The sequence below is a fragment of the Somniosus microcephalus genome, unplaced genomic scaffold (assembly GCF_052327205.1).
Source record: "Somniosus microcephalus isolate GS21.2 unplaced genomic scaffold, FLI_Smic_1.0 unresolved_chr1, whole genome shotgun sequence".
NCBI classification, from domain to species: Eukaryota; Metazoa; Chordata; class Chondrichthyes; order Squaliformes; family Somniosidae; genus Somniosus; species Somniosus microcephalus.
In genome coordinates, this window is record NW_028225179.1 from 15964261 (window position 1) to 16026763 (window position 62503).

A 62503-nucleotide genomic window follows, 5' to 3' on the forward strand; every position below is an offset into this window, starting at 1 on the left:
ACAGTGCAGCACGACCTCAGTACTGCCCTGGAGTGTGAGCCAGGATTATACACTCAAGTCTCTGGAGTGTGGCTTGAGTATGCTACCGCTGAGCCACGGCTGACACCTAAACTCAGTTCATTTGGCTGGAGTAAAATGACGGAGATAAAGGGAAAAATGATAATGGAGTAAACTTTCAACTTGGCGTCCAAGATTAAACCGGGCATATTTTTAGAAACAGCCCGATTTATGTTGCCATAGATATCATAAGCTTTGAAAATCAGGCCTGTCTATAATGGGCCGGGTCGTGGTCACTTGCGAATCATTCTGGGTCTGTTTAAACCGGGAGTGCTCACAGTCCCGCATCATTCTGTGTCTGCTTGAAATGGCAGAGCTCACAATCTCGGATCATGCCGTTTATTTAGAAGCAGAGCGATTTCAGCTTTGATGACCGAGTTGTTGAGTTTAACAAAATGTGTCAGGGCTCGTCCGGGATTTGAACCTGGGACCTCTCGCATTTTAATCGGGAAACGCCCAAAGCGAGAATCATACCCCTAGACCAACGAGCCGCACATGTTATTCTTTCATTTGCTTTGAGTTTCACTGCGCTGGTGCGAATCCAGCTCACAGAGGACCTGTTTATTCAGTTTAAATATTATTATCTTTTCCTCAATCCACTTCTTTTTTCGAGCAGTTTCCTTGAACCTGCTCAAAAATCGCCCCATAAAAAGAGATGCAGCGGCATTACGGCCGCATAGACTAATGGATAAGGCGTCTGACTTCGGTTGCAAATTCTAAAGTTATCAGAAGATTGAAGGTTCAAATCCTACAAAGGTCGTTTAATTATCTGGGCGACACTTTTTATATTCTGAATCTGGCGTGAAACCGGCCATTTTTGACAGCCCCTCATCTGAAGTAACGGAAGGCCTGTTGCTTACATTTAGCTGATTGTACATTTTCAACATTGTAGATCTGTGTGCACGGGCAGGATAAGCGGTGAAGTTGAATTTCTTTCAGGGTAGTTCTAATTCGATGCAAAAAGCAAGAAATGGAATGTCTGAGAGCATTGCCTCGGTGAGACGAGGTGGCCGAGAGGTTAAGGCGATGGACTGCTAATCTATTGTGCTCTGCACGCGTGGGTTGGAATCCCATTCTCGCCGTTACTGTATTACACGTTTGATGCTGATGCACTTTCCAAGCATTTCACTGAATCTTACTTGAAATGCAATTTCGTGAAAATTGTGCTGGTGTTGATGGTCTGTGCCCTTGCATTACTCATATCTTGTTAAAAGTAAAATATTCCAAGAAATTCCTCAACCCACCTTGAATGAAAGTGGAGTGTGAGATCGCGAATCGGAGACTGAGAACCCTCTCTTCCTTCCTCTGAGATTGGCACCGAATGAAAGACTAGCGGCAACAGAGGCAAATGATTAGGGAGCAGAAACATAAATTTCTCCTTTGGGGGCAATTTAATTTCAAAAATATTTATCAAACTTAATGACGAGATTTTCTGTTTTTGGGACTTTTGTTGAGAGATAAATAATGCGCGAGAAATCCTCGTTCTTTTCAGCATTCTCTCATGGGATCTGAAGCCCCAGTTTAACATCTTACTAGAAAGACGGCACTGCCGACAGTGCAGCACGACCTCAGTACTGCCCTGGAGTGGCAGCCTGGATTATGCACTCAAGTCTCTGGAGTGAGGCTTGAGTATGCTACCGCTGAGCCACGGCTGGCACCTAAACTCAGTTCATTTGGCTGGAGTAAAATGACGGAGATAAAGGGAAACATTATAATGGAGTAAACTTTCAACTTGACGTCCAAGATTAAACCGGGCATCGTTTTAGAAACAGCCCGATTTATGTTGCCATAGATTTCATAAGCTTTGAAAATCAGGCCTGTCTATAATGGGCGGGGTCGTGGTCACTTGCGAATCATTCTGGGTCTGTTTAAACCGGGAGTGCTCACAGTCCCGCATCATTCTGTGTCTGTTTGAAATGGCAGAGCTCACAATCTCGGATCATGCCGTTTATTTAGAATCAGAGCGATTTCAGCTTTGATGACCGAGTTGTTGAGTTTAACAAAATGTGTCAGGGCTCGTCCGGGATTTGAACCCGGGACCTCTCGCATTTTAATCGTGATACGCCCAAAGCGAGAATCATACCCCTAGACCAACGAGCCGCCCATGTTATTTTTCCATTTGCATTGAGTTTCACTGCGCTGGTGCGAATCCAGCTCACAGAGGACCTGTTTATTCAGTTTAAATATTATTATCTTTTCCTCAATCCACTTCTTTTTTCGAGCAGTTTCCTTGAACCTGCTCACAATTCGCCCCATAAAAAGAGATGCAGCGGCATTAGCGGCCGCATAGACTAATGGATAATGCGTCTGACTTCGGTTGCAAATTCTTCAGTTATCAGAAGATTGAAGGTTCAAATCCTACAAAGGTCGTTTAATTATCTGGGCGACACTTTTTATATTCTGAATCTGGCGTGAAACCGGCCATTTTTGACAGCCCCTCATCTGAAGTAACGGAAGGCCTGTTGCTTACATTTAGCTGATTGTACATTTTCAACATTGTAGATCTGTGTGCACGGGCAGGATAAGCGGTGAAGTTGAATTTCTTTCAGGGTAGTTCTAATTAGATGCAAAAAGCAAGAAATGGAATGTCTGAGAGCATTGCCTCGGTGAGACGAGGTGGCCGAGAGGTTAAGGCGATGGACTGCTAATCTATGGTGCTCTGCACGCGTGGGTTCGAATCCCATTCTCGTCGTTACTGTATTACACGTTTGATGCTGATGCACTTTCCAAGCATTTCACTGAATCTTACTTGAAATACAATTTCGTGAAAATTGTGCTGGTGTTGATGGTCTGTGCCCTTGCATTACTCATATCTTGTTAAAAGTAAAATATTCCAAGAAATTCCTCAACCCACCTTGAATGAAAGTGGAGTATGAGATTGCGAATCGGGGACTGAGAACCCTCCCTTCCTTCCTCTGAGATTGGCACCGAATGAAAGACTAGCGGCAACAGAGGCAAATGATTAGGGAGCAGAAACATAAATTTCTCCTTCGGGGGCAATTTAATTTCAAAAATATTTATCAAACTTAATGACGAGATTTTCTGTTTTTGGGACTTTGGTTGAGAGATAAATAATGCGCGAGAAATCCTCGTTCTTTTCAGCATTCTCTCATGGGATCTGAAGCCCCAGTTTAACATCTTACTAGAAAGACGGCACTGCCAACAGTGCAGCACGACCTCAGTACTGCCCTGGAGTGTGAGCCAGGATTATACACTCAAGTCTCTGGAGTGTGGCTTGAGTATGCTACCGCTGAGCCACGGCTGACACCTAAACTCAGTTCATTTGGCTGGAGTAAAATGACGGAGATAAAGGGAAAAATGATAATGGAGTAAACTTTCAACTTGGCGTCCAAGATTAAACCGGGCATATTTTTAGAAACAGCCCGATTTATGTTGCCATAGATATCATAAGCTTTGAAAATCAGGCCTGTCTATAATGGGCCGGGTCGTGGTCACTTGCGAATCATTCTGGGTCTGTTTGAACCGGGAGTGCTCACAGTCCCGCATCATTCTGTGTCTGTTTGAAATGGCAGAGCTCACAATCTCGGATCATGCCGTTTATTTAGAAGCAGAGCGATTTCAGCTTTGATGACCGAGTTGTTGAGTTTAACAAAATGTGTCAGGGCTCGTCCGGGATTTGAACCCGGGACCTCTCGCATTTTAATCTTGAAACGCCCAAAGCGAGAATCATACCCCTAGACCAACGATCCGCCCATGTTATTCTTCCATTTGCATTGAGTTTCACTGCGCTGGTGCGAATCCAGCTCACAGAGCACCTGTTTATTCAGTTTAAATATTATTATCTTTTCCTCAATCCACTTCTTTTTTCGAGCAGTTTCCTTGAACCTGCTCAAAAATCGCCCCATAAAAAGAGATGCAGCGGCATTACGGCCGCATAGACTAATGGATAAGGCGTCTGACTTCGGTTGCAAATTCTAAAGTTATCAGAAGATTGAAGGTTCAAATCCTACAAAGGTCGTTTAATTATCTGGGCGACACTTTTTATATTCTGAATCTGGCGTGAAACCGGCCATTTTTGACAGCCCCTCATCTGAAGTAACGGAAGGCCTGTTGCTTACATTAAGCTGATTGTACATTTTCAACATTGTAGATCTGTGTGCACGGGCAGGATAAGCGGTGAAGTTGAATTTCTTTCAGGGTAGTTCTAATTAGATGCAAAAAGCAAGAAATGGAATGTCTAAGAGCATTGCCTCGGTGAGACGAGGTGGCCGAGAGGTTAAGGCGATGGACTGCTAATCTATTGTGCACTGCACGCGTGGGTTGGAATCCCATTCTCGTCGTTACTGTATTACACGTTTGACGCTGATGCACATTCCAAGCATTTCACTGAATCTTACTTGAAATACAATTTCGTGAAAATTGTGCTGGTGTTGATGGTCTGTGCCCTTGCATTACTCACATCTTGTTAAAAGTAAAATATTCCAAGAAATTCCTCAACCCACCTTGAATGAAAGTGGAGTGTGAGATCGCGAATCGGAGACTGAGAACCCTCTCTTCCTTCCTCTGAGATTGGCACCGAATGAAAGACTAGCGGCAACAGAGGCAAATTATTAGGGAGCAGAAACATAAATTTCTCCTTTGGGGGCAATTTACTTTCAAAAATATTTATCAAACTTAATGACGAGATTTTCTGTTTTTGGGACTTTGGTTGAGAGATAAATAATGCGCGAGAAATCCTCGTTCTTTTCAGCATTCTCTCATGGGATCTGAAGCCCCAGTTTAACATCTTACTAGAAAGACGGCACTGCCGACAGTGCAGCACGACCTCAGTACTGCCCTGGAGTGTCAGCCTGGATTATGCACTCAAGTCTCTGGAGTGAGGCTTGAGTATGCTACCGCTGAGCCACGGCTGACACCTAAACTCAGTTCATTTGGCTGGAGTAAAATGACGGAGAAAAAGGGAAACATTATAATGGAGTAAACTTTCAACTTGACGTCCAAGATTAAACCGCGCATCGTTTTAGAAACAGCCCGATTTATGTTGCCATAGATTTCATAAGCTTTGAAAATCAGGCCTGTCTATAATGGGCGGGGTCGTGGTCACTTGCGAATCATTCTGGGTCTGTTTAAACCGGGAGTGCTCACAGTCCCGCATCATTCTGTGTCTGTTTGAAATGGCAGAGCTCACAATCTCGGATCATGCCGTTTATTTAGAATCAGAGCGATTTCAGCTTTGATGACCGAGTTGTTGAGTTTAACAAAATGTGTCAGGGCTCGTCCGGGATTTGAACCCGGGACCTCTCGCATTTTAATCGTGAAACGCCCAAAGCGAGAATCATACCCCTAGACAAACGAGCCGCCCATGTTATTCTTCCATTTGCATTGAGTTTCACTGCGCTGGTGCGAATCCAGCTCACAGAGGACCTGTTTATTCAGTTTAAATATTATTATCTTTTCCTCAATCCACTTCTTTTTTCGAGCAGTTTCCTTGAACCTGCTCACAATTCGCCCCATAAAAAGAGATGCAGCGGCATTAGCGGCCGCATAGACTAATGGATAATGCGTCTGACTTCGGTTGCAAATTCTTCAGTTATCAGAAGATTGAAGGTTCAAATCCTACAAAGGTCGTTTAATTATCTGGGCGACACTTTTTATATTCAGAATCTGGCGTGAAACCGGCCATTTTTGACAGCCCCTCATCTGAAGTAACGGAAGGCCTGTTGCTTACATTTAGCTGATTGTACATTTTCAACATTGTAGATCTGTGTGCACGGGCAGGATAAGCGGTGAAGTTGAATTTCTTTCAGGGTAGTTCTAATTAGATGCAAAAAGCAAGGGGGCAAGCAACCTTAGATTTGGTCCTGTGTAATGAGACAGGATTAATTAAAAATGTCCTAGTAAAGGATCCCCTTGGAATGAGTGACCATAACATGGTTGAGTTCCATATTCAATTAGAGGGTGAGAAGGTTGGATCTCAAACAAGCGTGCTGAGCTTGAATAAAGGAGACTATGAAGGTATGAGAGCGGAATTAATTAGAGTGGACTGGGAAAATAGATTAAAGGGTAAGACGGTACATGACCAGTGGTGTACATTTAAGGAGTTATTTTACAACTTCCAAAAAAAATATATTCCACTGAGGAAAAAAGGGTGTAAAAGAAAAGATAGCCATCCGTGGCTAAGTAAAGTAATTAAGGATAGTATCCGACTAAAAACAAGGGCATATAAGGTAGCCAAATCTAGTGGGAGGATGGAAGATTGGGAAGTCTTTAAAAGACAGCAAAAAATAACAAAAAGATTGATTAAGAAAGGGAAGATAGATTATGAAAGTAAATTAGCAAAAAATATAAAAACAGATAGTAAAAGTTTCTATAGTTATATAAAAAGAAAAAGGGTGGCTAAAGTAAATGTTGGTCCCTTAGAGGATGAGACCGGGAAATTAATGGTGGGAAACATGGAGATGGCAAAAACACTGAACAATTATTTTGTATCAGTCTTTACAGTAGAGGACACTAAGAATATCCCAACACTGGACAAACAGGGGGCTCTAGGGGGGGAGGAACTAAATACAATTAAAATCACTAAGGAAGTGGTACTTGGTAAAATAATGGGACTCAAGGCGGATAAATCCCCTGGACCTGATGGCTTGCATCCCAGGGTCTTGAGGGAAGTAGCGGTAGGGATTGTGGATGCATTGGTAATAATTTTCCAAAACTCACTGGACTCAGCAAAGGTCCCAGCAGATTGGAAAACTGCTAATGTAACACCCTTATTTAAAAAGGGTAGTAGGCAGAAGGCTGGAAACTATAGACCTGTTAGCCTAACATCTGTGGTTGGTAAAATGTTAGAGTCCATTATTAAGGAGACAGTAACGGGACATTTGGATAAACATAATTTAATAGGGCAAACTCAGCATGGTTTCATGAAGGGGAAGTCATGTTTAACAAATTTGCTTGAGTTTTTTGAGGAAGTAACATACAGGGTGGATAAAGGGGAACCAGTGGACGTAGTGTATTTAGACTTCCAAAAGGCATTTGACAAGGTGCCACACAAAAGATTATTGCTCAAGATAAAAAATCACGGGATTGGGGGTAATATTCTGGCGTGGGTGGAGGATTGGCTCTCTAACAGAAAGCAGAGAGTTGGGATAAATGGTTCGTTCTCAGATTGGCAACCAGTAACTAGTGGTGTTCCGCAGGGGTCAGTGCTGGGTCCCCAACTCTTTACAATCTATATTAACGATTTGGAGGAGGGGACCGAGTGTAACATATCAAAGTTTGCAGATGATACAAAGATGGGAGGGAAAGTAGTGAGTGAGGAGGACATAAAAAACCTGCAAAGGGACATAGACAGGCTAAGTAAGTGGGCAGAGATTTGGCAGATGGAATACAATACTGGAAAGTGTGAGGTTATGCACTTTGGCAGGAAAAATCATAGAGCAAGTTATTATCTTAATGGCAAGAAACTGGAAAGTACTGTAGTACAAAGGGATCTGGGGGTCCTGGTGCACGAAACTCAAAAAGTTAGTATGCAGGTGCAGCAAGTGATTAAGAAGGCCAATGGAATGTTGGCTTTTATTGCTAGGGGGTTGGAATATAAAAACAGGGAGGTATTGCTGCAGTTGTACAAGGTATTGGTGAGGCCGCACCTGGAATACTGCATACAGTTTTGGTGTCCATACTTAAGAAAAGACATACTTGCTCTCGAGTCAGTACAAAGAAGGTTCACTCGGTTAATCCCGGGGATGAGGGGGTGGTCATATGAGGAGAGGTTGAGTAGATTGGGACTCTACTCATTGGAGTTCAGAAGAATGAGAGGCGATCTTATTGAAACATATAAGATTGTGAAGGGGCTTGATCGGGTGGATGCGGTGAGGATGTTCCCAATGATGGGTGAAACTAGAACTAGGGGGCATAATCTTAAAATAAGGGGCTGCTCATTCAAAACTGAGATGAGGAGAAACTTCTTCACTCAGAGGGTGGTAGGTTTGTGGAATTTGCTGCCCCAGAAAGCTGTGGAAGCTACATCATTAAATAAATTTAAAACAGAAATAGATAGTTTCCTAGAAGTAAAGGGAATAAAGGGTTACGGGGAGCGGGCAGGAAATTGGACATGAGTCTGGGTTCGGAATGGTCATGGCCCTGTGGGTTGTGGAGCGGGCCCAGGGGCCGTGTAGCCTTGTTCTGCTCCTACTGTGTTCTAATTCTGTTAGATTTCAGGAGATGGTTTTATTCCTGTTCCTGGCTGGGGTGGAGATCGCCTTTACAGAAGGTAAGTACTGTAGAAAATATAGGGACAGAGTGATCTCCTGGAAGAATTTCGATCGCCTAGATGGGTCGGAGAGGAATTTCCCAGATTTTTTTCTCCCAAATTGGCCATTGGGTCTTTATCTGGTTTTTCGCCTCTCCCGGGAGATCACATGGGTTCGGGTGGATGCAGAGTGATAGAAGATTTGAGGTTAGGATCAGATCAGCCATGATCTTATTGAATGGTGGAGCAGGCTCGAGGGGCCGATTGGCCTACTCCTGCTCCTATTTCTTATGTTCTTATGTTCTTATGTTCTTAAATGGAATGTCTGAGAGCATTGCCTCGGTGAGACGAGGTGGCCGAGAGGTTAAGGCGATGGACTGCTAATCTATTGTGCACTGCACGCGTGGGTTGGAATCCCATTCTCGTCGTTACTGTATTACACGTTTGATGCTGATGCACTTTCCAAGCATTTCACTGAATCTTACTTGAAATACAATTTCGTGAAAATTGTGCTGGTGTTGATGGTCTGTGCCCTTGCATTACTCATATCTTGTTAAAAGTAAAATATTCCAAGAAATTCCTCAACCCACCTTGAATGAAAGTGGAGTGTGAGATCGCGAATCGGAGACTGAGAACCCTCTCTTCCTTCCTCTGAGATTGGCACCGAATGAAAGACTAGCGGCAACAGAGGCAAATTATTAGGGAGCAGAAACATAAATTTCTCCTTTGGGGGCAATTTACTTTCAAAAATATTTATCAAACTTAATGACGAGATTTTCTGTTTTTGGGACTTTGGTTGAGAGATAAATAATGCGCGAGAAATCCTCGTTCTTTTCAGCATTCTCTCATGGGATCTGAAGCCCCAGTTTAACATCTTACTAGAAAGACGGCACTGCCAACAGTGCAGCACGACTTCAGTACTGCCCTGGAGTGTGAGCCAGGATTATACACTCAAGTCTCTGGAGTGTGGCTTGAGTATGCTACCGCTGAGCCACGGCTGACACCTAAACTCAGTTCATTTGGCTGGAGTAAAATGACGGAGATAAAGGGAAAAATGATAATGGAGTAAACTTTAAACCGGGCATCGTTTTAGAAACAGCCCGATTTATGTTGCCATAGATTTCATAAGCTTTGAAAATCAGGCCTGTCTATAATGGGCGGGGTCGTGGTCACTTGCGAATCATTCTGGGTCTGTTTGAACCGGGAGTGCTCACAGTCCCGCATCATTCTGTGTCTGTTTGAAATGGCAGAGCTCACAATCTCGGATCATGCCGTTTATTTAGAATCAGAGCGATTTCAGCTTTGATGACCGAGTTGTTGAGTTTAACAAAATGCGCCAGGGCTCGTCCGGGATTTGAACCCGGGACCTCTCGCATTTTAATCGTGAAACGCCCAAAGCAAGAATCATACCCCTAGACCAATGTTATTCTTTCATTTGCTTTGAGTTTCACTGCGCTGGTGCGAATCCAGCTCACAGAGGACCTGTTTATTCAGTTTAAATATTATTATCTTTTCCTCAATCCACTTCTTTTTTCGAGCAGTTTCCTTGAACCTGCTCACAATTCGCCCCATAAAAAGAGATGCAGCGGCATTACGGCCGCATAGACTAATGGATAAGGCGTCTGACTTCGGTTGAAAATTCTAAAGTTATCAGAAGATTGAAGGTTCAAATCCTACAAAGGTCGTTTAATTATCTGGGCGACACTTTTTATATTCTGAATCTGGCGTGAAACCGGCCATTTTTGAAAGCCCCTTATCTGAAGTAACGGAAGGCCTGTTGCTTACATTTAGCTGATTGTACATTTTCAACATTGTAGATCTGTGTGCACGGGCAGGATAAGCGGTGAAGTTGAATTTCTTTCAGGGTAGTTCTAATTCGATGCAAAAAGCAAGAAATGGAATGTCTGAGAGCATTGCCTCGGTGAGACGAGGTGGCCGAGAGGTTAAGGCGATGGACTGCCAATCTATTGTGCTCTGCACGCGTGGGTTGGAATCCCATTCTCGCCGTTACTGTATTACACGTTTGATGCTGATGCACTTTCCAAGCATTTCACTGAATCTTACTTGAAATGCAATTTCGTGAAAATTGTGCTGGTGTTGATGGTCTGTGCCCTTGCATTACTCATATCTTGTTAAAAGTAAAATATTCCAAGAAATTCCTCAACCCACCTTGAATGAAAGTGGAGTGTGAGATCGCGAATCGGAGACTGAGAACCCTCTCTTCCTTCCTCTGAGATTGGCACCGAATGAAAGACTAGCGGCAACAGAGGCAAATGATTAGGGAGCAGAAACATAAATTTCTCCTTTGGGGGCAATGTAATTTCAAAAATATTTATCAAACTTAATGACGAGATTTTCTGTTTTGGGGACTTTGGTTGAGAGATAAATAATGCGCGAGAAATCCTCGTTCTTTTCAGCATTCTCTCATGGGATCTGAAGCCCCAATTTAACATTTTACTAGAAAGACGGCACTGCCGACAGTGCAGCACGACCTCAGTACTGCCCTGGAGTGTCAGCCTGGATTATACACTCAAGTCTCTGGAGTGTGGCTTGAGTATGCTACCGCTGAGCCACGGCTGACACCTAAACTCAGTTCATTTGGCTGGAGTAAAATGACGGAGATAAAGGGAAAAATGATAATGGAGTAAACTTTCAACTTGGCGTCCAAGATTAAACCGGGCATATTTTTAGAAACAGCCCGATTTATGTTGCCATAGATATCATAAGCTTTGAAAATCAGGCCTGTCTATAATGGGCCGGGTCGTGGTCACTTGCGAATCATTCTGGGTCTGTTTGAACCGGGAGTGCTCACAGTCCCGCATCATTCTGTGTCTGTTTGAAATGGCAGAGCTCACAATCTCGGATCATGCCGTTTATTTAGAAGCAGAGCGATTTCAGCTTTGATGACCGAGTTGTTGAGTTTAACAAAATGTGTCAGGGCTCGTCCGGGATTTGAACCCGGGACCTCTCGCATTTTAATCGTGAAACGCCCAAAGCGAGAATCATACCCCTAGACCAACGATCCGCCCATGTTATTCTTCCATTTGCATTGAGTTTCACTGCGCTGGTGCGAATCCAGCTCACAGAGCACCTGTTTATTCAGTTTAAATATTATTATCTTTTCCTCAATCCACTTCTTTTTTCGAGCAGTTTCCTTGAACCTGCTCAAAAATCGCCCCATAAAAAGAGATGCAGCGGCATTACGGCCGCATAGACTAATGGATAAGGCGTCTGACTTCGGTTGCAAATTCTAAAGTTATCAGAAGATTGAAGGTTCAAATCCTACAAAGGTCGTTTAATTATCTGGGCGACACTTTTTATATTCTGAATCTGGCGTGAAACCGGCCATTTTTGACAGCCCCTCATCTGAAGTAACGGAAGGCCTGTTGCTTACATTAAGCTGATTGTACATTTTCAACATTGTAGATCTGTGTGCACGGGCAGGATAAGCGGTGAAGTTGAATTTCTTTCAGGGTAGTTCTAATTAGATGCAAAAAGCAAGAAATGGAATGTCTAAGAGCATTGCCTCGGTGAGACGAGGTGGCCGAGAGGTTAAGGCGATGGACTGCTAATCTATTGTGCACTGCACGCGTGGGTTGGAATCCCATTCTCGTCGTTACTGTATTACACGTTTGACGCTGATGCACATTCCAAGCATTTCACTGAATCTTACTTGAAATACAATTTCGTGAAAATTGTGCTGGTGTTGATGGTCTGTGCCCTTGCATTACTCACATCTTGTTAAAAGTAAAATATTCCAAGAAATTCCTCAACCCACCTTGAATGAAAGTGGAGTGTGAGATCGCGAATCGGAGACTGAGAACCCTCTCTTCCTTCCTCTGAGATTGGCACCGAATGAAAGACTAGCGGCAACAGAGGCAAATTATTAGGGAGCAGAAACATAAATTTCTCCTTTGGGGGCAATTTACTTTCAAAAATATTTATCAAACTTAATGACGAGATTTTCTGTTTTTGGGACTTTGGTTGAGAGATAAATAATGCGCGAGAAATCCTCGTTCTTTTCAGCATTCTCTCATGGGATCTGAAGCCCCAGTTTAACATCTTACTAGAAAGACGGCACTGCCGACAGTGCAGCACGACCTCAGTACTGCCCTGGAGTGTCAGCCTGGATTATGCACTCAAGTCTCTGGAGTGAGGCTTGAGTATGCTACCGCTGAGCCACGGCTGACACCTAAACTCAGTTCATTTGGCTGGAGTAAAATGACGGAGAAAAAGGGAAACATTATAATGGAGTAAACTTTCAACTTGACGTCCAAGATTAAACCGCGCATCGTTTTAGAAACAGCCCGATTTATGTTGCCATAGATTTCATAAGCTTTGAAAATCAGGCCTGTCTATAATGGGCGGGGTCGTGGTCACTTGCGAATCATTCTGGGTCTGTTTAAACCGGGAGTGCTCACAGTCCCGCATCATTCTGTGTCTGTTTGAAATGGCAGAGCTCACAATCTCGGATCATGCCGTTTATTTAGAATCAGAGCGATTTCAGCTTTGATGACCGAGTTGTTGAGTTTAACAAAATGTGTCAGGGCTCGTCCGGGATTTGAACCCGGGACCTCTCGCATTTTAATCGTGAAACGCCCAAAGCGAGAATCATACCCCTAGACAAACGAGCCGCCCATGTTATTCTTCCATTTGCATTGAGTTTCACTGCGCTGGTGCGAATCCAGCTCACAGAGGACCTGTTTATTCAGTTTAAATATTATTATCTTTTCCTCAATCCACTTCTTTTTTCGAGCAGTTTCCTTGAACCTGCTCACAATTCGCCCCATAAAAAGAGATGCAGCGGCATTAGCGGAGGCATAGACTAATGGATAATGCGTCTGACTTCGGTTGCAAATTCTTCAGTTATCAGAAGATTGAAGGTTCAAATCCTACAAAGGTCGTTTAATTATCTGGGCGACACTTTTTATATTCAGAATCTGGCGTGAAACCGGCCATTTTTGACAGCCCCTCATCTGAAGTAACGGAAGGCCTGTTGCTTACATTTAGCTGATTGTACATTTTCAACATTGTAGATCTGTGTGCACGGGCAGGATAAGCGGTGAAGTTGAATTTCTTTCAGGGTAGTTCTAATTAGATGCAAAAAGCAAGGGGGCAAGCAACCTTAGATTTGGTCCTGTGTAATGAGACAGGATTAATTAAAAATGTCCTAGTAAAGGATCCCCTTGGAATGAGTGACCATAACATGGTTGAGTTCCATATTCAATTAGAGGGTGAGAAGGTTGGATCTCAAACAAGCGTGCTGAGCTTGAATAAAGGAGACTATGAAGGTATGAGAGCGGAATTAATTAGAGTGGACTGGGAAAATAGATTAAAGGGTAAGACGGTACATGACCAGTGGTGTACATTTAAGGAGTTATTTTACAACTTCCAAAAAAAATATATTCCACTGAGGAAAAAAGGGTGTAAAAGAAAAGATAGCCATCCGTGGCTAAGTAAAGTAATTAAGGATAGTATCCGACTAAAAACAAGGGCATATAAGGTAGCCAAATCTAGTGGGAGGATGGAAGATTGGGAAGTCTTTAAAAGACAGCAAAAAATAACAAAAAGATTGATTAAGAAAGGGAAGATAGATTATGAAAGTAAATTAGCAAAAAATATAAAAACAGATAGTAAAAGTTTCTATAGTTATATAAAAAGAAAAAGGGTGGCTAAAGTAAATGTTGGTCCCTTAGAGGATGAGACCGGGAAATTAATGGTGGGAAACATGGAGATGGCAAAAACACTGAACAATTATTTTGTATCAGTCTTTACAGTAGAGGACACTAAGAATATCCCAACACTGGACAAACAGGGGGCTCTAGGGGGGGAGGAACTAAATACAATTAAAATCACTAAGGAAGTGGTACTTGGTAAAATAATGGGACTCAAGGCGGATAAATCCCCTGGACCTGATGGCTTGCATCCCAGGGTCTTGAGGGAAGTAGCGGTAGGGATTGTGGATGCATTGGTAATAATTTTCCAAAACTCACTGGACTCAGCAAAGGTCCCAGCAGATTGGAAAACTGCTAATGTAACACCCTTATTTAAAAAGGGTAGTAGGCAGAAGGCTGGAAACTATAGACCTGTTAGCCTAACATCTGTGGTTGGTAAAATGTTAGAGTCCATTATTAAGGAGACAGTAACGGGACATTTGGATAAACATAATTTAATAGGGCAAACTCAGCATGGTTTCATGAAGGGGAAGTCATGTTTAACAAATTTGCTTGAGTTTTTTGAGGAAGTAACATACAGGGTGGATAAAGGGGAACCAGTGGACGTAGTGTATTTAGACTTCCAAAAGGCATTTGACAAGGTGCCACACAAAAGACTATTGCTCAAGATAAAAAATCACGGGATTGGGGGTAATATTCTGGCGTGGGTGGAGGATTGGCTCTCTAACAGAAAGCAGAGAGTTGGGATAAATGGTTCGTTCTCAGATTGGCAACCAGTAACTAGTGGTGTTCCGCAGGGGTCAGTGCTGGGTCCCCAACTCTTTACAATCTATATTAACGATTTGGAGGAGGGGACCGAGTGTAACATATCAAAGTTTGCAGATGATACAAAGATGGGAGGGAAAGTAGTGAGTGAGGAGGACATAAAAAACCTGCAAAGGGACATAGACAGGCTAAGTAAGTGGGCAGAGATTTGGCAGATGGAATACAATACTGGAAAGTGTGAGGTTATGCACTTTGGCAGGAAAAATCATAGAGCAAGTTATTATCTTAATGGCAAGAAACTGGAAAGTACTGTAGTACAAAGGGATCTGGGGGTCCTGGTGCACGAAACTCAAAAAGTTAGTATGCAGGTGCAGCAAGTGATTAAGAAGGCCAATGGAATGTTGGCTTTTATTGCTAGGGGGTTGGAATATAAAAACAGGGAGGTATTGCTGCAGTTGTACAAGGTATTGGTGAGGCCGCACCTGGAATACTGCATACAGTTTTGGTGTCCATACTTAAGAAAAGACATACTTGCTCTCGAGTCAGTACAAAGAAGGTTCACTCGGTTAATCCCGGGGATGAGGGGGTGGTCATATGAGGAGAGGTTGAGTAGATTGGGACTCTACTCATTGGAGTTCAGAAGAATGAGAGGCGATCTTATTGAAACATATAAGATTGTGAAGGGGCTTGATCGGGTGGATGCGGTGAGGATGTTCCCAATGATGGGTGAAACTAGAACTAGGGGGCATAATCTTAAAATAAGGGGCTGCTCATTCAAAACTGAGATGAGGAGAAACTTCTTCACTCAGAGGGTGGTAGGTTTGTGGAATTTGCTGCCCCAGAAAGCTGTGGAAGCTACATCATTAAATAAATTTAAAACAGAAATAGATAGTTTCCTAGAAGTAAAGGGAATAAAGGGTTACGGGGAGCGGGCAGGAAATTGGACATGAGTCTGGGTTCGGAATGGTCATGGCCCTGTGGGTTGTGGAGCGGGCCCAGGGGCCGTGTAGCCTTGTTCTGCTCCTACTGTGTTCTAATTCTGTTAGATTTCAGGAGATGGTTTTATTCCTGTTCCTGGCTGGGGTGGAGATCGCCTTTACAGAAGGTAAGTACTGTAGAAAATATAGGGACAGAGTGATCTCCTGGAAGAATTTCGATCGCCTAGATGGGTCGGAGAGGAATTTCCCAGATTTTTTTCTCCCAAATTGGCCATTGGGTCTTTATCTGGTTTTTCGCCTCTCCCGGGAGATCACATGGGTTCGGGTGGATGCAGAGTGATAGAAGATTTGAGGTTAGGATCAGATCAGCCATGATCTTATTGAATGGTGGAGCAGGCTCGAGGGGCCGATTGGCCTACTCCTGCTCCTATTTCTTATGTTCTTATGTTCTTATGTTCTTAAATGGAATGTCTGAGAGCATTGCCTCGGTGAGACGAGGTGGCCGAGAGGTTAAGGCGATGGACTGCTAATCTATTGTGCACTGCACGCGTGGGTTGGAATCCCATTCTCGTCGTTACTGTATTACACGTTTGATGCTGATGCACTTTCCAAGCATTTCACTGAATCTTACTTGAAATACAATTTCGTGAAAATTGTGCTGGTGTTGATGGTCTGTGCCCTTGCATTACTCATATCTTGTTAAAAGTAAAATATTCCAAGAAATTCCTCAACCCACCTTGAATGAAAGTGGAGTGTGAGATCGCGAATCGGAGACTGAGAACCCTCTCTTCCTTCCTCTGAGATTGGCACCGAATGAAAGACTAGCGGCAACAGAGGCAAATTATTAGGGAGCAGAAACATAAATTTCTCCTTTGGGGGCAATTTACTTTCAAAAATATTTATCAAACTTAATGACGAGATTTTCTGTTTTTGGGACTTTGGTTGAGAGATAAATAATGCGCGAGAAATCCTCGTTCTTTTCAGCATTCTCTCATGGGATCTGAAGCCCCAGTTTAACATCTTACTAGAAAGACGGCACTGCCAACAGTGCAGCACGACTTCAGTACTGCCCTGGAGTGTGAGCCAGGATTATACACTCAAGTCTCTGGAGTGTGGCTTGAGTATGCTACCGCTGAGCCACGGCTGACACCTAAACTCAGTTCATTTGGCTGGAGTAAAATGACGGAGATAAAGGGAAAAATGATAATGGAGTAAACTTTAAACCGGGCATCGTTTTAGAAACAGCCCGATTTATGTTGCCATAGATTTCATAAGCTTTGAAAATCAGGCCTGTCTATAATGGGCGGGGTCGTGGTCACTTGCGAATCATTCTGGGTCTGTTTGAACCGGGAGTGCTCACAGTCCCGCATCATTCTGTGTCTGTTTGAAATGGCAGAGCTCACAATCTCGGATCATGCCGTTTATTTAGAATCAGAGCGATTTCAGCTTTGATGACCGAGTTGTTGAGTTTAACAAAATGCGCCAGGGCTCGTCCGGGATTTGAACCCGGGACCTCTCGCATTTTAATCGTGAAACGCCCAAAGCAAGAATCATACCCCTAGACCAATGTTATTCTTTCATTTGCTTTGAGTTTCACTGCGCTGGTGCGAATCCAGCTCACAGAGGACCTGTTTATTCAGTTTAAATATTATTATCTTTTCCTCAATCCACTTCTTTTTTCGAGCAGTTTCCTTGAACCTGCTCACAATTCGCCCCATAAAAAGAGATGCAGCGGCATTACGGCCGCATAGACTAATGGATAAGGCGTCTGACTTCGGTTGAAAATTCTAAAGTTATCAGAAGATTGAAGGTTCAAATCCTACAAAGGTCGTTTAATTATCTGGGCGACACTTTTTATATTCTGAATCTGGCGTGAAACCGGCCATTTTTGAAAGCCCCTTATCTGAAGTAACGGAAGGCCTGTTGCTTACATTTAGCTGATTGTACATTTTCAACATTGTAGATCTGTGTGCACGGGCAGGATAAGCGGTGAAGTTGAATTTCTTTCAGGGTAGTTCTAATTCGATGCAAAAAGCAAGAAATGGAATGTCTGAGAGCATTGCCTCGGTGAGACGAGGTGGCCGAGAGGTTAAGGCGATGGACTGCCAATCTATTGTGCTCTGCACGCGTGGGTTGGAATCCCATTCTCGCCGTTACTGTATTACACGTTTGATGCTGATGCACTTTCCAAGCATTTCACTGAATCTTACTTGAAATGCAATTTCGTGAAAATTGTGCTGGTGTTGATGGTCTGTGCCCTTGCATTACTCATATCTTGTTAAAAGTAAAATATTCCAAGAAATTCCTCAACCCACCTTGAATGAAAGTGGAGTGTGAGATCGCGAATCGGAGACTGAGAACCCTCTCTTCCTTCCTCTGAGATTGGCACCGAATGAAAGACTAGCGGCAACAGAGGCAAATGATTAGGGAGCAGAAACATAAATTTCTCCTTTGGGGGCAATGTAATTTCAAAAATATTTATCAAACTTAATGACGAGATTTTCTGTTTTGGGGACTTTGGTTGAGAGATAAATAATGCGCGAGAAATCCTCGTTCTTTTCAGCATTCTCTCATGGGATCTGAAGCCCCAATTTAACATTTTACTAGAAAGACGGCACTGCCGACAGTGCAGCACGACCTCAGTACTGCCCTGGAGTGTCAGCCTGGATTATGCACTCAAGTCTCTGGAGTGAGGCTTGAGTATGCTACCGCTGAGCCACGGCTGACACCTAAACTCAGTTCATTTGGCTGGAGTAAAATGACGGAGATAAAGGGAAACATTATAATGGAGTAAACTTTCAACTTGACGTCCAAGATTAAACCGGGCATCGTTTTAGAAACAGCCCGATTTATGTTGCCATAGATTTCATAAGCTTTGAAAATCAGGCCTGTCTATAATGGGCGGGGTCGTGGTCACTTGCGAATCATTCTGGGTCTGTTTAAACCGGGAGTGCTCACAGTCCCGCATCATTCTGTGTCTGTTTGAAATGGCAGAGCTCACAATCTCGGATCATGCCGTTTATTTAGAATCAGAGCGATTTCAGCTTTGATGACCGAGTTGTTGAGTTTAACAAAATATGTCAGGGCTCGTCCGGGATTTGAACCCGGGACCTCTCACATTTTAATCGTGATACGCCCAAAGCGAGAATCATACCCCTAGACCAACGAGCCGCCCATTTTATTTTTCCATTTGCATTGAGTTTCACTGCGCTGGTGCGAATCCAGCTCACAGAGGACCTGTTTATTCAGTTTAAATATTATTATCTTTTCCTCAATCCACTTCTTTTTTCGAGCAGTTTCCTTGAACCTGCTCACAATTCCCCCCATAAAAAGAGATGCAGCGGCATTAGCGGCCGCATAGACTAATGGATAAGGCGTCTGACTTCGGTTGCAAATTCTTCAGTTATCAGAAGATTGAAGGTTCAAATCCTACAAAGGTCGTTTAATTATCTGGGCGACACTTTTTAAATTCTGAATCTGGCGTGAAACCGGCCATTTTTGACAGCCCCTCATCTGAAGTAACGGAAGGCCTGTTGCTTACATTTAGCTGATTGTACATTTTCAACATTGTAGATCTGTGTGCACGGGCAGGATAAGCGGTGAAGTTGAATTTCTTTCAGGGTAGTTCTAATTAGATGCAAAAAGCAAGAAATGGAATGTCTGAGAGCATTGCCTCGGTGAGACGAGGTGGCCGAGAGGTTAAGGCGATGGACTGCTAATCTATTGTGCTCTGCACGCGTGGGTTGGAATCCCATTCTCGTCGTTACTGTATTACACGTTTGATGCTGATGCACTTTCCAAGCATTTCACTGAATCTTACTTGAAATACAACTTCGTGAAAATTGTGCTGGTGTTGATGGTCTGTGCCCTTGCATTACTCATATCTTGTTAAAAGTAAAATATTCCAAGAAATTCCTCAACCCACCTTGAATGAAAGTGGAGTATGAGATTGCGAATCGGGGACTGAGAACCCTCCCTTCCTTCCTCTGAGATTGATACCGAATGAAAGACTAGCGGCAACAGAGGCAAATGATTAGGGAGCAGAAACATAAATTTCTCCTTCGGGGGCAATTTAATTTCAAAAATATTTATCAAACTTAATGACGAGATTTTCTGTTTTTGGGACTTTGGTTGAGAGATAAATAATGCGCGAGAAATCCTCGTTCTTTTCAGCATTCTCTCATGGGATCTGAAGCCCCAGTTTAACATCTTACTAGAAAGACGGCACTGCCAACAGTGCAGCACGACCTCAGTACTGCCCTGGAGTGTGAGCCAGGATTATACACTCAAGTCTCTGGAGTGAGGCTTGAGTATGCTAACGCTGAGCCACGGCTGACACCTAAACTCAGTTCATTTGGCTGGAGTAAAATGACGGAGATAAAGGGAAAAACGATAATGGAGTAAACTTTCAACTTGGCGTCCAAGATTAAACCGGGCATATTTTTAGAAACAGCCCGATTTATGTTGCCATAGATATCATAAGCTTTGAAAATCAGGCCTGTCTATAATGGGCCGGGTCGTGGTCACTTGCGAATCATTCTGGGTCTGTTTAAACCGGGAGTGCTCACAGTCCCGCATCATTCTGTGTCTGCTTGAAATGGCAGAGCTCACAATCTCGGATCATGCCGTTTATTTAGAAGCAGAGCGATTTCAGCTTTGATGACCGAGTTGTTGAGTTTAACAAAATGTGTCAGGGCTCGTCCGGGATTTGAACCCGGGACCTCTCGCATTTTAATCGTGAAACGCCCAAAGCGAGAATCATACCCCTAGACCAACGAGCCGCCCATGCTATTCTTCCATTTGCATTGAGTTTCACTGCGCTGGTGCGAATCCAGCTCACAGAGGACCTGTTTCTTCAGTTTAAATATTATTATCTTTTCCTCAATCCACTTCTTTTTTCGAGCAGTTTCCTTGAACCTGCTCAAAAATCGCCCCATAAAAAGAGATGCAGCGGTATTACGGCCGCATAGACTAATGGATAAGGCGTCTGACTTCGGTTGCAAATTCTAAAGTTATCAGAAGATTGAAGGTTCAAATCCTACAAAGGTCGTTTAATTATCTGGGCGACACTTTTTATATTCTGAATCTGGCGTGAAACCGGCCATTTTTGACAGCCCCTCATCTGAAGTAACGGAAGGCCTGTTGCTTACATTAAGCTGATTGTACATTTTCAACATTGTAGATCTGTGTGCACGGGCAGGATAAGCGGTGAAGTTGAATTTCTTTCAGGGTAGTTCTAATTAGATGCAAAAAGCAAGAAATGGAATGTCTAAGAGCATTGCCTCGGTGAGACGAGGTGGCCGAGAGGTTAAGGCGATGGACTGCTAATCTATTGTGCACTGCACGCGTGGGTTGGAATCCCATTCTCGTCGTTACTGTATTACACGTTTGATGCTGATGCACTTTCCAAGCATTTCACTGAATCTTACTTGAAATACAATTTCGTGAAAATTGTGCTGGTGTTGATGGTCTGTGCCCTTGCATTACTCATATCTTGTTAAAAGTAAAATATTCCAAGAAATTCCTCAACCCACCTTGAATGAAAGTGGAGTGTGAGATCGCGAATCGGAGACTGAGAACCCTCTCTTCCTTCCTCTGAGATTGGCACCGAATGAAAGATTAGCGGCAACAGAGGCAAATTATTAGGGAGCAGAAACATAAATTTCTCCTTTGGGGGCAATTTACTTTCAAAAATATTTATCAAACTTAATGACGAGATTTTCTGTTTTTGGGACTTTGGTTGAGAGATAAATAATGCGCGAGAAATCCTCGTTCTTTTCAGCATTCTCTCATGGGATCTGAAGCCCCAGTTTAACATCTTACTAGAAAGACGGCACTGCCAACAGTGCAGCACGACTTCAGTACTGCCCTGGAGTGTGAGCCAGGATTATACACTCAAGTCTCTGGAGTGTGGCTTGAGTATGCTACCGCTGAGCCACGGCTGACACCTAAACTCAGTTCATTTGGCTGGAGTAAAATGACGGAGATAAAGGGAAAAATGATAATGGAGTAAACTTTAAACCGGGCATCGTTTTAGAAACAGCCCGATTTATGTTGCCATAGATTTCATAAGCTTTGAAAATCAGGCCTGTCTATAATGGGCGGGGTCGTGGTCACTTGCGAATCATTCTGGGTCTGTTTGAACCGGGAGTGCTCACAGTCCCGCATCATTCTGTGTCTGTTTGAAATGGCAGAGCTCACAATCTCGGATCATGCCGTTTATTTAGAATCAGAGCGATTTCAGCTTTGATGACCGAGTTGTTGAGTTTAACAAAATGCGCCAGGGCTCGTCCGGGATTTGAACCCGGGACCTCTCGCATTTTAATCGTGAAACGCCCAAAGCGAGAATCATACCCCTAGCCCATGTTATTTTTTCATTTGCTTTGAGTTTCACTGCGCTGGTGCGAATCCAGCTCACAGAGGACCTGTTTATTCAGTTTAAATATTATTATCTTTTCCTCAATCCACTTCTTTTTTCGAGCAGTTTCCTTGAACCTGCTCACAATTCGCCCCATAAAAAGAGATGCAGCGGCATTACGGCCGCATAGACTAATGGATAAGGCGTCTGACTTCGGTTGCAAATTCTAAAGTTATCAGAAGATTGAAGGTTCAAATCCTACAAAGGTCGTTTAATTATCTGGGCGACACTTTTTATATTCTGAATCTGGCGTGAAACCGGCCATTTTTGACAGCCCCTCATCTGAAGTAACGGAAGGCCTGTTGCTTACATTTAGCTGATTGTACATTTTCAACATTGTAGATCTGTGTGCACGGGCAGGATAAGCGGTGAAGTTGAATTTCTTTCAGGGTAGTTCTTATTCGATGCAAAAAGCAAGAAATGGAATGTCTGAGAGCATTGCCTCGGTGAGACGAGGTGGCCGAGAGGTTAAGGCGATGGACTGCTAATCTATTGTGCACTGCACGCGTGGGTTGGAATCCCATTCTCGCCGTTACTGTATTACACGTTTGATGCTGATGCACTTTCCAAGCATTTCACTGAATCTTACTTGAAATGCAATTTCGTGAAAATTGTGCTGGTGTTGATGGTCTGTGCCCTTGCATTACTCATATCTTGTTAAAAGTAAAATATTCCAAGAAATTCCTCAACCCACCTTGAATGAAAGTGGAGTGTGAGATCGCGAATCGGAGACTGAGAACCCTCTCTTCCTTCCTCTGAGATTGGCACCGAATGAAAGACTAGCGGCAACAGAGGCAAATGATTAGGGAGCAGAAACATAAATTTCTCCTTTGGGGGCAATTTAATTTCAAAAATATTTATCAAACTTAATGACGAGATTTTCTGTTTTTGGGACTTTGGTTGAGAGATAAATAATGCGCGAGAAATCCTCGTTCTTTTCAGCATTCTCTCATGGGATCTGAAGCCCCAGTTTAACATCTTACTAGAAAGACGGCACTGCCGACAGTGCAGCACGACCTCAGTACTGCCCTGGAGTGTCAGCCTGGATTATGCACTCAAGTCTCTGGAGTGAGGCTTGAGTATGCTACCGCTGAGCCACGGCTGACACCTAAACTCAGTTCATTTGGCTGGAGTAAAATGACGGAGATAAAGGGAAACATTATAATGGAGTAAACTTTCAACTTGACGTCCAAGATTAAACCGGGCATCGTTTTAGAAACAGCCCGATTTATGTTGCCATAGATTTCATAAGCTTTGAAAATCAGGCCTGTCTATAATGGGCGGGGTCGTGGTCACTTGCGAATCATTCTGGGTCTGTTTAAACCGGGAGTGCTCACAGTCCCGCATCATTCTGTGTCTGTTTGAAATGGCAGAGCTCACAATCTCGGATCATGCCGTTTATTTAGAATCAGAGCGATTTCAGCTTTGATGACCGAGTTGTTGAGTTTAACAAAATGTGTCAGGGCTCGTCCGGGATTTGAACCCGGGACCTCTCACATTTTAATCGTGATACGCCCAAAGCGAGAATCATACCCCTAGACCAACGAGCCGCCCATTTTATTTTCCCATTTGCATTGAGTTTCACTGCGCTGGTGCGAATCCAGCTCACAGAGGACCTGTTTATTCAGTTTAAATATTATTATCTTTTCCTCAATCCACTTCTTTTTTCGAGCAGTTTCCTTGAACCTGCTCACAATTCCCCCCATAAAAAGAGATGCAGCGGCATTAGCGGCCGCATAGACTAATGGATAATGCGTCTGACTTCGGTTGCAAATTCTTCAGTTATCAGAAGATTGAAGGTTCAAATCCTACAAAGGTCGTTTAATTATCTGGGCGACACTTTTTATATTCGGATCTGGCGTGAAACCGGCCATTTTTGACAGCCCCTCATCTGAAGTAACGGAAGGCCTGTTGCTTACATTTAGCTGATTGTACATTTTCAACATTGTAGATCTGTGTGCACGGGCAGGATAAGCGGTGAAGTTGAATTTCTTTCAGGGTAGTTCTAATTAGATGCAAAAAGCAAGAAATGGAATGTCTGAGAGCATTGCCTCGGTGAGACGAGGTGGCCGAGAGGTTAAGGCGATGGACTGCTAATCTATTGTGCTCTGCACGCGTGGGTTGGAATCCCATTTTCGTCGTTACTGTATTACACGTTTGATGCTGATGCACTTTCCAAGCATTTCACTGAATCTTACTTGAAATACAATTTCGTGAAAATTGTGCTGGTGTTGATGGTCTGTGCCCTTGCATTACTCATATCTTGTTAAAAGTAAAATATTCCAAGAAATTCCTCAACCCACCTTGAATGAAAGTGGAGTATGAGATTGCGAATCGGGGACTGAGAACCCTCCCTTCCTTCCTCTGAGATTGGCACCGAATGAAAGACTAGCGGCAACAGAGGCAAATGATTAGGGAGCAGAAACATAAATTTCTCCTTCGGGGGCAATTTAATTTCAAAAATATTTATCAAACTTAATGACGAGATTTTCTGTTTTTGGGACTTTGGTTGAGAGATAAATAATGCGCGAGAAATCCTCGTTCTTTTCAGCATTCTCTCATGGGATCTGAAGCCCCAGTTTAACATCTTACTAGAAAGACGGCACTGCCAACAGTGCAGCACGACCTCAGTACTGCCCTGGAGTGTGAGCCAGGATTATACACTCAAGTCTCTGGAGTGTGGCTTGAGTATGCTACCGCTGAGCCACGGCTGACACCTAAACTCAGATCATTTGGCTGGAGTAAAATGACGGAGATAAAGGGAAAAATGATAATGGAGTAAACTTTCAACTTGGCGTCCAAGATTAAACCGGGCATATTTTTAGAAACAGCCCGATTTATGTTGCCATAGATATCATAAGCTTTGAAAATCAGGCCTGTCTATAATGGGCCGGGTCGTGATCACTTGCGAATCATTCTGGGTCTGTTTAAACCGGGAGTGCTCACAGTCCCGCATCATTCTGTGTCTGCTTGAAATGGCAGAGCTCACAATCTCGGATCATGCCGTTTATTTAGAAGCAGAGCGATTTCAGCTTTGATGACCGAGTTGTTGAGTTTAACAAAATCTGTCAGGGCTCGTCCGGGATTTGAACCCGGTACCTCTCGCATTTTAATCATGAAACGCCCAAAGCGAGAATCATACCCCTAGACCAACGAGCCGCCCATGTTACTCTTCCATTTGCATTGAGTTTCACTGCGCTGGTGCGAATCCAGCTCACAGAGGACCTGTTTATTCAGTTTAAATATTATTATCTTTTCCTCAATCCACTTCTTTTTTCGAGCAGTTTCCTTGAACCTGCTCAAAAATCGCCCCATAAAAAGAGATGCAGCGGCATTACGGCCGCATAGACTAATGGATAAGGCGCCTGACTTCGGTTGCAAATTCTAAAGTTATCAGAAGATTGAAGGTTCAAATCCTACAAAGGTCGTTTAATTATCTGGGCGACACTTTTTATATTCTGAATCTGGCGTGAAACCGGCCATTTTTGACAGCCCCTCATCTGAAGTAACGGAAGGCCTGTTGCTTACATTTAGCTGATTGTACATTTTCAACATTGTAGATCTGTGTGCACGGGCAGGATAAGCGGTGAAGTTGAATTTCTTTCAGGGTAGTTCTAATTAGATGCAAAAAGCAAGAAATGGAATGTCTAAGAGCATTGCCTCCGTGAGACGAGGTGGCCGAGAGGTTAAGGCGATGGACTGCTAATCTATTGTGCACTGCACGCGTGGGTTGGAATCCCATTCTCGTCGTTACTGTATTACACGTTTGATGCTGATGCACTTTCCAAGCATTTCACTGAATCTTACTTGAAATACAATTTCGTGAAAATTGTGCTGGTGTTGATGGTCTGTGCCCTTGCATTACTCATATCTTGTTAAAAGTAAAATATTCCAAGAAATTCCTCAACCCACCTTGAATGAAAGTGGAGTGTGAGATCGCGAATCGGAGACTGAGAACCCTCTCTTCCTTCCTCTGAGATTGGCACCGAATGAAAGACTAGCGGCAACAGAGGCAAATTATTAGGGAGCAGAAACATAAATTTCTCCTTTGGGGGCAATTTACTTTCAAAAATATTTATCAAACTTAATGACGAGATTTTCTGTTTTTGGGACTTTGGTTGAGAGATAAATAATGCGCGAGAAATCCTCGTTCTTTTCAGCATTCTCTCATGGGATCTGAAGCCCCAGTTTAACATCTTACTAGAAAGACGGCACTGCCAACAGTGCAGCACGACTTCAGTACTGCCCTGGAGTGTGAGCCAGGATTATACACTCAAGTCTCTGGAGTGTGGCTTGAGTATGCTACCGCTGAGCCACGGCTGACACCTAAACTCAGTTCATTTGGCTGGAGTAAAATGACGGAGATAAAGGGAAAAATGATAATGGAGTAAACTTTCAACTTGGCGTCCAAGATTAAACCGGGCATATTTTTAGAAACAGCCCGATTTATGTTGCCATAGATATCATAACCTTTGAAAATCAGGCCTGTCTATAATGGGCCGGGTCGTGGTCACTTGCGAATCATTCTGGGTCTGTTTAAACCGGGAGTGCTCACAGTCCCGCATCATTCTGTGTCTGCTTGAAATGGCAGAGCTCACAATCTCGGATCATGCCGTTTATTTAGAAGCAGAGCGATTTCAGCTTTGATGACCGAGTTGTTGAGTTTAACAAAATGTGTCAGGGCTCGTCCGGGATTTGAACCCGGGACCTCTCGCATTTTAATCGTGAAACGCCCAAAGCGAGAATCATACCCCTAGACCAACGAGCCGCCCATGTTATTCTTCCATTTGCATTGAGTTTCACTGCGCTGGTGCGAATCCAGCTCACAGAGGACCTGTTTATTCAGTTTAAATATTATTATCTTTTCCTCAATCCACTTCTTTTTTCGAGCAGTTTCCTTGAACCTGCTCAAAAATCGCCCCATAAAAAGAGATGCAGCGGCATTACGGCCGCATAGACTAATGGATAAGGCGCCTGACTTCGGTTGCAAATTCTAAAGTTATCAGAAGATTGAAGGTTCAAATCCTACAAAGGTCGTTTAATTATCTGGGCGACACTTTTTATATTCTGAATCTGGCGTGAAACCGGCCATTTTTGACAGCCCCTCATCTGAAGTAACGGAAGGCCTGTTGCTTACATTTAGCTGATTGTACATTTTCAACATTGTAGATCTGTGTGCACGGGCAGGATAAGCGGTGAAGTTGAATTTCTTTCAGGGTAGTTCTAATTAGATGCAAAAAGCAAGAAATGGAATGTCTAAGAGCATTGCCTCGGTGAGACGAGGTGGCCGAGAGGTTAAGGCGATGGACTGCTAATCTATTGTGCACTGCACGCGTGGGTTGGAATCCCATTCTCGTCGTTACTGTATTACACGTTTGATGCTGATGCACTTTCCAAGCATTTCACTGAATCTTACTTGAAATACAATTTCGTGAAAATTGTGCTGGTGTTGATGGTCTGTGCCCTTGCATTACTCATATCTTGTTAAAAGTAAAATATTCCAAGAAATTCCTCAACCCACCTTGAATGAAAGTGGAGTGTGAGATCGCGAATCGGAGACTGAGAACCCTCTCTTCCTTCCTCTGAGATTGGCACCGAATGAAAGACTAGCGGCAACAGAGGCAAATTATTAGGGAGCAGAAACATAAATTTCTCCTTTGGGGGCAATTTACTTTCAAAAATATTTATCAAACTTAATGACGAGATTTTCTGTTTTTGGGACTTTGGTTGAGAGATAAATAATGCGCGAGAAATCCTCGTTCTTTTCAGCATTCTCTCATGGGATCTGAAGCCCCAGTTTAACATCTTACTAGAAAGACGGCACTGCCAACAGTGCAGCACGACTTCAGTACTGCCCTGGAGTGTGAGCCAGGATTATACACTCAAGTCTCTGGAGTGTGGCTTGAGTATGCTACCGCTGAGCCACGGCTGACACCTAAACTCAGTTCATTTGGCTGGAGTAAAATGACGGAGATAAAGGGAAAAATGATAATGGAGTAAACTTTAAACCGGGCATCGTTTTAGAAACAGCCCGATTTATGTTGCCATAGATTTCATAAGCTTTGAAAATCAGGCCTGTCTATAATGGGCGGGGTCGTGGTCACTTGCGAATCATTCTGGGTCTGTTTAAACCGGGAGTGCTCACAGTCCCGCATCATTCTGTGTCTGTTTGAAATGGCAGAGCTCACAATCTCGGATCATGCCGTTTATTTAGAATCAGAGCGATTTCAGCTTTGATGACCGAGTTGTTGAGTTTAACAAAATGTGTCAGGGCTCGTTCGGGATTTGAACCCGGGATCTCTCGCATTTTAATCGTGATACGCCCAAAGCGAGAATCATACCCCTAGACCAACGAGCCGCCCATGTTATTCTTCCATTTGCATTGAGTTTCACTGCGCTGGTGCGAATCCAGCTCACAGAGGACCTGTTTATTCAGTTTAAATATTATTATCTTTTCCTCAATCCACTTCTTTTTTCGAGCAGTTTCCTTGAACCTGCTCACAATTCCCCCCATAAAAATAGATGCAGCGGCATTAGCGGCCGCATAGACTAATGGATAATGCGTCTGACTTCGGTTGCAAATTCTTCAGTTATCAGAAGATTGAAGGTTCAAATCCTACAAAGGTCGTTTAATTATCTGGGCGACACTTTTTATATTCTGAATCTGGCGTGAAACCGGCCATTTTTGACAGCCCCTCATCTGAAGTAACGGAAGGCCTGTTGCTTACATTTAGCTGATTGTACATTTTCAACATTGTAGATCTGTGTGCACGGGCAGGATAAGCGGTGAAGTTGAATTTCTTTCAGGGTAGTTCTAATTAGATGCAAAAAGCAAGAAATGGAATGTCTGAGAGCATTGCCTCGGTGAGACGAGGTGGCCGAGAGGTTAAGGCGATGGACTGCTAATCTATTGTGCTCTGCACGCGTGGGTTGGAATCCCATTCTCGTCGTTACTGTATTACACGTTTGATGCTGATGCACTTTCCAAGCATTTCACTGAATCTTACTTGAAATACAATTTCGTGAAAATTGTACTGGTGTTGATGGTCTGTGCCCTTGCATTACTCATATCTTGTTAAAAGTAAAATATTCCAAGAAATTCCTCAACCCACCTTGAATGAAAGTGGAGTATGAGATTGCGAATCGGGGACTGAGAACCCTCCCTTCCTTCCTCTGAGATTGGCACCGAATGAAAGACTAGCGGCAACAGAGGCAAATGATTAGGGAGCAGAAACATAAATTTCTCCTTCGGGGGCAATTTAATTTCAAAAATATTTATCAAACTTAATGACGAGATTTTCTGTTTTTGGGACTTTGGTTGAGAGATAAATAATGCGCGAGAAATCCTCGTTCTTTTCAGCATTCTCTCATGGGATCTGAAGCCCCAGTTTAACATCTTACTAGAAAGACGGCACTGCCAACAGTGCAGCACGACCTCAGTACTGCCCTGGAGTGTGAGCCAGGATTATACACTCAAGTCTCTGGAGTGTGGCTTGAGTATGCTACCGCTGAGCCACGGCTGACACCTAAACTCACTTCATTTGGCTGGATTAAAATGACGGAGATAAAGGGAAAAATGATAATGGAGTAAACTTTCAACTTGGCGTCCAAGATTAAACCGGGCATATTTTTAGAAACAGCCCGATTTATGTTGCCATAGATATCATAAGCTTTGAAAATCAGGCCTGTCTATAATGGGCCGGGTCGTGGTCACTTGCGAATCATTCTGGGTCTGTTTAAACCGGGAGTGCTCACAGTCCCGCATCATTCTGTGTCTGCTTGAAATGGCAGAGCTCACAATCTCGGATCATGCCGTTTATTTAGAAGCAGAGCGATTTCAGCTTTGATGACCGAGTTGTTGAGTTTAACAAAATGTGTCAGGGCTCGTCCGGGATTTGAACCCGGGACCTCTCGCATTTTAATCGTGAAACGCCCAAAGCGAGAATCATACCCCTAGACCAACGAGCCGCCCATGTTATTCTTCCATTTGCATTGAGTTTCACTGCGCTGGTGCGAATCCAGCTCACAGAGGACCTGTTTATTCAGTTTAAATATTATTATCTTTTCCTCAATCCACTTCTTTTTTCGAGCAGTTTCCTTGAACCTGCTCAAAAATCGCCCCATAAAAAGAGATGCAGCGGCATTACGGCCGCATAGACTAATGGATAAGGCGTCTGACTTCGGTTGCAAATTCTAAAGTTATCAGAAGATTGAAGGTTCAAATCCTACAAAGGTCGTTTAATTATCTGGGCGACACTTTTTATATTCTGAATCTGGCGTGAAACCGGCCATTTTTGACAGCCCCTCATCTGAAGTAACGGAAGGCCTGTTGCTTCCATTAAGCTGATTGTACATTTTCAACATTGTAGATCTGTGTGCACGGGCAGGATAAGCGGTGAAGTTGAATTTCTTTCAGGGTAGTTCTAATTAGATGCAAAAAGCAAGAAATGGAATGTCTAAGAGCATTGCCTCGGTGAGACGAGGTGGCCGAGAGGTTAAGGCGATGGACTGCTAATCTATTGTGCACTGCACGCGTGGGTTGGAATCCCATTCTCGTCGTTACTGTATTACACGTTTGATGCTGATGCACATTCCAAGCATTTCACTGAATCTTACTTGAAATACAATTTCGTGAAAATTGTGCTGGTGTTGATGGTCTGTGCCCTTGCATTACTCACATCTTGTTAAAAGTAAAATATTCCAAGAAATTCCTCAACCCACCTTGAATGAAAGTGGAGTGTGAGATCGCGAATCGGAGACTGAGAACCCTCTCTTCCTTCCTCTGAGATTGGCACCGAATGAAAGACTAGCGGCAACAGAGGCAAATTATTAGGGAGCAGAAACATAAATTTCTCCTTTGGGGGCAATTTACTTTCAAAAATATTTATCAAACTTCGTGACGAGATTTTCTGTTTTTGGGACTTTGGTTGAGAGATAAATAATGCGCGAGAAATCCTCGTTCTTTTCAGCATTCTCTCATGGGATCTGAAGCCCCAGTTTAACATCTTACTAGAAAGACGGCACTGCCAACAGTGCAGCACGACTTCAGTACTGCCCTGGAGTGTGTGCCAGGATTATACACTCAAGTCTCTGGAGTGTGGCTTGAGTATGCTACCGCTGAGCCACGGCTGACACCTAAACTCAGTTCATTTGGCTGGAGTAAAATGACGGAGATAAAGGGAAAAATGATAATGGAGTAAACTTTAAACCGGGCATCGTTTTAGAAACAGCCCGATTTATGTTGCCATAGATTTCATAAGCTTTGAAAATCAGGCCTGTCTATAATGGGCGGGGTCGTGGTCACTTGCGAATCATTCTGGGTCTGTTTAAACCGGGAGTGCTCACAGTCCCGCATCATTCTGTGTCTGTTTGAAATGGCAGAGCTCACAATCTCGGATCATGCCGTTTATTTAGAATCAGAGCGATTTCAGCTTTGATGACCGAGTTGTTGAGTTTAACAAAATGCGCCAGGGCTCGTCCGGGATTTGAACCCGGGACCTCTCGCATTTTAATCGTGAAACGCCCAAAGCGAGAATCATACCCCTAGACCAACGAGCCGCCCATGTTATTCTTTCATTTGCTTTGAGTTTCACTGCGCTGGTGCGAATCCAGCTCACAGAGGACCTGTTTATTCAGTTTAAATATTATTATCTTTTCCTCAATCCACTTCTTTTTTCGAGCAGTTTCCTTGAACCTGCTCACAATTCGCCCCATAAAAAGAGATGCAGCGGCATTACGGCCGCATAGACTAATGGATAAGGCGTCTGACTTCGGTTGCAAATTCTAAAGTTATCAGAAGATTGAAGGTTCAAATCCTACAAAGGTCGTTTAATTATCTGGGCGACACTTTTTATATTCTGAATCTGGCGTGAAACCGGCCATTTTTGACAGCCCCTCATCTGAAGTAACGGAAGGCCTGTTGCTTACATTTAGCTGATTGTACATTTTCAACATTGTAGATCTGTGTGCACGGGCAGGATAAGCGGTGAAGTTGAATTTCTTTCAGGGTAGTTCTAATTCGATGCAAAAAGCAAGAAATGGAATGTCTGAGAGCATTGCCTCGGTGAGACGAGGTGGCCGAGAGGTTAAAGCGATGGACTGCTAATCTATTGTGCACTGCACGCGTGGGTTGGAATCCCATTCTCGCCGTTACTGTATTACACGTTTGATGCTGATGCACTTTCCAAGCATTTCACTGAATCTTACTTGAAATACAATTTCGTGAAAATTGTGCTGGTGTTGATGGTCTGTGCCCTTGCATTACTCATATCTTGTTAAAAGTAAAATATTCCAAGAAATTCCTCAACCCACCTTGAAGATTAGACAGGGCTTGATGGCCGGCATGGACACGATGGGCCGAAGGGACTCTATCCGTGCTGTATTACTCTATGACTCTATGAATGAAAGTGGAGTGTGAGATCGCGAATCGGAGACTGAGAACCCTCTCTTCCTTGCTCTGAGATTGGCACCGAATGAAAGACTAGCGGCAACAGAGGCAAATGATTAGGGAGCAGAAACATAAATTTCTCCTTTGGGGGCAATTTAATTTCAAAAATATTTATCAAACTTAATGACGAGATTTTCTGTTTTTGGGACTTTGGTTGAGAGATAAATAATGCGCGGGAAATCCTCGTTCTTTTCAGCATTCTCTCATGGGATCTGAAGCCCCAGTTTAACATCTTACTAGAAAGACGGCACTGCCGACAGTGCAGCACGACATCAGTACTGCCCTGGAGTGTCAGCCTGGATTATGCACTCAAGTCTCTGGAGTGAGGCTTGAGTATGCTACCGCTGAGCCACGGCTGACACCTAAACTCAGTTCATTTGGCTGGAGTAAAATGACGGAGATAAAGGGAAACATTATAATGGAGTAAACTTTCAACTTGACGTCCAAGATTAAACCGGGCATCGTTTTAGAAACAGCCCGATTTATGTTGCCATAGATTTCATAAGCTTTGAAAATCAGGCCTGTCTATAATGGGCGGGGTCGTGGTCACTTGCGAATCATTCTGGGTCTGTTTAAACCGGGAGTGCTCACAGCCCCGGATCATTCTGTGTCTGTTTGAAATGGCAGAGCTCACAATCTCGGATCATGCCGTTTATTTAGAAGCAGAGCGATTTCAGCTTTGATGACCGAGTTGTTGAGTTTAACAAAATGTGTCAGGGCTCGTCCGGGATTTGAACCCGGGACCTCTCGCATTTTAATCGTGATACGCCCAAAGCGAGAATCATACCCCTAGACCAACGAGCCGCCCATGTTATTCTTCCATTTGCATTGAGTTTCACTGCGCTGGTGCGAATCCAGCTCACAGAGGACCTGTTTATTCAGTTTAAATATTATTATCTTTTCCTCAATCCACTTCTTTTTTCGAGCAGTTTCCTTGAACCTGCTCACAATTCGCCCCATAAAAAGAGATGCAGCGGCATTAGCGGCCGCATAGACTAATGGATAATGCGTCTGACTTCGGTTGCAAATTCTTCAGTTATCAGAAGATTGAAGGTTCAAATCCTACAAAGGTCGTTTAATTATCTGGGCGACACTTTTTATATTCTGAATCTGGCGTGAAACCGGTCATTTTTGACAGCCCCTCATCTGAAGTAACGGAAGGCCTGTTGCTTACATTTAGCTGATTGTACATTTTCAACATTGTAGATCTGTGTGCACGGGCAGGATAAGCGGTGAAGTTGAATTTCTTTCAGGGTAGCTCTAATTAGATGCAAAAAGCAAGAAAGCATTGCCTCGGTGAGACGAGGTGGCCGAGAGGTTAAGGCGATGGACTGCTAATCTATTGTGCTCTGCACGCGTGGGTTGGAATCCCATTCTCGTCGTTACTGTATTACACGTTTGATGCTGATGCACTTTCCAAGCATTTCACTGAATCTTACTTGAAATACAATTTCGTGAAAATTGTACTGGTGTTGATGGTCTGTGCCCTTGCATTACTCATATCTTGTTAAAAGTAAAATATTCCAAGAAATTCCTCAACCCACCTTGAATGAAAGTGGAGTATGAGATTGCGAATCGGGGACTGAGAACCCTCCCTTCCTTCCTCTGAGATTGGCACCGAATGAAAGACTAGCGGCAACAGAGGCAAATGATTAGGGAGCAGAAACATAAATTTCTCCTTCGGGGGCAATTTAATTTCAAAAATATTTATCAAACTTAATGACGAGATTTTCTGTTTTTGGGACTTTGGTTGAGAGATAAATAATGCGCGAGAAATCCTCGTTCTTTTCAGCATTCTCTCATGGGATCTGAAGCCCCAGTTTAACATCTTACTAGAAAGACGGCACTGCCAACAGTGCAGCACGACCTCAGTACTGCCCTGGAATGTGAGCCAGGATTATACACTCAAGTCTCTGGAGTGAGGCTTGAGTATGCTACCGCTGAGCCACGGCTGACACCTAAACTCAGTTCATTTGGCTGGAGTAAAATGACGGAGATAAAGGGAAAAATGATAATGGAGTAAACTTTCAACTTGGCGTCCAAGATTAAACCGGGCATATTTTTAGAAACAGCCCGATTTATGTTGCCATAGATATCATAAGCTTTGAAAATCAGGCCTGTCTATAATGGGCCGGGTCGTGGTCACTTGCGAATCATTCTGGGTCTGTTTAAACCGGGAGTGCTCACAGTCCCGCATCATTCTGTGTCTGCTTGAAATGGCAGAGCTCACAATCTCGGATCATGCCGTTTATTTAGAAGCAGAGCGATTTCAGCTTTGATGACCGAGTTGTTGAGTTTAACAAAATGTGTCAGGGCTCGTCCGGGATTTGAACCCGGGACCTCTCGCATTTTAATCGTGAAACGCCCAAAGCGAGAATCATACCCCTAGACCAACGAGCCGCCCATGTTATTCTTCCATTTGCATTGAGTTTCACTGCGCTGGTGCGAATCTAGCTCACAGAGGACCTGTTTATTCAGTTTAAATATTATTATCTTTTCCTCAATCCACTTCTTTTTTCGAGCAGTTTCCTTGAACCTGCTCAAAAATCGCCCCATAAAAAGAGATGCAGCGGCATTACGGCCGCATAGACTAATGGATAAGGCGTCTGACTTCGGTTGCAAATTCTAAAGTTATCAGAAGATTGAAGGTTCAAATCCTACAAAGGTCGTTTAATTATCTGGGCGACACTTTTTATATTCTGAATCTGGCGTGAAACCGGCCATTTTTGACAGCCCCTCATCTGAAGTAACGGAAGGCCTGTTGCTTCCATTAAGCTGATTGTACATTTTCAACATTGTAGATCTGTGTGCACGGGCAGGATAAGCGGTGAAGTTGAATTTCTTTCAGGGTAGTTCTAATTAGATGCAAAAAGCAAGAAATGGAATGTCTAAGAGCATTGCCTCGGTGAGACGAGGTGGCCGAGAGGTTAAGGCGATGGACTGCTAATCTATTGTGCACTGCACGCGTGGGTTGGAATCCCATTCTCGTCGTTACTGTATTACACGTTTGATGCTGATGCACATTCCAAGCATTTCACTGAATCTTACTTGAAATACAATTTCGTGAAAATTGTGCTGGTGTTGATGGTCTGTGCCCTTGCATTACTCACATCTTGTTAAAAGTAAAATATTCCAAGAAATTCCTCAACCCACCTTGAATGAAAGTGGAGTGTGAGATCGCGAATCGGAGACTGAGAACCCTCTCTTCCTTCCTCTGAGATTGGCACCGAATGAAAGACTAGCGGCAACAGAGGCAAATTATTAGGGAGCAGAAACATAAATTTCTCCTTTGGGGGCAATTTACTTTCAAAAATATTTATCAAACTTCGTGACGAGATTTTCTGTTTTTGGGACTTTGGTTGAGAGATAAATAATGCGCGAGAAATCCTCGTTCTTTTCAGCATTCTCTCATGGGATCTGAAGCCCCAGTTTAACATCTTACTAGAAAGACGGCACTGCCAACAGTGCAGCACGACTTCAGTACTGCCCTGGAGTGTGTGCCAGGATTATACACTCAAGTCTCTGGAGTGTGGCTTGAGTATGCTACCGCTGAGCCACGGCTGACACCTAAACTCAGTTCATTTGGCTGGAGTAAAATGACGGAGATAAAGGGAAAAATGATAATGGAGTAAACTTTAAACCGGGCATCGTTTTAGAAACAGCCCGATTTATGTTGCCATAGATTTCATAAGCTTTGAAAATCAGGCCTGTCTATAATGGGCGGGGTCGTGGTCACTTGCGAATCATTCTGGGTCTGTTTAAACCGGGAGTGCTCACAGTCCCGCATCATTCTGTGTCTGTTTGAAATGGCAGAGCTCACAATCTCGGATCATGCCGTTTATTTAGAATCAGAGCGATTTCAGCTTTGATGACCGAGTTGTTGAGTTTAACAAAATGCGCCAGGGCTCGTCCGGGATTTGAACCCGGGACCTCTCGCATTTTAATCGTGAAACGCCCAAAGCGAGAATCATACCCCTAGACCAACGAGCCGCCCATGTTATTCTTTCATTTGCTTTGAGTTTCACTGCGCTGGTGCGAATCCAGCTCACAGAGGACCTGTTTATTCAGTTTAAATATTATTATCTTTTCCTCAATCCACTTCTTTTTTCGAGCAGTTTCCTTGAACCTGCTCACAATTCGCCCCATAAAAAGAGATGCAGCGGCATTACGGCCGCATAGACTAATGGATAAGGCGTCTGACTTCGGTTGCAAATTCTAAAGTTATCAGAAGATTGAAGGTTCAAATCCTACAAAGGTCGTTTAATTATCTGGGCGACACTTTTTATATTCTGAATCTGGCGTGAAACCGGCCATTTTTGACAGCCCCTCATCTGAAGTAACGGAAGGCCTGTTGCTTACATTTAGCTGATTGTACATTTTCAACATTGTAGATCTGTGTGCACGGGCAGGATAAGCGGTGAAGTTGAATTTCTTTCAGGGTAGTTCTAATTCGATGCAAAAAGCAAGAAATGGAATGTCTGAGAGCATTGCCTCGGTGAGACGAGGTGGCCGAGAGGTTAAAGCGATGGACTGCTAATCTATTGTGCACTGCACGCGTGGGTTGGAATCCCATTCTCGCCGTTACTGTATTACACGTTTGATGCTGATGCACTTTCCAAGCATTTCACTGAATCTTACTTGAAATACAATTTCGTGAAAATTGTGCTGGTGTTGATGGTCTGTGCCCTTGCATTACTCATATCTTGTTAAAAGTAAAATATTCCAAGAAATTCCTCAACCCACCTTGAAGATTAGACAGGGCTTGATGGCCGGCATGGACACGATGGGCCGAAGGGACTCTATCCGTGCTGTATTACTCTATGACTCTATGAATGAAAGTGGAGTGTGAGATCGCGAATCGGAGACTGAGAACCCTCTCTTCCTTCCTCTGAGATTGGCACCGAATGAAAGACTAGCGGCAACAGAGGCAAATGATTAGGGAGCAGAAACATAAATTTCTCCTTTGGGGGCAATTTAATTTCAAAAATATTTATCAAACTTAATGACGAGATTTTCTGTTTTTGGGACTTTGGTTGAGAGATAAATAATGCGCGAGAAATCCTCGTTCTTTTCAGCATTCTCTCATGGGATCTGAAGCCCCAGTTTAACATCTTACTAGAAAGACGGCACTGCCGACAGTGCAGCACGACCTCAGTACTGCCCTGGAGTGTCAGCCTGGATTATGCACTCAAGTCTCTGGAGTGAGGCTTGAGTATGCTACCGCTGAGCCACGGCTGACACCTAAACTCAGTTCATTTGGCTGGAGTAAAATGACGGAGATAAAGGGAAACATTATAATGGAGTAAACTTTCAACTTGACGTCCAAGATTAAACCGGGCATCGTTTTAGAAACAGCCCGATTTATGTTGCCATAGATTTCATAAGCTTTGAAAATCAGGCCTGTCTATAATGGGCGGGGTCGTGGTCACTTGCGAATCATTCTGGGTCTGTTTAAACCGGGAGTGCTCACAGCCCCGGATCATTCTGTGTCTGTTTGAAATGGCAGAGCTCACAATCTCGGATCATGCCGTTTATTTAGAAGCAGAGCGATTTCAGCTTTGATGACCGAGTTGTTGAGTTTAACAAAATGTGTCAGGGCTCGTCCGGGATTTGAACCCGGGACCTCTCGCATTTTAATCGTGATACGCCCAAAGCGAGAATCATACCCCTAGACCAACGAGCCGCCCATGTTATTCTTCCATTTGCATTGAGTTTCACTGCGCTGGTGCGAATCCAGCTCACAGAGGACCTGTTTATTCAGTTTAAATATTATTATCTTTTCCTCAATCCACTTCTTTTTTCGAGCAGTTTCCTTGAACCTGCTCACAATTCGCCCCATAAAAAGAGATGCAGCGGCATTAGCGGCCGCATAGACTAATGGATAATGCGTCTGACTTCGGTTGCAAATTCTTCAGTTATCAGAAGATTGAAGGTTCAAATCCTACAAAGGTCGTTTAATTATCTGGGCGACACTTTTTATATTCTGAATCTGGCGTGAAACCGGTCATTTTTGACAGCCCCTCATCTGAAGTAACGGAAGGCCTGTTGCTTACATTTAGCTGATTGTACATTTTCAACATTGTAGATCTGTGTGCACGGGCAGGATAAGCGGTGAAGTTGAATTTCTTTCAGGGTAGCTCTAATTAGATGCAAAAAGCAAGAAAGCATTGCCTCGGTGAGACGAGGTGGCCGAGAGGTTAAGGCGATGGACTGCTAATCTATTGTGCTCTGCACGCGTGGGTTGGAATCCCATTCTCGTCGTTACTGTATTACACGTTTGATGCTGATGCACTTTCCAAGCATTTCACTGAATCTTACTTGAAATACAATTTCGTGAAAATTGTGCTGGTGTTGATGGTCTGTGCCCTTGCATTACTCATATCTTGTTAAAAGTAAAATATTCCAAGAAATTCCTCAACCCACCTTGAATGAAAGTGGAGTATGAGATCGCGAATCGGAGACTGAGAACCCTCCCTTCCTTCCTCTGAGATTGGCACCGAATGAAAGACTAGCGGCAACAGAGGCAAATGATTAGGGAGCAGAAACATAACTTTCTCCTTTGGGGTCAATTTAATTTCAAAAATACTTATCTAACTTAATGACGAGATTTTCTGTTTTTGGGACTTTGGTTGAGAGATAAATAATGCGCGAGAAATCCTCGTTCTTTTCAGCATTCTCTCATGGGATCTGAAGCCCCAGTTTAACATCTTACTAGAAAGACGGCACTGCCGACAGTGCAGCACGACCTCAGTACTGCCCTGGAGTGTCAGCCTGGATTATGCACTCAAGTCTCTGGAGTGAGGCTTGAGTATGCTACCGCTGAGCCACGGCTGACACCTAAACTCAGTTAATTTGGCTGGAGTAAAATGACGGAGATAAAGGGAAACATTATAATGGAGTAAACTTTCAACTTGACGTCCAAGATTAAACCGGGCATCGCTTTAGAAACAGCCCGATTTATGTTGCCATAGATTTCATAAGCTTTGAAAATCAGGCCTGTCTATAATGGGCGGGGTCGTGGTCACTTGCGAATCATTCTGGGTCTGTTTAAACCGGGAGTGCTCACAGTTCCGCATCATTCTGTGTCTGTTTGAAATGGCAGAGCTCACAATCTCGGATCATGCCGTTTATTTAGAAGCAGAGCGATTTCAGCTTTGATGACCGAGTTGTTGAGTTTAACAAAATGTGTCAGGGCTCGTCCGGGATTTGAACCCGGGACCTCTCGCATTTTAATCGTGAAACGCCCAAAGCGAGAATCATACCCCTAGACAAACGAGCCGCCCATGTTATTCTTCCATTTGCATTGAGTTTCACTGCGCTGGTGCGAATCCAGCTCACAGAGGACCTGTTTATTCAGTTTAAATATTATTATCTTTTCCTCAATCCACTTCTTTTTTCGAGCAGTTTCCTTGAACCTGCTCACAATTCGCCCCATAAAAAGAGATGCAGCGGCATTAGCGGCCGCATAGACTAATGGATAATGCGTCTGACTTCGGTTGCAAATTCTTCAGTTATCAGAAGATTGAAGGTTCAAATCCTACAAAGGTCGTTTAATTATCTGGGCGACACTTTTTATATTCTGAATCTGGCGTGAAACCGGCCATTTTTGACAGCCCCTCATCTGAAGTAACGGAAGGCCTGTTGCTTACATTTAGCTGATTGTACATTTTCAACATTGTAGATCTGTGTGCACGGGCAGGATAAGCGGTGAAGTTGAATTTCTTTCAGGGTAGTTCTAATTAGATGCAAAAAGCAAGAAATGGAATGTCTGAGAGCATTGCCTCGGTGAGACGAGGTGGCCGAGAGGTTAAGGCGATGGACTGCTAATCTATTGTGCTCTGCACGCGTGTGTTGGAATCCCATTCTCGTCGTTACTGTATTACACGTTTGATGCTGATGCACTTTCCAAGCATTTCACTGAATCTTACTTGAAATACAATTTCGTGAAAATTGTGCTGGTGTTGATGGTCTGTGCCCTTGCATTACTCATATCTTGTTAAAAGTAAAATATTCCAAGAAATTCCTCAACCCACCTTGAATGAAAGTGGAGTATGAGATTGCGAATCGGGGACTGAGAACCCTCCCTTCCTTCCTCTGAGATTGGCACCGAATGAAAGACTAGCGGCAACAGAGGCAAATGATTAGGGAGCAGAAACATAAATTTCTCCTTCGGGGGCAATTTAATTTCAAAAATATTTATCAAACTTAATGACGAGATTTTCTGTTTTTGGGACTTTGGTTGAGAGATAAATAATGCGCGAGAAATCCTCGTTCTTTTCAGTATTCTCTCATGGGATCTGAAGCCCCAGTTTAACATCTTACTAGAAAGACGGCACTGCCAACAGTGCAGCATGACCTCAGTACTGCCCTGGAGTGTGAGCCAGGATTATACACTCAAGTCTCTGGAGTGTGGCTTGAGTATGCTACCGCTGAGCCACGGCTGACACCTAAACTCAGTTCATTTGGCTGGAGTAAAATGACGGAGATAAAGGGAAAAATGATAATGGAGTAAACTTTCAACTTGGCGTCCAAGATTAAACCGGGCATATTTTTAGAAACAGCTCGATTTATGTTGCCATAGATATCATAACCTTTGAAAATCAGGCCTGTCTATAATGGGCCGGGTCGTGGTCACTTGCGAATCATTCTGGGTCTGTTTAAACCGGGAGTGCTCACAGTCCCGCATCATTCTGTGTCTGCTTGAAATGGCAGAGCTCACAATCTCGGATCATGCCGTTTATTTAGAAGCAGAGCGATTTCAGCTTTGATGACCGAGTTGTTGAGTTTAACAAAATGTGTCAGGGCTCGTCCGGGATTTGAACCCGGGACCTCTCGCATTTTAATCGTGAAACGCCCAAAGCGAGAATCATACCCCTAGACCAACGAGCCGCCCATGTTATTCTTTCATTTGCATTGAGTTTCACTGCGCTGGTGCGAATCCAGCTCACAGAGGACCTGTTTATTCAGTTTAAATATTATTATCTTTTCCTCAATCCACTTCTTTTTTCGAGCAGTTTCCTTGAACCTGCTCAAAAATCGCCCCATAAAAAGAGATGCAGCGGCATTACGGCCGCATAGACTAATGGATAAGGCGCCTGACTTCGGTTGCAAATTCTAAAGTTATCAGAAGATTGAAGGTTCAAATCCTACAAAGGTCGTTTAATTATCTGGGCGACACTTTTTATATTCTGAATCTGGCGTGAAACCGGCCATTTTTGACAGCCCCTCATCTGAAGTAACGGAAGGCCTGTTGCTTCCATTAAGCTGATTGTACATTTTCAACATTGTAGATCTGTGTGCACGGGCAGGATAAGCGGTGAAGTTGAATTTCTTTCAGGGTAGTTCTAATTAGATGCAAAAAGCAAGAAATGGAATGTCTAAGAGCATTGCCTCGGTGAGACGAGGTGGCCGAGAGGTTAAGGCGATGGACTGCTAATCTATTGTGCACTGCACGCGTGGGTTGGAATCCCATTCTCGTCGTTACTGTATTACACGTTTGATGCTGATGCACATTCCAAGCATTTCACTGAATCTTACTTGAAATACAATTTCGTGAAAATTGTGCTGGTGTTGATGGTCTGTGCCCTTGCATTACTCACATCTTGTTAAAAGTAAAATATTCCAAGAAATTCCTCAACCCACCTTGAATGAAAGTGGAGTGTGAGATCGCGAATCGGAGACTGAGAACCCTCTCTTCCTTCCTCTGAGATTGGCACCGAATGAAAGACTAGCGGCAACAGAGGCAAATTATTAGGGAGCAGAAACATAAATTTCTCCTTTGGGGGCAATTTACTTTCAAAAATATTTATCAAACTTCGTGACGAGATTTTCTGTTTTTGGGACTTTGGTTGAGAGATAAATAATGCGCGAGAAATCCTCGTTCTTTTCAGCATTCTCTCATGGGATCTGAAGCCCCAGTTTAACATCTTACTAGAAAGACGGCACTGCCAACAGTGCAGCACGACTTCAGTACTGCCCTGGAGTGTGTGCCAGGATTATACACTCAAGTCTCTGGAGTGTGGCTTGAGTATGCTACCGCTGAGCCACGGCTGACACCTAAACTCAGTTCATTTGGCTGGAGTAAAATGACGGAGATAAAGGGAAAAATGATAATGGAGTAAACTTTAAACCGGGCATCGTTTTAGAAACAGCCCGATTTATGTTGCCATAGATTTCATAAGCTTTGAAAATCAGGCCTGTCTATAATGGGCGGGGTCGTGGTCACTTGCGAATCATTCTGGGTCTGTTTAAACCGGGAGTGCTCACAGTCCCGCATCATTCTGTGTCTGTTTGAAATGGCAGAGCTCACAATCTCGGATCATGCCGTTTATTTAGAATCAGAGCGATTTCAGCTTTGATGACCGAGTTGTTGAGTTTAACAAAATGCGCCAGGGCTCGTCCGGGATTTGAACCCGGGACCTCTCGCATTTTAATCGTGAAACGCCCAAAGCGAGAATCATACCCCTAGACCAACGAGCCGCCCATGTTATTCTTTCATTTGCTTTGAGTTTCACTGCGCTGGTGCGAATCCAGCTCACAGAGGACCTGTTTATTCAGTTTAAATATTATTATCTTTTCCTCAATCCACTTCTTTTTTCGAGCAGTTTCCTTGAACCTGCTCACAATTCGCCCCATAAAAAGAGATGCAGCGGCATTACGGCCGCATAGACTAATGGATAAGGCGTCTGACTTCGGTTGCAAATTCTTCAGTTATCAGAAGATTGAAGGTTCAAGTCCTACCACGGTCGTTTAATTATCTGGGCGACACTTTTTATATTCTGAATCTGGCGTGAAACCGGCCATTTTTGACAGCCCCTCATCTGAAGTAACGGAAGGCCTGTTGCTTACATTTAGCTGATTGTACATTTTCAACATTGTAGATCTGTGTGCACGGGCAGGATAAGCGGTGAAGTTGAATTTCTTTCAGGGTAGTTCTAATTCGATGCAAAAAGCAAGAAATGGAATGTCTGAGAGCATTGCCTCGGTGAGACGAGGTGGCCGAGAGGTTAAAGCGATGGACTGCTAATCTATTGTGCACTGCACGCGTGGGTTGGAATCCCATTCTCGCCGTTACTGTATTACACGTTTGATGCTGATGCACTTTCCAAGCATTTCACTGAATCTTACTTGAAATACAATTTCGTGAAAATTGTGCTGGTGTTGATGGTCTGTGCCCTTGCATTACTCATATCTTGTTAAAAGTAAAATATTCCAAGAAATTCCTCAACCCACCTTGAAGATTAGACAGGGCTTGATGGCCGGCATGGACACGATGGGCCGAAGGGACTCTATCCGTGCTGTATTACTCTATGACTCTATGAATGAAAGTGGAGTGTGAGATCGCGAATCGGAGACTGAGAACCCTCTCTTCCTTCCTCTGAGATTGGCACCGAATGAAAGACTAGCGGCAACAGAGGCAAATGATTAGGGAGCAGAAACATAAATTTCTCCTTTGGGGGCAATTTAATTTCAAAAATATTTATCAAACTTAATGACGAGATTTTCTGTTTTTGGGACTTTGGTTGAGAGATAAATAATGCGCGAGAAATCCTCGTTCTTTTCAGCATTCTCTCATGGGATCTGAAGCCCCAGTTTAACATCTTACTAGAAAGACGGCACTGCCGACAGTGCAGCACGACCTCAGTACTGCCCTGGAGTGTCAGCCTGGATTATGCACTCAAGTCTCTGGAGTGAGGCTTGAGTATGCTACCGCTGAGCCACGGCTGACACCTAAACTCAGTTCATTTGGCTGGAGTAAAATGACGGAGATAAAGGGAAACATTATAATGGAGTAAACTTTCAACTTGACGTCCAAGATTAAACCGGGCATCGTTTTAGAAACAGCCCGATTTATGTTGCCATAGATTTCATAAGCTTTGAAAATCAGGCCTGTCTATAATGGGCGGGGTCGTGGTCACTTGCGAATCATTCTGGGTCTGTTTAAACCGCGAGTGCTCACAGCCCCGGATCATTCTGTGTCTGTTTGAAATGGCAGAGCTCACAATCTCGGATCATGCCGTTTATTTAGAAGCAGAGCGATTTCAGCTTTGATGACCGAGTTGTTGAGTTTAACAAAATGTGTCAGGGCTCGTCCGGGATTTGAACCCGGGACCTCTCGCATTTTAATCGTGATACGCCCAAAGCGAGAATCATACCCCTAGACCAACGAGCCGCCCATGTTATTCTTCCATTTGCATTGAGTTTCACTGCGCTGGTGCGAATCCAGCTCACAGAGGACCTGTTTATTCAGTTTAAATATTATTATCTTTTCCTCAATCCACTTCTTTTTTCGAGCAGTTTCCTTGAACCTGCTCACAATTCGCCCCATAAAAAGAGATGCAGCGGCATTAGCGGCCGCATAGACTAATGGATAATGCGTCTGACTTCGGTTGCAAATTCTTCAGTTATCAGAAGATTGAAGGTTCAAATCCTACAAAGGTCGTTTAATTATCTGGGCGACACTTTTTATATTCTGAATCTGGCGTGAAACCGGTCATTTTTGACAGCCCCTCATCTGAAGTAACGGAAGGCCTGTTGCTTACATTTAGCTGATTGTACATTTTCAACATTGTAGATCTGTGTGCACGGGCAGGATAAGCGGTGAAGTTGAATTTCTTTCAGGGTAGCTCTAATTAGATGCAAAAAGCAAGAAAGCATTGCCTCGGTGAGACGAGGTGGCCGAGAGGTTAAGGCGATGGACTGCTAATCTATTGTGCTCTGCACGCGTGGGTTGGAATCCCATTCTCGTCGTTACTGTATTACACGTTTGATGCTGATGCACTTTCCAAGCATTTCACTGAATCTTACTTGAAATACAATTTCGTGAAAATTGTGCTGGTGTTGATGGTCTGTGCCCTTGCATTACTCATATCTTGTTAAAAGTAAAATATTCCAAGAAATTCCTCAACCCACCTTGAATGAAAGTGGAGTATGAGATCGCGAATCGGAGACTGAGAACCCTCCCTTCCTTCCTCTGAGATTGGCACCGAATGAAAGACTAGCGGCAACAGAGGCAAATGATTAGGGAGCAGAAACATAACTTTCTCCTTTGGGGTCAATTTAATTTCAAAAATACTTATCTAACTTAATGACGAGATTTTCTGTTTTTGGGACTTTGGTTGAGAGATAAATAATGCGCGAGAAATCCTCGTTCTTTTCAGCATTCTCTCATGGGATCTGAAGCCCCAGTTTAACATCTTACTAGAAAGACGGCACTGCCGACAGTGCAGCACGACCTCAGTACTGCCCTGGAGTGTCAGCCTGGATTATGCACTCAAGTCTCTGGAGTGAGGCTTGAGTATGCTACCGCTGAGCCACGGCTGACACCTAAACTCAGTTAATTTGGCTGGAGTAAAATGACGGAGATAAAGGGAAACATTATAATGGAGTAAACTTTCAACTTGACGTCCAAGATTAAACCGGGCATCGCTTTAGAAACAGCCCGATTTATGTTGCCATAGATTTCATAAGCTTTGAAAATCAGGCCTGTCTATAATGGGCGGGGTCGTGGTCACTTGCGAATCATTCTGGGTCTGTTTAAACCGGGAGTGCTCACAGTTCCGCATCATTCTGTGTCTGTTTGAAATGGCAGAGCTCACAATCTCGGATCATGCCGTTTATTTAGAAGCAGAGCGATTTCAGCTTTGATGACCGAGTTGTTGAGTTTAACAAAATGTGTCAGGGCTCGTCCGGGATTTGAACCCGGGACCTCTCGCATTTTAATCGTGAAACGCCCAAAGCGAGAATCATACCCCTAGACAAACGAGCCGCCCATGTTATTCTTCCATTTGCATTGAGTTTCACTGCGCTGGTGCGAATCCAGCTCACAGAGGACCTGTTTATTCAGTTTAAATATTATTATCTTTTCCTCAATCCACTTCTTTTTTCGAGCAGTTTCCTTGAACCTGCTCACAATTCGCCCCATAAAAAGAGATGCAGCGGCATTAGCGGCCGCATAGACTAATGGATAATGCGTCTGACTTCGGTTGCAAATTCTTCAGTTATCAGAAGATTGAAGGTTCAAATCCTACAAAGGTCGTTTAATTATCTGGGCGACACTTTTTATATTCTGAATCTGGCGTGAAACCGGCCATTTTTGACAGCCCCTCATCTGAAGTAACGGAAGGCCTGTTGCTTACATTTAGCTGATTGTACATTTTCAACATTGTAGATCTGTGTGCACGGGCAGGATAAGCGGTGAAGTTGAATTTCTTTCAGGGTAGTTCTAATTAGATGCAAAAAGCAAGAAATGGAATGTCTGAGAGCATTGCCTCGGTGAGACGAGGTGGCCGAGAGGTTATTGTGCTCTGCACGCGTGTGTTGGAATCCCATTCTCGTCGTTACTGTATTACACGTTTGATGCTGATGCACTTTCCAAGCATTTCACTGAATCTTACTTGAAATACAATTTCGTGAAAATTGTGCTGGTGTTGATGGTCTGTGCCCTTGCATTACTCATATCTTGTTAAAAGTAAAATATTCCAAGAAATTCCTCAACCCACCTTGAATGAAAGTGGAGTATGAGATTGCGAATCGGGGACTGAGAACCCTCCCTTCCTTCCTCTGAGATTGGCACCGAATGAAAGACTAGCGGCAACAGAGGCAAATGATTAGGGAGCAGAAACATAAATTTCTCCTTCGGGGGCAATTTAATTTCAAAAATATTTATCAAACTTAATGACGAGATTTTCTGTTTTTGGGACTTTGGTTGAGAGATAAATAATGCGCGAGAAATCCTCGTTCTTTTCAGCATTCTCTCATGGGATCTGAAGCCCCAGTTTAACATCTTACTAGAAAGACGGCACTGCCAACAGTGCAGCACGACCTCAGTACTGCCCTGGAGTGTGAGCCAGGATTATACACTCAAGTCTCTGGAGTGTGGCTTGAGTATGCTACCGCTGAGCCACGGCTGACACCTAAACTCAGTTCATTTGGCTGGAGTAAAATGACGGAGATAAAGGGAAAAATGATAATGGAGTAAACTTTCAACTTGGCGTCCAAGATTAAACCGGGCATATTTTTAGAAACAGCCCGATTTATGTTGCCATAGATATCATAACCTTTGAAAATCAGGCCTGTCTATAATGGGCCGGGTCGTGGTCACTTGCGAATCATTCTGGGTCTGTTTAAACCGGGAGTGCTCACAGTCCCGCATCATTCTGTGTCTGCTTGAAATGGCAGAGCTCACAATCTCGGATCATGCCGTTTATTTAGAAGCAGAGCGATTTCAGCTTTGATGACCGAGTTGTTGAGTTTAACAAAATGTGTCAGGGCTCGTCCGGGATTTGAACCCGGGACCTCTCGCATTTTAATCGTGAAACGCCCAAAGCGAGAATCATACCCCTAGACCAACGAGCCGCCCATGTTATTCTTCCATTTGCATTGAGTTTCACTGCGCTGGTGCGAATCCAGCTCACAGAGGACCTGTTTATTCAGTTTAAATATTATTATCTTTTCCTCAATCCACTTCTTTTTTCGAGCAGTTTCCTTGAACCTGCTCAAAAATCGCCCCATAAAAAGAGATGCAGCGGCATTACGGCCGCATAGACTAATGGATAAGGCGCCTGACTTCGGTTGCAAATTCTAAAGTTATCAGAAGATTGAAGGTTCAAATCCTACAAAGGTCGTTTAATTATCTGGGCGACACTTTTTATATTCTGAATCTGGCGTGAAACCGGCCATTTTTGACAGCCCCTCATCTGAAGTAACGGAAGGCCTGTTGCTTCCATTAAGCTGATTGTACATTTTCAACATTGTAGATCTGTGTGCACGGGCAGGATAAGCGGTGAAGTTGAATTTCTTTCAGGGTAGTTCTAATTAGATGCAAAAAGCAAGAAATGGAATGTCTAAGAGCATTGCCTCGGTGAGACGAGGTGGCCGAGAGGTTAAAGCGATGGACTGCTAATCTATTGTGCACTGCACGCGTGGGTTGGAATCCCATTCTCGCCGTTACTGTATTACACGTTTGATGCTGATGCACTTTCCAAGCATTTCACTGAATCTTACTTGAAATACAATTTCGTGAAAATTGTGCTGGTGTTGATGGTCTGTGCCCTTGCATTACTCATATCTTGTTAAAAGTAAAATATTCCAAGAAATTCCTCAACCCACCTTGAAGATTAGACAGGGCTTGATGGCCGGCATGGACACGATGGGCCGAAGGGACTCTATCCGTGCTGTATTACTCTATGACTCTATGAATGAAAGTGGAGTGTGAGATCGTGAATCGGAGACTGAGAACCCTCTCTTCCTTCCTCTGAGATTGGCACCGAATGAAAGACTAGCGGCAACAGAGGCAAATGATTAGGGAGCAGAAACATAAATTTCTCCTTTGGGGGCAATTTAATTTCAAAAATATTTATCAAACTTAATGACGAGATTTTCTGTTTTTGGGACTTTGGTTGAGAGATAAATAATGCGCGAGAAATCCTCGTTCTTTTCAGCATTCTCTCATGGGATCTGAAGCCCCAGTTTAACATCTTACTAGAAAGACGGCACTGCCGACAGTGCAGCACGACCTCAGTACTGCCCTGGAGTGTCAGCCTGGATTATGCACTCAAGTCTCTGGAGTGAGGCTTGAGTATGCTACCGCTGAGCCACGGCTGACACCTAAACTCAGTTCATTTGGCTGGAGTAAAATGACGGAGATAAAGGGAAACATTATAATGGAGTAAACTTTCAACTTGACGTCCAAGATTAAACCGGGCATCGTTTTAGAAACAGCCCGATTTATGTTGCCATAGATTTCATAAGCTTTGAAAATCAGGCCTGTCTATAATGGGCGGGGTCGTGGTCACTTGCGAATCATTCTGGGTCTGTTTAAACCGGGAGTGCTCACAGCCCCGGATCATTCTGTGTCTGTTTGAAATGGCAGAGCTCACAATCTCGGATCATGCCGTTTATTTAGAAGCAGAGCGATTTCAGCTTTGATGACCGAGTTGTTGAGTTTAACAAAATGTGGCAGGGCTCGTCCGGGATTTGAACCCGGGACCTCTCGCATTTTAATCGTGATACGCCCAAAGCGAGAATCATACCCCTAGACCAACGAGCCGCCCATGTTATTCTTCCATTTGCATTGAGTTTCACTGCGCTGGTGCGAATCCAGCTCACAGAGGACCTGTTTATTCAGTTTAAATATTATTATCTTTTCCTCAATCCACTTCTTTTTTCGAGCAGTTTCCTTGAACCTGCTCACAATTCGCCCCATAAAAAGAGATGCAGCGGCATTAGCGGCCGCATAGACTAATGGATAATGCGTCTGACTTCGGTTGCAAATTCTTCAGTTATCAGAAGATTGAAGGTTCAAATCCTACAAAGGTCGTTTAATTATCTGGGCGACACTTTTTATATTCTGAATCTGGCGTGAAACCGGTCATTTTTGACAGCCCCTCATCTGAAGTAACGGAAGGCCTGTTGCTTACATTTAGCTGATTGTACATTTTCAACATTGTAGATCTGTGTGCACGGGCAGGATAAGCGGTGAAGTTGAATTTCTTTCAGGGTAGCTCTAATTAGATGCAAAAAGCAAGAAAGCATTGCCTCGGTGAGACGAGGTGGCCGAGAGGTTAAGGCGATGGACTGCTAATCTATTGTGCTCTGCACGCGTGGGTTGGAATCCCATTCTCGTCGTTACTGTATTACACGTTTGATGCTGATGCACTTTCCAAGCATTTCACTGAATCTTACTTGAAATACAATTTCGTGAAAATTGTGCTGGTGTTGATGGTCTGTGCCCTTGCATTACTCATATCTTGTTAAAAGTAAAATATTCCAAGAAATTCCTCAACCCACCTTGAATGAAAGTGGAGTATGAGATCGCGAATCGGAGACTGAGAACCCTCCCTTCCTTCCTCTGAGATTGGCACCGAATGAAAGACTAGCGGCAACAGAGGCAAATGATTAGGGAGCAGAAACATAACTTTCTCCTTTGGGGTCAATTTAATTTCAAAAATACTTATCTAACTTAATGACGAGATTTTCTGTTTTTGGGACTTTGGTTGAGAGATAAATAATGCGCGAGAAATCCTCGTTCTTTTCAGCATTCTCTCATGGGATCTGAAGCCCCAGTTTAACATCTTACTAGAAAGACGGCACTGCCGACAGTGCAGCACGACCTCAGTACTGCCCTGGAGTGTCAGCCTGGATTATGCACTCAAGTCTCTGGAGTGAGGCTTGAGTATGCTACCGCTGAGCCACGGCTGACACCTAAACTCAGTTAATTTGGCTGGAGTAAAATGACGGAGATAAAGGGAAACATTATAATGGAGTAAACTTTCAACTTGACGTCCAAGATTAAACCGGGCATCGCTTTAGAAACAGCCCGATTTATGTTGCCATAGATTTCATAAGCTTTGAAAATCAGGCCTGTCTATAATGGGCGGGGTCGTGGTCACTTGCGAATCATTCTGGGTCTGTTTAAACCGGGAGTGCTCACAGTTCCGCATCATTCTGTGTCTGTTTGAAATGGCAGAGCTCACAATCTCGGATCATGCCGTTTATTTAGAAGCAGAGCGATTTCAGCTTTGATGACCGAGTTGTTGAGTTTAACAAAATGTGTCAGGGCTCGTCCGGGATTTGAACCCGGGACCTCTCGCATTTTAATCGTGAAACGCCCAAAGCGAGAATCATACCCCTAGACAAACGAGCCGCCCATGTTATTCTTCCATTTGCATTGAGTTTCACTGCGCTGGTGCGAATCCAGCTCACAGAGGACCTGTTTATTCAGTTTAAATATTATTATCTTTTCCTCAATCCACTTCTTTTTTCGAGCAGTTTCCTTGAACCTGCTCACAATTCGCCCCATAAAAAGAGATGCAGCGGCATTAGCGGCCGCATAGACTAATGGATAATGCGTCTGACTTCGGTTGCAAATTCTTCAGTTATCAGAAGATTGAAGGTTCAAATCCTACAAAGGTCGTTTAATTATCTGGGCGACACTTTTTATATTCTGAATCTGGCGTGAAACCGGCCATTTTTGACAGCCCCTCATCTGAAGTAACGGAAGGCCTGTTGCTTACATTTAGCTGATTGTACATTTTCAACATTGTAGATCTGTGTGCACGGGCAGGATAAGCGGTGAAGTTGAATTTCTTTCAGGGTAGTTCTAATTAGATGCAAAAAGCAAGAAATGGAATGTCTGAGAGCATTGCCTCGGTGAGACGAGGTGGCCGAGAGGTTAAGGCGATGGACTGCTAATCTACTGTGCTCTGCACGCGTGTGTTGGAATCCCATTCTCGTCGTTACTGTATTACACGTTTGATGCTGATGCACTTTCCAAGCATTTCACTGAATCTTACTTGAAATACAATTTCGTGAAAATTGTGCTGGTGTTGATGGTCTGTGCCCTTGCATTACTCATATCTTGTTAAAAGTAAAATATTCCAAGAAATTCCTCAACCCACCTTGAATGAAAGTGGAGTATGAGATCGCGAATCGGAGACTGAGAACCCTCCCTTCCTTCCTCTGAGATTGGCACCGAATGAAAGACTAGCGGCAACAGAGGCAAATGATTAGGGAGCAGAAACATAACTTTCTCCTTTGGGGTCAATTTAATTTCAAAAATACTTATCTAACTTAATGACGAGATTTTCTGTTTTTGGGACTTTGGTTGAGAGATAAATAATGCGCGAGAAATCCTCGTTCTTTTCAGCATTCTCTCATGGGATCTGAAGCCCCAGTTTAACATCTTACTAGAAAGACGGCACTGCCGACAGTGCAGCACGACCTCAGTACTGCCCTGGAGTGTCAGCCTGGATTATGCACTCAAGTCTCTGGAGTGAGGCTTGAGTATGCTACCGCTGAGCCACGGCTGACACCTAAACTCAGTTAATTTGGCTGGAGTAAAATGACGGAGATAAAGGGAAACATTATAATGGAGTAAACTTTCAACTTGACGTCCAAGATTAAACCGGGCATCGCTTTAGAAACAGCCCGATTTATGTTGCCATAGATTTCATAAGCTTTGAAAATCAGGCCTGTCTATAATGGGCGGGGTCGTGGTCACTTGCGAATCATTCTGGGTCTGTTTAAACCGGGAGTGCTCACAGTTCCGCATCATTCTGTGTCTGTTTGAAATGGCAGAGCTCACAATCTCGGATCATGCCGTTTATTTAGAAGCAGAGCGATTTCAGCTTTGATGACCGAGTTGTTGAGTTTAACAAAATGTGTCAGGGCTCGTCCGGGATTTGAACCCGGGACCTCTCGCATTTTAATCGTGAAACGCCCAAAGCGAGAATCATACCCCTAGACAAACGAGCCGCCCATGTTATTCTTCCATTTGCATTGAGTTTCACTGCGCTGGTGCGAATCCAGCTCACAGAGGACCTGTTTATTCAGTTTAAATATTATTATCTTTTCCTCAATCCACTTCTTTTTTCGAGCAGTTTCCTTGAACCTGCTCACAATTCGCCCCATAAAAAGAGATGCAGCGGCATTAGCGGCCGCATAGACTAATGGATAATGCGTCTGACTTCGGTTGCAAATTCTTCAGTTATCAGAAGATTGAAGGTTCAAATCCTACAAAGGTCGTTTAATTATCTGGGCGACACTTTTTATATTCTGAATCTGGCGTGAAACCGGCCATTTTTGACAGCCCCTCATCTGAAGTAACGGAAGGCCTGTTGCTTACATTTAGCTGATTGTACATTTTCAACATTGTAGATCTGTGTGCACGGGCAGGATAAGCGGTGAAGTTGAATTTCTTTCAGGGTAGTTCTAATTAGATGCAAAAAGCAAGAAATGGAATGTCTGAGAGCATTGCCTCGGTGAGACGAGGTGGCCGAGAGGTTAAGGCGATGGACTGCTAATCTACTGTGCTCTGCACGCGTGTGTTGGAATCCCATTCTCGTCGTTACTGTATTACACGTTTGATGCTGATGCACTTTCCAAGCATTTCACTGAATCTTACTTGAAATACAATTTCGTGAAAATTGTGCTGGTGTTGATGGTCTGTGCCCTTGCATTACTCATATCTTGTTAAAAGTAAAATATTCCAAGAAATTCCTCAACCCACCTTGAATGAAAGTGGAGTATGAGATTGCGAATCGGGGACTGAGAACCCTCCCTTCCTTCCTCTGAGATTGGCACCGAATGAAAGACTAGCGGCAACAGAGGCAAATGATTAGGGAGCAGAAACATAAATTTCTCCTTCGGGGGCAATTTAATTTCAAAAATATTTATCAAACTTAATGACGAGATTTTCTGTTTTTGGGACTTTGGTTGAGAGATAAATAATGCGCGAGAAATCCTCGTTCTTTTCAGCATTCTCTCATGGGATCTGAAGCCCCAGTTTAACATCTTACTAGAAAGACGGCACTGCCAACAGTGCAGCACGACCTCAGTACTGCCCTGGAGTGTGAGCCAGGATTATACACTCAAGTCTCTGGAGTGTGGCTTGAGTATGCTACCGCTGAGCCACGGCTGACACCTAAACTCAGTTCATTTGGCTGGAGTAAAATGACGGAGATAAAGGGAAAAATGATAATGGAGTAAACTTTCAACTTGGCGTCCAAGATTAAACCGGGCATATTTTTAGAAACAGCCCGATTTATGTTGCCATAGATATCATAACCTTTGAAAATCAGGCCTGTCTATAATGGGCCGGGTCGTGGTCACTTGCGAATCATTCTGGGTCTGTTTAAACCGGGAGTGCTCACAGTCCCGCATCATTCTGTGTCTGCTTGAAATGGCAGAGCTCACAATCTCGGATCATGCCGTTTATTTAGAAGCAGAGCGATTTCAGCTTTGATGACCGAGTTGTTGAGTTTAACAAAATGTGTCAGGGCTCGTCCGGGATTTGAACCCGGGACCTCTCGCATTTTAATCGTGAAACGCCCAAAGCGAGAATCATACCCCTAGACCAACGAGCCGCCCATGTTATTCTTCCATTTGCATTGAGTTTCACTGCGCTGGTGCGAATCCAGCTCACAGAGGACCTGTTTATTCAGTTTAAATATTATTATCTTTTCCTCAATCCACTTCTTTTTTCGAGCAGTTTCCTTGAACCTGCTCAAAAATCGCCCCATAAAAAGAGATGCAGCGGCATTACGGCCGCATAGACTAATGGATAAGGCGTCTGACTTCGGTTGCAAATTCTAAAGTTATCAGAAGATTGAAGGTTCAAATCCTACAAAGGTCGTTTAATTATCTGGGCGACACTTTTTATATTCTGAATCTGGCGTGAAACCGGCCATTTTTGACAGCCCCTCATCTGAAGTAACGGAAGGCCTGTTGCTTCCATTAAGCTGATTGTACATTTTCAACATTGTAGATCTGTGTGCACGGGCAGGATAAGCGGTGAAGTTGAATTTCTTTCAGGGTAGTTCTAATTAGATGCAAAAAGCAAGAAATGGAATGTCTAAGAGCATTGCCTCGGTGAGACGAGGTGGCCGAGAGGTTAAGGCGATGGACTGCTAATCTATTGTGCACTGCACGCGTGGGTTGGAATCCCATTCTCGTCGTTACTGTATTACACGTTTGATGCTGATGCACATTCCAAGCATTTCACTGAATCTTACTTGAAATACAATTTCGTGAAAATTGTGCTGGTGTTGATGGTCTGTGCCCTTGCATTACTCACATCTTGTTAAAAGTAAAATATTCCAAGAAATTCCTCAACCCACCTTGAATGAAAGTGGAGTGTGAGATCGCGAATCGGAGACTGAGAACCCTCTCTTCCTTCCTCTGAGATTGGCACCGAATGAAAGACTAGCGGCAACAGAGGCAAATTATTAGGGAGCAGAAACATAAATTTCTCCTTTGGGGGCAATTTACTTTCAAAAATATTTATCAAACTTCGTGACGAGATTTTCTGTTTTTGGGACTTTGGTTGAGAGATAAATAATGCGCGAGAAATCCTCGTTCTTTTCAGCATTCTCTCATGGGATCTGAAGCCCCAGTTTAACATCTTACTAGAAAGACGGCACTGCCAACAGTGCAGCACGACTTCAGTACTGCCCTGGAGTGTGTGCCAGGATTATACACTCAAGTCTCTGGAGTGTGGCTTGAGTATGCTACCGCTGAGCCACGGCTGACACCTAAACTCAGTTCATTTGGCTGGAGTAAAATGACGGAGATAAAGGGAAAAATGATAATGGAGTAAACTTTAAACCGGGCATCGTTTTAGAAACAGCCCGATTTATGTTGCCATAGATTTCATAAGCTTTGAAAATCAGGCCTGTCTATAATGGGCGGGGTCGTGGTCACTTGCGAATCATTCTGGGTCTGTTTGAACCGGGAGTGCTCACAGTCCCGCATCATTCTGTGTCTGTTTGAAATGGCAGAGCTCACAATCTCGGATCATGCCGTTTATTTAGAATCAGAGCGATTTCAGCTTTGATGACCGAGTTGTTGAGTTTAACAAAATGCGCCAGGGCTCGTCCGGGATTTGAACCCGGGACCTCTCGCATTTTAATTGTGAAACGCCCAAAGCGAGAATCATACCCCTAGACCAACGAGCCGCCCATGTTATTCTTTCATTTGCTTTGAGTTTCACTGCGCTGGTGCGAATCCAGCTCACAGAGGACCTGTTTATTCAGTTTAAATATTATTATCTTTTCCTCAATCCACTTCTTTTTTCGAGCAGTTTCCTTGAACCTGCTCACAATTCGCCCCATAAAAAGAGATGCAGCGGCATTACGGCCGCATAGACTAATGGATAAGGCGTCTGACTTCGGTTGCAAATTCTAAAGTTATCAGAAGATTGAAGGTTCAAATCCTACAAAGGTCGTTTAATTATCTGGGCGACACTTTTTATATTCTGAATCTGGCGTGAAACCGGCCATTTTTGACAGCCCCTCATCTGAAGTAACGGAAGGCCTGTTGCTTACATTTAGCTGATTGTACATTTTCAACATTGTAGATCTGTGTGCACGGGCAGGATAAGCGGTGAAGTTGAATTTCTTTCAGGGTAGTTCTAATTCGATGCAAAAAGCAAGAAATGGAATGTCTGAGAGCATTGCCTCGGTGAGACGAGGTGGCCGAGAGGTTAAAGCGATGGACTGCTAATCTATTGTGCACTGCACGCGTGGGTTGGAATCCCATTCTCGCCGTTACTGTATTACACGTTTGATGCTGATGCACTTTCCAAGCATTTCACTGAATCTTACTTGAAATACAATTTCGTGAAAATTGTGCTGGTGTTGATGGTCTGTGCCCTTGCATTACTCATATCTTGTTAAAAGTAAAATATTCCAAGAAATTCCTCAACCCACCTTGAAGATTAGACAGGGCTTGATGGCCGGCATGGACACGATGGGCCGAAGGGACTCTATCCGTGCTGTATTACTCTATGACTCTATGAATGAAAGTGGAGTGTGAGATCGCGAATCGGAGACTGAGAACCCTCTCTTCCTTCCTCTGAGATTGGCACCGAATGAAAGACTAGCGGCAACAGAGGCAAATGATTAGGGAGCAGAAACATAAATTTCTCCTTTGGGGGCAATTTAATTTCAAAAATATTTATCAAACTTAATGACGAGATTTTCTGTTTTTGGGACTTTGGTTGAGAGATAAATAATGCGCGAGAAATCCTCGTTCTTTTCAGCATTCTCTCATGGGATCTGAAGCCCCAGTTTAACATCTTACTAGAAAGACGGCACTGCCGACAGTGCAGCACGACCTCAGTACTGCCCTGGAGTGTCAGCCTGGATTATGCACTCAAGTCTCTGGAGTGAGGCTTGAGTATGCTACCGCTGAGCCACGGCTGACACCTAAACTCAGTTCATTTGGCTGGAGTAAAATGACGGAGATAAAGGGAAACATTATAATGGAGTAAACTTTCAACTTGACGTCCAAGATTAAACCGGGCATCGTTTTAGAAACAGCCCGATTTATGTTGCCATAGATTTCATAAGCTTTGAAAATCAGGCCTGTCTATAATGGGCGGGGTCGTGGTCACTTGCGAATCATTCTGGGTCTGTTTAAACCGGGAGTGCTCACAGTCCCGCATCATTCTGTGTCTGTTTGAAATGGCAGAGCTCACAATCTCGGATCATGCCGTTTATTTAGAAGCAGAGCGATTTCAGCTTTGATGACCGAGTTGTTGAGTTTAACAAAATGTGTCAGGGCTCGTCCGGGATTTGAACCCGGGACCTCTCGCATTTTAATCGTGATACGCCCAAAGCGAGAATCATACCCCTAGACCAACGAGCCGCCCATGTTATTCTTCCATTTGCATTGAGTTTCACTGCGCTGGTGCGAATCCAGCTCACAGAGGACCTGTTTATTCAGTTTAAATATTATTATCTTTTCCTCAATCCACTTCTTTTTTCGAGCAGTTTCCTTGAACCTGCTCACAATTCGCCCCATAAAAAGAGATGCAGCGGCATTAGCGGCCGCATAGACTAATGGATAATGCGTCTGACTTCGGTTGCAAATTCTTCAGTTATCAGAAGATTGAAGGTTCAAATCCTACAAAGGTCGTTTAATTATCTGGGCGACACTTTTTATATTCTGAATTTGGCGTGAAACCGGTCATTTTTGACAGCCCCTCATCTGAAGTAACGGAAGGCCTGTTGCTTACATTTAGCTGATTGTACATTTTCAACATTGTAGATCTGTGTGCACGGGCAGGATAAGCGGTGAAGTTGAATTTCTTTCAGGGTAGCTCTAATTAGATGCAAAAAGCAAGAAAGCATTGCCTCGGTGAGACGAGGTGGCCGAGAGGTTAAGGCGATGGACTGCTAATCTATTGTGCTCTGCACGCGTGGGTTGGAATCCCATTCTCGTCGTTACTGTATTACACGTTTGATGCTGATGCACTTTCCAAGCATTTCACTGAATCTTACTTGAAATACAATTTCGTGAAAATTGTGCTGGTGTTGATGGTCTGTGCCCTTGCATTACTCATATCTTGTTAAAAGTAAAATATTCCAAGAAATTCCTCAACCCACCTTGAATGAAAGTGGAGTGTGAGATCGCGAATCGGAGACTGAGAACCCTCCCTTCCTTCCTCTGAGATTGGCACCGAATGAAAGACTAGCGGCAACAGAGGCAAATGATTAGGGAGCAGAAACATAACTTTCTCCTTTGGGGTCAATTTAATTTCAAAAATACTTATCTAACTTAATGACGAGATTTTCTGTTTTTGGGACTTTGGTTGAGAGATAAATAATGCGCGAGAAATCCTCGTTCTTTTCAGCATTCTCTCATGGGATCTGAAGCCCCAGTTTAACATCTTACTAGAAAGACGGCACTGCCGACAGTGCAGCACGACCTCAGTACTGCCCTGGAGTGTCAGCCTGGATTATGCACTCAAGTCTCTGGAGTGAGGCTTGAGTATGCTACCGCTGAGCCACGGCTGACACCTAAACTCAGTTAATTTGGCTGGAGTAAAATGACGGAGATAAAGGGAAACATTATAATGGAGTAAACTTTCAACTTGACGTCCAAGATTAAACCGGGCATCGCTTTAGAAACAGCCCGATTTATGTTGCCATAGATTTCATAAGCTTTGAAAATCAGGCCTGTCTATAATGGGCGGGGTCGTGGTCACTTGCGAATCATTCTGGGTCTGTTTAAACCGGGAGTGCTCACAGTTCCGCATCATTCTGTGTCTGTTTGAAATGGCAGAGCTCACAATCTCGGATCATGCCGTTTATTTAGAAGCAGAGCGATTTCAGCTTTGATGACCGAGTTGTTGAGTTTAACAAAATGTGTCAGGGCTCGTCCGGGATTTGAACCCGGGACCTCTCGCATTTTAATCGTGAAACGCCCAAAGCGAGAATCATACCCCTAGACAAACGAGCCGCCCTTGTTATTCTTCCATTTGCATTGAGTTTCACTGCGCTGGTGCGAATCCAGCTCACAGAGGACCTGTTTATTCAGTTTAAATATTATTATCTTTTCCTCAATCCACTTCTTTTTTCGAGCAGTTTCCTTGAACCTGCTCACAATTCGCCCCATAAAAAGAGATGCAGCGGCATTAGCGGCCGCATAGACTAATGGATAATGCGTCTGACTTCGGTTGCAAATTCTTCAGTTATCAGAAGATTGAAGGTTCAAATCCTACAAAGGTCGTTTAATTATCTGGGCGACACTTTTTATATTCTGAATCTGGCGTGAAACCGGCCATTTTTGACAGCCCCTCATCTGAAGTAACGGAAGGCCTGTTGCTTACATTTAGCTGATTGTACATTTTCAACATTGTAGATCTGTGTGCACGGGCAGGATAAGCGGTGAAGTTGAATTTCTTTCAGGGTAGTTCTAATTAGATGCAAAAAGCAAGAAATGGAATGTCTGAGAGCATTGCCTCGGTGAGACGAGGTGGCCGAGAGGTTAAGGCGATGGACTGCTAATCTATTGTGCTCTGCACGCGTGTGTTGGAATCCCATTCTCGTCGTTACTGTATTACACGTTTGATGCTGATGCACTTTCCAAGCATTTCACTGAATCTTACTTGAAATACAATTTCGTGAAAATTGTGCTGGTGTTGATGGTCTGTGCCCTTGCATTACTCATATCTTGTTAAAAGTAAAATATTCCAAGAAATTCCTCAACCCACCTTGAATGAAAGTGGAGTGTGAGATCGCGAATCGGAGACTGAGAACCCTCTCTTCCTTCCTCTGAGATTGGCACCGAATGAAAGACTAGCGGCAACAGAGGCAAATTATTAGGGAGCAGAAACATAAATTTCTCCTTTGGGGGCAATTTACTTTCAAAAATATTTATCAAACTTAATGACGAGATTTTCTGTTTTTGGGACTTTGGTTGAGAGATAAATAATGCGCGAGAAATCCTCGTTCTTTTCAGCATTCTCTCATGGGATCTGAAGCCCCAGTTTAACATCTTACTAGAAAGACGGCACTGCCAACAGTGCAGCACGACTTCAGTACTGCCCTGGAGTGTGAGCCAGGATTATACACTCAAGTCTCTGGAGTGTGGCTTGAGTATGCTACCGCTGAGCCACGGCTGACACCTAAACTCAGTTCATTTGGCTGGAGTAAAATGACGGAGATAAAGGGAAAAATGATAATGGAGTAAACTTTAAACCGGGCATCGTTTTAGAAACAGCCCGATTTATGTTGCCATAGATTTCATAAGCTTTGAAAATCAGGCCTGTCTATAATGGGCGGGGTCGTGGTCACTTGCGAATCATTCTGGGTCTGTTTAAACCGGGAGTGCTCACAGTTCCGCATCATTCTGTGTCTGTTTGAAATGGCAGAGCTCACAATCTCGGATCATGCCGTTTATTTAGAAGCAGAGCGATTTCAGCTTTGATGACCGAGTTGTTGAGTTTAACAAAATGTGTCAGGGCTCGTCCGGGATTTGAACCCGGGACCTCTCGCATTTTAATCGTGAAACGCCCAAAGCGAGAATCATACCCCTAGACAAACGAGCCGCCCATGTTATTCTTCCATTTGCATTGAGTTTCACTGCGCTGGTGCGAATCCAGCTCACAGAGGACCTGTTTATTCAGTTTAAATATTATTATCTTTTCCTCAATCCACTTCTTTTTTCGAGCAGTTTCCTTGAACCTGCTCACAATTCGCCCCATAAAAAGAGATGCAGCGGCATTAGCGGCCGCATAGACTAATGGATAATGCGTCTGACTTCGGTTGCAAATTCTTCAGTTATCAGAAGATTGAAGGTTCAAATCCTACAAAGGTCGTTTAATTATCTGGGCGACACTTTTTATATTCTGAATCTGGCGTGAAACCGGCCATTTTTGACAGCCCCTCATCTGAAGTAACGGAAGGCCTGTTGCTTACATTTAGCTGATTGTACATTTTCAACATTGTAGATCTGTGTGCACGGGCAGGATAAGCGGTGAAGTTGAATTTCTTTCAGGGTAGTTCTAATTAGATGCAAAAAGCAAGAAATGGAATGTCTGAGAGCATTGCCTCGGTGAGACGAGGTGGCCGAGAGGTTAAGGCGATGGACTGCTAATCTATTGTGCTCTGCACGCGTGTGTTGGAATCCCATTCTCGTCGTTACTGTATTACACGTTTGATGCTGATGCACTTTCCAAGCATTTCACTGAATCTTACTTGAAATACAATTTCGTGAAAATTGTGCTGGTGTTGATGGTCTGTGCCCTTGCATTACTCATATCTTGTTAAAAGTAAAATATTCCAAGAAATTCCTCAACCCACCTTGAATGAAAGTGGAGTATGAGATTGCGAATCGGGGACTGAGAACCCTCCCTTCCTTCCTCTGAGATTGGCACCGAATGAAAGACTAGCGGCAACAGAGGCAAATGATTAGGGAGCAGAAACATAAATTTCTCCTTCGGGGGCAATTTAATTTCAAAAATATTTATCAAACTTAATGACGAGATTTTCTGTTTTTGGGACTTTGGTTGAGAGATAAATAATGCGCGAGAAATCCTCGTTCTTTTCAGCATTCTCTCATGGGATCTGAAGCCCCAGTTTAACATCTTACTAGAAAGACGGCACTGCCAACAGTGCAGCACGACCTCAGTACTGCCCTGGAGTGTGAGCCAGGATTATACACTCAAGTCTCTGGAGTGTGGCTTGAGTATGCTACCGCTGAGCCACGGCTGACACCTAAACTCAGTTCATTTGGCTGGAGTAAAATGACGGAGATAAAGGGAAAAATGATAATGGAGTAAACTTTCAACTTGGGGTCCAAGATTAAACCGGGCATATTTTTAGAAACAGCCCGATTTATGTTGCCATAGATATCATAACCTTTGAAAATCAGGCCTGTCTATAATGGGCCGGGTCGTGGTCACTTGCGAATCATTCTGGGTCTGTTTAAACCGGGAGTGCTCACAGTCCCGCATCATTCTGTGTCTGCTTGAAATGGCAGAGCTCACAATCTCGGATCATGCCGTTTATTTAGAAGCAGAGCGATTTCAGCTTTGATGACCGAGTTGTTGAGTTTAACAAAATGTGTCAGGGCTCGTTCGGGATTTGAACCCGGGACCTCTCGCATTTTAATCGTGAAACGCCCAAAGCGAGAATCATACCCCTAGACCAACGAGCCGCCCATGTTATTCTTCCATTTGCATTGAGTTTCACTGCGCTGGTGCGA

At 43.7% G+C, this 62503-nt stretch overlaps 17 non-coding genes across 17 annotated transcripts; all 17 read right to left on the reverse strand.

Annotated features, from left to right (window-relative positions):
• Positions 1 to 2069: 2069 nt before the first annotated feature.
• Positions 2070 to 2157, reverse strand: trnap-ugg (transfer RNA proline (anticodon UGG)). Its single transcript is given in 2 exon segments — positions 2070 to 2105; positions 2122 to 2157. It is a non-coding gene; the product is annotated as a tRNA-Pro (tRNA).
• An 18180-nt stretch (positions 2158 to 20337) lies between these two features.
• On the reverse strand, positions 20338 to 20425 carry trnap-ugg (transfer RNA proline (anticodon UGG)). The gene is given in 2 exon segments: positions 20338 to 20373; positions 20390 to 20425. It is a non-coding gene; the product is annotated as a tRNA-Pro (tRNA).
• Positions 20426 to 26742: 6317 nt separating this feature from the next.
• On the reverse strand, positions 26743 to 26830 carry trnap-ugg (transfer RNA proline (anticodon UGG)). The gene is given in 2 exon segments: positions 26743 to 26778; positions 26795 to 26830. It is a non-coding gene; the product is annotated as a tRNA-Pro (tRNA).
• A 3112-nt stretch (positions 26831 to 29942) lies between these two features.
• trnap-ugg (transfer RNA proline (anticodon UGG)) lies at positions 29943 to 30030 on the reverse strand. Its single transcript is given in 2 exon segments — positions 29943 to 29978; positions 29995 to 30030. It is a non-coding gene; the product is annotated as a tRNA-Pro (tRNA).
• A 1502-nt stretch (positions 30031 to 31532) lies between these two features.
• trnap-ugg (transfer RNA proline (anticodon UGG)) lies at positions 31533 to 31620 on the reverse strand. Its single transcript is given in 2 exon segments — positions 31533 to 31568; positions 31585 to 31620. It is a non-coding gene; the product is annotated as a tRNA-Pro (tRNA).
• A 1605-nt stretch (positions 31621 to 33225) lies between these two features.
• trnap-ugg (transfer RNA proline (anticodon UGG)) lies at positions 33226 to 33313 on the reverse strand. The gene is given in 2 exon segments: positions 33226 to 33261; positions 33278 to 33313. It is a non-coding gene; the product is annotated as a tRNA-Pro (tRNA).
• Positions 33314 to 34821: 1508 nt separating this feature from the next.
• Positions 34822 to 34909, reverse strand: trnap-ugg (transfer RNA proline (anticodon UGG)). Its single transcript is given in 2 exon segments — positions 34822 to 34857; positions 34874 to 34909. It is a non-coding gene; the product is annotated as a tRNA-Pro (tRNA).
• Positions 34910 to 36411: 1502 nt separating this feature from the next.
• Positions 36412 to 36499, reverse strand: trnap-ugg (transfer RNA proline (anticodon UGG)). The gene is given in 2 exon segments: positions 36412 to 36447; positions 36464 to 36499. It is a non-coding gene; the product is annotated as a tRNA-Pro (tRNA).
• Positions 36500 to 38104: 1605 nt separating this feature from the next.
• Positions 38105 to 38192, reverse strand: trnap-ugg (transfer RNA proline (anticodon UGG)). The gene is given in 2 exon segments: positions 38105 to 38140; positions 38157 to 38192. It is a non-coding gene; the product is annotated as a tRNA-Pro (tRNA).
• Positions 38193 to 41310: 3118 nt separating this feature from the next.
• On the reverse strand, positions 41311 to 41398 carry trnap-ugg (transfer RNA proline (anticodon UGG)). Its single transcript is given in 2 exon segments — positions 41311 to 41346; positions 41363 to 41398. It is a non-coding gene; the product is annotated as a tRNA-Pro (tRNA).
• A 1502-nt stretch (positions 41399 to 42900) lies between these two features.
• trnap-ugg (transfer RNA proline (anticodon UGG)) lies at positions 42901 to 42988 on the reverse strand. Its single transcript is given in 2 exon segments — positions 42901 to 42936; positions 42953 to 42988. It is a non-coding gene; the product is annotated as a tRNA-Pro (tRNA).
• A 1605-nt stretch (positions 42989 to 44593) lies between these two features.
• trnap-ugg (transfer RNA proline (anticodon UGG)) lies at positions 44594 to 44681 on the reverse strand. Its single transcript is given in 2 exon segments — positions 44594 to 44629; positions 44646 to 44681. It is a non-coding gene; the product is annotated as a tRNA-Pro (tRNA).
• A 3097-nt stretch (positions 44682 to 47778) lies between these two features.
• Positions 47779 to 47866, reverse strand: trnap-ugg (transfer RNA proline (anticodon UGG)). Its single transcript is given in 2 exon segments — positions 47779 to 47814; positions 47831 to 47866. It is a non-coding gene; the product is annotated as a tRNA-Pro (tRNA).
• Positions 47867 to 49471: 1605 nt separating this feature from the next.
• trnap-ugg (transfer RNA proline (anticodon UGG)) lies at positions 49472 to 49559 on the reverse strand. The gene is given in 2 exon segments: positions 49472 to 49507; positions 49524 to 49559. It is a non-coding gene; the product is annotated as a tRNA-Pro (tRNA).
• Positions 49560 to 54287: 4728 nt separating this feature from the next.
• trnap-ugg (transfer RNA proline (anticodon UGG)) lies at positions 54288 to 54375 on the reverse strand. Its single transcript is given in 2 exon segments — positions 54288 to 54323; positions 54340 to 54375. It is a non-coding gene; the product is annotated as a tRNA-Pro (tRNA).
• A 1502-nt stretch (positions 54376 to 55877) lies between these two features.
• trnap-ugg (transfer RNA proline (anticodon UGG)) lies at positions 55878 to 55965 on the reverse strand. The gene is given in 2 exon segments: positions 55878 to 55913; positions 55930 to 55965. It is a non-coding gene; the product is annotated as a tRNA-Pro (tRNA).
• A 1605-nt stretch (positions 55966 to 57570) lies between these two features.
• trnap-ugg (transfer RNA proline (anticodon UGG)) lies at positions 57571 to 57658 on the reverse strand. Its single transcript is given in 2 exon segments — positions 57571 to 57606; positions 57623 to 57658. It is a non-coding gene; the product is annotated as a tRNA-Pro (tRNA).
• Positions 57659 to 62503: the final 4845 nt, after the last annotated feature.